Source organism: Megalobrama amblycephala, linkage group LG16 (genome assembly GCF_018812025.1).
Source record: "Megalobrama amblycephala isolate DHTTF-2021 linkage group LG16, ASM1881202v1, whole genome shotgun sequence".
In the NCBI taxonomy this organism is placed as follows: domain Eukaryota; kingdom Metazoa; phylum Chordata; class Actinopteri; order Cypriniformes; family Xenocyprididae; genus Megalobrama; species Megalobrama amblycephala.
The window spans coordinates 4502384-4574472 of NC_063059.1; the positions used below are offsets into that span (position 1 = coordinate 4502384).

The 72089-nt window shown below is 37.3% G+C and overlaps 3 protein-coding genes, 1 long non-coding RNA gene and 3 pseudogenes across 4 annotated transcripts; 6 read left to right on the forward strand and 1 right to left on the reverse strand.

Moving 5' to 3' along the window:
• Positions 1 to 5869: 5869 nt before the first annotated feature.
• LOC125249518 lies at positions 5870 to 8147 on the forward strand (annotated as a pseudogene).
• A 4263-nt stretch (positions 8148 to 12410) lies between these two features.
• On the forward strand, positions 12411 to 14148 carry LOC125249193 (annotated as a pseudogene).
• A 9108-nt stretch (positions 14149 to 23256) lies between these two features.
• On the forward strand, positions 23257 to 26867 carry LOC125249714 (olfactory receptor 52K1-like). Its single transcript, XM_048162056.1, has one exon. It carries the CDS (start codon positions 23931 to 23933, stop codon positions 24873 to 24875), a length of 945 nt encoding a protein of 314 aa, XP_048018013.1. The 5' UTR covers positions 23257 to 23930; the 3' UTR covers positions 24876 to 26867.
• An 878-nt stretch (positions 26868 to 27745) lies between these two features.
• LOC125249370 lies at positions 27746 to 31188 on the reverse strand. Its single transcript, XR_007180545.1, has 3 exons — positions 30493 to 31188; positions 28260 to 28544; positions 27746 to 27925 (listed from the first exon to the last, which is right to left on the reverse strand). It is a non-coding gene; the product is annotated as an uncharacterized LOC125249370 (long non-coding RNA).
• Positions 31189 to 40120: 8932 nt separating this feature from the next.
• On the forward strand, positions 40121 to 42864 carry LOC125249702 (annotated as a pseudogene).
• An 8526-nt stretch (positions 42865 to 51390) lies between these two features.
• On the forward strand, positions 51391 to 54787 carry LOC125249094 (putative gustatory receptor clone PTE03). The gene is made up of 2 exons (XM_048161293.1): positions 51391 to 51634; positions 51995 to 54787. Exon 2 carries the CDS (start codon positions 52024 to 52026, stop codon positions 52939 to 52941), a length of 918 nt encoding a protein of 305 aa, XP_048017250.1. The 5' UTR covers positions 51391 to 51634; positions 51995 to 52023; the 3' UTR covers positions 52942 to 54787.
• Positions 54788 to 65886: 11099 nt separating this feature from the next.
• LOC125249697 lies at positions 65887 to 68813 on the forward strand. Its single transcript, XM_048162039.1, has 4 exons — positions 65887 to 66487; positions 67196 to 67276; positions 67494 to 67574; positions 68075 to 68813. The coding sequence occupies exons 1-4, from the start codon at positions 66336 to 66338 to the stop codon at positions 68598 to 68600; spliced, it is 840 nt and encodes a 279-aa protein (XP_048017996.1). The 5' UTR covers positions 65887 to 66335; the 3' UTR covers positions 68601 to 68813.
• Positions 68814 to 72089: the final 3276 nt, after the last annotated feature.

Genomic DNA, 72089 nt, shown 5'->3' on the forward strand with positions numbered 1-72089 from the left:
CCCTTGTAGACATGAGGGATACCTTGTGCTTCAGCTGTGAGACATAAGCTATCCTTCAAGTTGATGTGACTTTGACATGGGGGAAAGTATGAGGTTCTACCATTGTCCAGCACATGTGTCTTGCAACTCAACACACTTGGCTTGTGAGAATTACCCAAGCATACATCTCCAATTATAAGCCAGCCTAAATCTGTTTTAATCGCAAAAGGAGCATTATGAGGCCCATTTATCTGGCGTCTCACCTTATGGACTCTCAAGTCAAGTAAAGTCAAGTCAAGTCACCTTTATTTATATAGCGCTTTTTACAATGCAGATTGTATCAAAGCAGCTTTACATTGATAACTGGTACATAATTTTTGCTGCACAGCAGCTCTTTAAGAATAGTGTCAATGCAGGCAGATCAAAGCACTGTTGAATAAATGTCAAGACTACTGTTGAATATCAAATGTCAAGTCAAATGTCAAGTGTCCCCAACTAAGCAAGCCAAAGGCGACAGCGGCAAGGAACCCAAACTCCAACAGGTGACATCAGGTGGCAAACAAGTGGCAAACAGGTGTTAAAATTGAGAAAAAAAAAACTTGGGAGAAACCAGACTTAGTCGGGGGGCCAGTTCTCCTCTGGCGAACATTGCTTTGTTACGAATCAGGTTGCTATCATAAATCTGATAGGATCGCAACATTCAAAGTATTTATTTCAGTTCTATCCAGTTGAGGATCGTATTTATCACGCCGGTATGGACGGTTTGTTGAGGAACTGTGCTACTGGCTGTCGTGTCGATGAGGCCTTCACAGTGGATGATCTAGTCGACTCGATCTCTGCTGATACTTCAGGGCTGCGTTGTGGTCGTGTCAAGGCGCAGGTCCTTGGTCTCAGCTGGATATGGCCCGGATCCGGTTGACTATGGTAAACCTTGGGATAAACAGAAAGACTAATATTAGCGTAGATGCCATTCTTTTTCTGATGTAATGAGTACATCTAGTGTTATAGGAAGTGTTCCCGGTTCCGGCTGACCTAATTTATGCAGCCTAATAATCCTTTAACGGATTTGAAAATATAAATTGATAATGTGTTATGTGTATGCCAGGTTAAAGAGATGTGTTTTTTAGTCTAGATTTAACACTCTGAGGTCTAAAAACGCGCCGGCGCGTTTTGCAGGTTTTTTTTCACATTGCAGCAAAACAGACTTAAAATACTCCGTCATTTTTTGTCATAGAAACATAAGTAATACATCAATTGAAACTATAGAATATCTCCTTTTATTTGTATACACTCAGAGTAAAAACAAAATGTTGTGCTTTTTGTAAAATAAAGAAAACTAACATGATGCGTGATCTCTCATCTCCCTCTGAACGAAGTCCAATCTGATAGTTCTCAGAAAATGAAGTGTAACTTAGTGAATACTAATCACAAAAAATTCATACTTATGTCTAACAAAACGTTGAAATGTCAGGTTTTAAATCGTGCAAGTCAAATCGAAAACAAACATTCTGTGTTTATGTAATCTGTATGAAAAGAGAGCCATGTCAGAAGTCCGTGATTCAGCTCATTACCCACTAATGCGGCTACACCCACGGAGCCAGCGCTATTCACAGGCAAATTCAGAGACAACACATGCATTCATCATCTCAATCGTGTATTTATTGCCTTGAAAATTGTTTATCTGGATGAAAAAGCCATGGTTAGCGATCTCTGGAAGACATTCAGTAAATTCCTGTTTGTTTTCTTCTATTGATAAGTTTTAAGTGAGTTTTTGTTTCTTTAGCGCCCTCCGGCTGTAGTATGAATTGGTAAACTCCATTCATGGAATATCGTCTTCTTCTTAGGTGAATTTGTGGACTAAAATGCACAGAGCGCCCTCCGGCTGCAGTATGAATTGCAAACACCAGCGCTCATAGAGATAACAATGAATATTAAATAAAAAATAACTCCTCTGTATAGAAAATTGACATAAACATATGAGAATCCTATATTTCTCCAAATGTGCATGCTTTTAAACTAAAAGCCTATATTCAGACTCTTTGCATCACAGAAATACATTATATTTTAAAGTATAATATAAAACCATTATTTTATATTGTAATAAAATTTTTCTGTATGTTTCATATACCATGATGAGCTTGAGACATCACAGAAGTTTTTTTTCACAGCCTACCTGACTGAAATGCCTCATTAATATGCAAGTCTTTTCAGGTCATTACTATTCAATTCTTTTGTCTTCACAGGTGAGAATGAGCCATTATTCATGGAGATTCACGCCTCCTCGCATACCGTGTTTCTTGGCAAAAAGTGTCTTACAAAAACTAAATCAGTATATTGTTATAAATGAAAGAGTAGTCAGCATAATTTTTACATAATTTTGAAGCAAAAACTCTAGTCTACAACCTTCAATACCCAAAAGTCTTGTGAACACAGATTTAATATACTTTTATTGGCCTTATATCAGTGACTTAAGTTTTTTGTTTTTTCAGTAACCACGCATAAACGTTATTCCTTCAAAAACACAAACATGTACACACATGTTCCTCACATATTATGGTAGCCTAGTTTGTGCTGAATACAGTGTAATGACACTTGTGTCATTAATATGTTTATGAACAACTGAAAAAAGCACAAATGTCAGGGCATGTCAAAACTTCTCCAGGCCCCAAATCAGCCTCAGACTCCAGAGGGTTAAACTGACAGAGTGTGTCTGCATCCCGAACAATGCTAGGAAGATTGTTCCAGAGTTTGGGTGCCAAATAGGAGAAGGATTTACCGCCTGCGGTTGATTTTGATATTTTAGGAATTATCAGCTAGCCTGAATTCTGAGATCGCAATAAATGTGAAGGACTATAATGCAGAGAGCTCACTGGGGAGCTAAACCATTTAGTGCTTTGTAAGTAATTAGCAAGATTTTAAAATCTATACGATGTTTAACAGGAAGCCAATGCAGTGATGACAGAACTGGGCTAATATGGTCATACTTCCTAGTTCTAGTAAGAACTCTAGCTGCTGCATTTTGTACGAGCTGTAGTTTATTTATCAAGCTGGAGGAACAACCACCCAGTAGAGCGTTACAGTAATCTAGCCTTGAGGTCATGAACGCATGAACTAACTGTTCTGCATTTTTCATTGAGAGCATATGTCGTAGTTTAGATATATTTTTAAGATGGAAGAATGCGGTTTTGCAGATGCTAGTAACATGGCCTTCAAATTAAAGATTGGTATCAAAGAGCACACCCAGGTTCCTAACTGACGACGAAGACTTAACAGAGCAGCCATCAAGTGTTAGACAGGTATTCTAGGTTACTGCGTGAAGTAGTTTTTGGTCCAAAAATTAGAATCTCTGTTTTTTCTGAATTTAGTAGTAGGAAATTACTGGTCATCCAGTTTTTTATATCAGCTATACATTCTGTTAATTTAGCGAATTGGTAAGTTTCGTCAGGGCGTGAAGAAATATAGAGCTGAGTATCATCAGCGTAACAATGAAAACTAACGCCATGCTTCCTAATGATATCTCCCAAGGGTAGCATGTACAGAGTGAAAAGCAACGGTCCTAGTACTGAGCCTTGCGGTACTCCATATTTAACTTGTGATTGATATGACATCTCATCGTTTACTACTACAAACTGATAACGGTCAGATAAGTATGATTTGAACCATGCCAATGCAATTCCACTAATGCCAACATAGTTTTCGAGTCTATTTAGAAGAATATTGTGATCAATAGTGTCAAATGCAGCACTAAGATCCAGTAACACTAATAGAGAAATACAACCACGATCTGATGATAAGAGCAAATCATTAGTAACTCTAATGAGAGCAGTCTCAGTACTATGGTACGGTCTAAATCCTGACTGGAAATCCTCACAGATACTATTTCTTTCTAAAAAGGAACATAGTTGTGATGAAACTGCCTTTTCTAGTATTTTTGATAGAAAAGTGAAAACTCTCAGAGCGTCACGACCCAACAGCATGAGGATCTGGGCACTATCATCCATTTTTGTAATCTCAGAGGCTATCCTTCTAAGATGAGGATGATTTTGAGCGACCTCTGGAGTAGGTATTTCTGCTCTGTTATCTGGAATATTGTTGCACTCGATTAGAGTAGGTAGTGTCAGGCTAATATTACCACTAGCAGGCTCTATCTGAAATCCATCAACTCTCCGTCCAGAAGCTTCAATAGTTCCAGCACAGGTTTTGAGGAGATATGGAGAAGCCTGACTATTTATGCAGAAAAACTTGAAAAACTCTGATCTTACTAGTGACCTGTTGCTCTGGTCATCGAGCATCGACAGCGGCTTCTGGACTGCCCTTAGGATACAATCTAACTAAGCATATCTTAGAACAAGATTTAGCTGGCAAACCTTCCCCACAGACTTTAGTACAGGCACTGTTCACAGGAGGCGATGAACGTTCTTCCTCCCCGCCATGATCTGAAGAAATGACTGAGCTTTTGGAGACCCATGATACTGGTCCTAAGTGGAGAGCAGTGGTGTGGTCTTCACTGTCACATTCCATACACTTCACTACAACTCTACAATTGCGTGCGATGTGGGAAGAAGATGCACAACATTGAAAACAGATACCATGTTCCTTTCAAATAGGCCTTTCGTTCCTCCATTGGCTTCATTCGAAAACCACAACACTTTTTCAGTGGATGTGGTTTATTATGTATCGGGCAGATCTTGGGGTTTTCGTCACTGGTGCTCGAGTCCTTACTTGGGGTAGGCCTTTTGAAAGACATCAATTTTATTAACAGAAATGGGCATCCTCTGTGTTAGTTTGCTCAAGAATTTCTCACTTTTAGGAGGACCAGCAATTGTGAAGCTTGGATCGTTTCTGGCCTTTGCCTCGTAACAGACAAAGTTAACAAAATACCAGAAAGGAGGAAAGGTGGCATTATACTGTTCTTTATATTTCATGCCGTGAGAGAGCCATTTCTCTTGAAGGAAGTATGGTAGCTTTTCCACTATGGGATTTATTCCTATAGCAGTATCCAGATATGTTAGGCCAGGCAGGTAGCCATCTTGCTTAGCCGCCTGTAGTTCAGTCAGGAGATCACCTAACTCTCTCAACTTGATAAAGTCCTTATTAAGAACTCTGGGAAAATTTTCCAGCCTTTGCAGAAGTGCATTTTCAATTATCTCAGGTGCACCGTAACATTCTGTTAATCTTTCCCAGGCATTGTGTAGCGCTGCCTTGGGATCACTAACATGAACTGACCGTAACCTTTTCACCTGGTCAGATGATTCTTTGCCGAGCCATCTAATAAGCAGGTCCAGCTCTTCACCGGCTGTCAGGCCCAAACCCTCCGTGGCTCCAACATAGGCTGATTTCCATGCTCTAAAATTCTCAGGTCTGTCATCAAACTTGACGAGACTTGTATTTACAAGCTAAATATTTTGCTAAGTCTAACATACCTGGCAGTAACATACATGGCAGTTCAGTGAAGGCATCCTGTTCACAATTCATTTTAATGAGGCTATGAGCAGAACAGTTGGGGTCTGAGGTCTCAGGATACAGTTTGTTGCTGTAATTTGAATTCTAAATGTCTGTTTCTTTTGGCTTATTTAGTTCCGCCCCACTTTGCATTTCAGCATAGTCTTTGGTGCACTCCACTTTGCTATGTGAAGACACAGAGAAGCTATCACTTGAAATACTATCCTCAATTGCTGCTACAGCTGCTTCTAACACTTCTGCCTGGGCCAGAGCAGCAGCTTGTTCTTTTTCATGTTGGAGCACCTCCAAATCTGCCTCCATTTTGGCTTTGTCCAGTTTGTGGGACATTTTTAATTTAATCTTGTCCAGTTTGATTGCATTTTCTTTCTTTACAAACAATACATGAGTTTGTGCTGCTTCTGCTTGAGCCCGTGCAGTGGCTGCTGCCATGCAAGCTGACATTCTTGATGACCGCGATGATTGTGAGAATTGTGACGATCGTGATGATCGTGATGAATGGGAGCGTTTTGAGCCCACCTCAGAAGCTCGGTCTACTGTGCTCATGGTTTCCTCTGCATTTTCCTCTGCAGAGGCTGTAAGCTTCTTGTCGTGGTTCATGGTACAAATGTGACCGCAATCTTCTGCCATGTAACTTGATTTGCTTGTAGGATTACCATCTTTTTACTGTACTGTTCTCCTTGCATCTACCAATGCAATTTAACAGCCAGCCAAACTCCATCTATAAAGTACAGACGAGGTAGGATTCATCTTAGTCTTTGACGTTTTAATAAGATGCCAGTTACATTATGAATTAAGAGTAAAACTGCAAAAAACAGCAAATAAACAACAATCACAAAAATTAACCAATGACTAAAGAGCATTCATGTAAGTATATCTGAAAAATAGCCCAAATTAAATCAATGTCATCAATTTACTTAAATGGGATTATCAGATGACCAAGAAATTGGCAACAAATACAAATATTGACTCATACAGAAGTTATCTTATCAAAGTAGATTGAGATTAACACATTGAGTGCTGTCAAACAAAGGCTAGGCTAATAGCTAAAGGCTATCATCACAAAAATTACATTAAATCAAAGCTCTAAATAAAATTATGACAAATATATGAAAATATGTATCATCAAGTATTATGTATAGAAGAATTAACATACAGATGATGCTTTTACATACGCAAAACAAAGGATGGCATCTGAAGATTGAGGAGCTAACCGCATGAGAAATGTGATCACTTATTTTTCTGGAGAACTGCCACTGGGGGGCACCAAAACTACATAACTATACATACTATACAAGTGACAAGTAAACTTGGAGCAGAACAGAAGGCATTTATTAACCCCCTGGAGCATTGTGGAGTATGTTTATGATGGATGGATGTGGATGGAGACCTATTCTTCAGCTTATACTTGTGACCCTGGTTCACTGCCATTATAGAGCTCGATGTGTCAGGATATATAATAATATTTCTCTGATTGTGTTCATCAGAAAAAAGATAGTCATATACACCTAGGATGGCATTGTCTTAGTATTTACACTCTCTGGATTAAATTAAACAATGGGAAACAGATGTGTTTTTTTTTTTTTTTTGTTTTTCTTTGACTGCATTGTATTATCCATTAATTGTGTTGTGCAATGTAACCATAATTTACACTAATCTCGCATAAGAGGCTTCATGAGCAAATGTATGTCTTTATATGTAATTTGTGTATAAATTGACTTTTTGGCACTGCTGGATTCTACCCTAAATTCATGTATGATTTATTATCCCAGTATCATGTGATTTCTTATGCTTGATGTATGATTCAGATATTTGTCATTCATTCATCTGTTCTGTGTGATCTTTCAACATTAACAGTGATGGCATATGACAGATATGTGGCAATATGTAGACCGCTGGAGTATCATTCAATAATGACCAATCAGAGGGTTCTTGAATGTATCCTTTTCTGCTGGCTTTCTCCATTTTTTTGCATGTCTGTTTTAATTGTAATAACATCAAGACTAAAATTATGTGGCTCAATTATTGAAAAGCTTTATTGTGAAAATTGGTCAGTTTTTAAACTTTCCTGTTTTTCTACAACAGTAAATAATGTGATTGGGTATGTAGTCATTATTATATATTTTGGACATGCAGTATTGATATTTTGCTCATACATTCACTTGATTGGAAAATGCAGAAAGTCAAAAGAGGGCAAGCATAAATTCATACAAACATGCGTACCACATCTTCTTGCACTGCTCAATGTGAGTGTTGCATTGCTGTTTGACGTGCTGTACACTCGTTATGGTTCAAAGAATTTGCTGCAAGATTTACATAATTTCATGGCTCTAGAACTTTTACTCATACCACCTATTTTAACCCCCTCATTTATGGACTAAATCTGACAAGACTACGGAAGCAAGTCATGAGAGTGTTTTTCAAAAAAGAAGCGGCATTATCTGATTGAATATTTCTTGAAGTCACAAACAAATATTTTTATTATCTTAAATATTCTAACCCTAGACTCTTTGTGAGCAATTACTGAATCAACTTGTATTATGAAAATTGCTTTATTTTGTTGAAAACAATGTCCAGATTGTTATAGCTAGTAGGTTTTGTCCTTTTCAGCCATATTACATGGATTTGCCATTCATTTATCTATTTATTTTTATATGAAAACATGAAATGATGCAGGTTTACACTTATTTTTATGTTCCTTCGATATGTATTTAACTAGATGAATTTAGCCTAACTTTCATAAATGTTAATGAATTTAAAATTGACTGTAATAATGATTTGGAATTGTTTTGAAAATGACCTTTTTAAAGCATGCTTTATTTGCATTTTATGTTGGCATTGCTGAGTTTGGTTGATTTATTTATATGACATAGTGGTAAAAGCTTAGGTAGGGTGGATTTAGTGAGGCAAAAGTCAGTAATGAGATTGGCCTCAATTTTATGTTTTTAGTATTGGTCTCTGAATTGTATTGCTGGAGATTGAAGAGTTAAAGTGATATGCTCAGTGCATCCCAAGATTAAAATGTACTGCCTGTGTATAATGGTCTGCATTTATCAATGAAACTTACCCATGTTCAAAATCATGATTGATGTTTTACAGTTGTGTATGATACAAGAAATATATAATTAAGAACATAAGAAAGCTAGCAGCAGAATATCAGAGTCAACAGCAGCAGCAATAAAGAAACCTGTATAGAATCGTTTGACATTTTACAAGTTGTCTATGATGCAAGGAATAATAATTAAGCATAATTAAAGCTAGCATGAGAACATGTGTTTTGAGTCAATAATAACAACAGCAGCAGGAAGACACCCTTGCTGTGAAAGCAAGCATAGGCCAATTTCAAAACACTGCTTCATGAAGCTTTATGAATCTTTTGTTTTGAAATACAAATCAGTGGTTAGGAGCGCCAAAGTCACATGATTTCAGCAGTTTGATAATTCGGCTTCATGGTATAGGCCCCAGGTCAAAGGGGGAAAAAAAAGAAGGAAAAAAAAAAAAAAAAATAGGCCTAAACAACAAAGACAAAAACTCTAAAAAAGTGCAACCACAACTCGACTGAGGGCAGAAATAACATTTGCTCACTTTTTATTTCCCATACATTGGTATGCGCTTAGTCTCAGTCACGATTAGGGATGGGTATCGTTAAGGTTTTAACGGTATTACTACTCTTACGATACTGCTTATCGATCCGTTAGCCTACTTTAACGGTATTCTTATCGGTACTTTTTGTTTATATATAATATTATTTATTATATATATATATATATATATATATATATATATATATATATATATATGAGCTTAATTAACTTTGCTTTATATTATATAGTGTCTGGCATTTTTGGTGTTTTATATAAGGTACAGTAAGAACATGAACAAAGAAACAAAGTAAAACAAACTGACAAAAACAATAAAACAAAGATAGAAATTAAATAAAGTGCTTTCATTTGTTCATGTGTTCAGGTAATATAGGCCTAGCCTATAAAAGAAATCTAAGTAATGTAACCAAATGTAAAATAAGACTGCATGGTTTTCACAGCATAAATTAATAGATTAATGCTTATTAAAGTTAACTATATTCATAAGAAGAGCTGTGAGTGATTTTCTCTTTGCATTTTGTTGTTTGATTAACACTGATGGCACAATCATCAGAAGGTGACTGCTGTCACTTTAACACCCTAGATATTAACATACATTGGATTTTCTCCCAGCTGTTCATGTACACTTACGAAATAAACTGCATTTAAGTAGCTAAACATGCTCCAATCTGGTCATTTTAACATATTTTTGTGTGTATTTGATTGTTTGGACGTGCACCTGAAGCCCAACGTGTAATTTATCTATTTGTGATCCGTTTTGGAGCGCGCACACACAATTCAGCCTGAGGAACAGCGTCTCTTGCGTGGATTATTGTGCTTTCAACGTTTTAAAACGTTGATAATTATCAAACATTTACTGCAATTTATCAACAGTAAAGACTGCATTTTATTGTGCTGGTTCTGACGTTAAGTTTGGGTTTAGGGAGGAAGGAACGTGCACAGCTGTGAAGAAAATGAAGGTGTGCTAGACGAAACGCGGCTAGTTTTTAATAGTTTTACCTCAGATATCTTTTTTCTGATCCTTGGACGCCAAAATCGAAATTAAATATAAAATTAGCTCAATATCACAGGCCTAAAGTGTAAGCAGACGTTTAGTTGTTTAGTTCTCTCCTTCTTCGTCACCATTAAACAGGGTTTAAATGTTGTGTGCGCGCTGTAGCTCCTCTGCGTGAGCGCGATCTCTCTTCTGGATTGCAAAAGCAAAAATGCACCACAGACAAATGTCCTAATATTATTGAATACAGACACAGCTGGCAACTCTGGTGAGATAGAATTTGCAAGACAATGTCTATTTAGCACTAATAAATGTACGTGTATTTTGTTCATAATTTCTTTAAAAATGAGTCATTTTAGCTGTAAGGTATCTGTATTTTTGCTCAAGTATGAATTTCATTAATTTTCAGACTCGCTGGAACTAGGCAGTTATGGCCAGCCAAAAAACTCTTGTCTAGTCTACCATGAGCGATCTATGGCTTTTCATCTTTCCAAGGCAGATCGAATCTCTGTGTCATGCAGGCCATAACCTCCATCTGTTCATTGTATGTGGGACAGGAAGGCTGAGAGGGCTCCAATAAAATTTCTTTACCCTTAACAGCCACATTCTGCTCTTCCTGGCTCAAAGCCAAAAGAGCACTATCCACTATCAGGTGAAAAAATGTCCTCATCCAATGGAGCGCTTTGCCAGTGGCAGAGGACCGAGAAAGAGAATGTGAGAATTGTGCTTACACTTTACTTTTTTTTTTTTCTTGTACAGTTGCAAAAAAAAGTTTGTGAACCACTTGCATAATCTGTGAAAATGTGAAAAATTTTAACAAAATAAGAGAGATCATACAAAATGCATGTTATTTTTTTATTTAATACTGTCCTGAGTAAGATATTTTACATAAAAGATGTTTATATATAATCCATTGGAAAAAAAAAAAATGCTGAATTTATTAAAATAATCCAGTTCAAAAGTTTGTGAACCACTGATTCTTAATACTGTGTGTGGTTACTGGATGATCTATGACTGTTGTTTTGTTGTGTGATGTTTGTCATGAGTCCCTTGTTTATTCTGAGCAGTTAAACTGAGCACTGTTCTTCAGAAAAAATCTCCAGGTTCCAAAAATTATTCAGTTTTCCACTATCTTTTGTATATTTGAACCCTTTACAGCAGTGACTGAATGATTTTGAGATCCATCTTTTCACATGGAGGACAACTGAGGGACTCAAAAAAAAAAAAAAAAAAAAAAATTCAAACATTCACTGATGCTCCAGAAGGAAACACAATGCATTAAGAGTCGGGGGGTGAAAACTTTTGAACAGGATGAAGAGGTCCAAATATTTCCTATTTCGCTTGAATATCTTTTTTTTTTTTTTTTTTTTTTTTTTCTCATTTAGTACTGCCCTTCGGAAGCAACAGAAGATACTTGCATGTTTCCCGGAAGACAAATTAAATACAATTTACCTTGATCTTCAAATTCCAAATGTTTTCACCCCCCATCTATTAATACATCATGTTTTTTTCTGGAGCATCAGTGAATGCTTGAACCTTTTTTAAAAGTTATGTTTGAGTCCCTCAGTTGACCTAAGTGTGAAAAGACAGATCTCAAAATCATCCAGTCACTGCTGTAAAGGGTTCAAATATGCAAAAAATGCTGGAAAACTGAAGAATCTGCAGCAGGACCTGGAGATTTTTTTCTGAAGAACAAAGCTCAGTTTAACTGCTCAGGACAAACTCAGGGACTCATGAACAACCATGACAAAAAACAAAACAAAACAAAAAAACAGTCGTAGATCATCCAGGTAACCACACAAAGTATTAAGAATCAGTGGTTCACATACTTATGAATGGGGTTATTTTAATAAATTCAGCTTTTTTTTTTTTTTTTTTTGTCTTGTGGATTATATGTAAACATCTTTTATGTAAAATATCTTACTCAGGACAGTACTAAATAAAAAATATGCATTTTGTATTATCTCCCTTATTTTGTTAAAATTATTAACATTTTCACAGATTCTGCAAGTGGTTCACATACTTTTTCTTGCAACTGTATGTCATGTGCGGGTAGAAATGGCAGTATAATAGCCGTTTTATTGGGTTTCATTGAGGAAATTTTTGCTTTCAAACTCCTACATGTATCTATTTTGTGCACCTATCGTGTAAAATGGATTTATGAAAGAAATGATGGAGAAATATTAAAATTCCAATAAAAATACATACTTCTGCCAAAATGTATGCATTTGGAATTGGCACAGGCAAAATGACAAAAGAGAAAAGAAAGAAAAGATAAAGGTTTAGGAGGGGTTTGTGCTCTATGCAAAAAAGCAAAAAAGCCTCCTGAGACATGTTGGATGCTATAAGAATGATGACCCACACTTCCTCTAAAACACATATAGTGATTTCTCTCACACATTAAATGAGTAACAATGGTCATTTCATGGTGCATCACAGAAGGTATTTCAATTATGTAATGTGTGTTTTAAGGTATAGAAATATTTGCCTGATGTGACATCTCACAAGTATTTTGTTAAACCAAATAAACCTGATTATGTAAACACAATTCTTTACAGCAAATATTAATCTAAGTTTTTTGTGAAATTATTTATAATATACTACTGTTCATTGATAATCCATGTGTGTTCATAATTCATCAACTAATGCTACTTCATGTAGAAATGTATTTGAATATTCAGAAATGAATATTCATTGTTATAACTAAATCATCATCTAATATTAAATTTAACCTTATTGATCTCAAGTTAATAATGAAAAGTGGTAAAGATGTTTAATAATCATAGAAACTTTGTGTACTTCCTTCTTCAGGTCAATAAAGGAGCTCTGCCTAATGCAAAATGGAAAATGGGACATATTTTTACTTCATGTTATTTGAAAATCTTGGGTACACAAGATATGGTTTCTTCAGTTTAGGATTTATGCTGTACTGTGCTATCATATTATTTAATGTCCTTATTATGCTTGCAATATTTCTGGAAAGGACTTTACACCAGCCCATGTATATTCTTATTTTGTGTTTGTCTGTCAACTCAATGTTTGGAACAGCTGGCTTTTTCCCAAGAGTACTGAAAGACTTGCTATCTGATACACACTCAATCTCTCCTGAAGCATGTGTCTTACAGTGTATTGTCATTTTGACATATGCCGCAAACGAATATATGATATTAATGATAATGGCATTTGATAGATTTGTTGCAATCTGTAAACCCTTACGATACCACAACATAATTACACCAAGGTTTTTGACTGTTTCTGTTGTTATAAACCTGGCCTATCCAATGATTTTACTTAGTATTACTGGTTTTTTAAGTACAAAACTGAAAATGTGTGGTAACAAATTATTTAAGGTGTACTGCCACACCTATGAAGTAGTCAAGCTTTCTTGCGAAAAACAACAATAATTAATAATGTTTTGGGCTTGTTTATATTAATCACAACTTCTATAATACCCTTAAGTTTAATATTATATTCTTATATAAAAATTATTATCATTTGTCAAAGAAGCTCAGCACAGTTCAAGAGCAAAGCGTTTCAAACTTGTATTCCACACATAGTGGTCCTTTTGAATTTCTCAATTGCTATTATTTCTGAGATCACTTTGAGTCGAATTGTGAATATAGAACTTCCTACAGGGCTGTCAGTTTTCCTTTCACTGGAGTTTCTTATTATACCACCCATCCTGAACCCCCTTGTTTATGCTTTAAACCTGCCTGATATTCGCAAAAAAATTATTTGTCTTATAAACCCCTTCAGGTAGTGTCACAAGTATGTTCTGTTTTTCCCTTTGTGTCTGCCTGAGTTCCAGTTTGTCTCCAAGATCACGAATCAGTTAATCATTCTGTGCAGGTGTTTTGTGTTAATGATTACTCCCTGCATTTATAAGCCCTGTGTTTCCTTATTGTCCTGTCTCATTAACTCATTGTGGTAGTATTCTGAGTTCTCCTACAATGTCTCTGTTTATCCACTGTGGATTTAATGAAGACTGCTTTGTGTTATGCTCCTACGTTTTCTGTAAGGGGTAGGATTAGGGGTAGGGTTAGCATAAGGAGAGTTTGTACAATATAAAATAGTTTTGTCTATGGAATGTCCCCATAAAACATGAAAACCAAATGTGTGTGTGTGTGTATACTTTAACCATGTAGCTCATTATTATATTCACTTTACATCCAATATTGTGAAATATTGTGACTGTCCACTATATGTGCTAAGGTTAGTGTGTCTCCCTGCATTCTGGAAGGAAACAAGAAATGAGCACAAAAATGAATCCAGCTACTTATTAGTTTGTTACAAATTGACACGAGCCTCCCCTTTAAATTATGCAATGCTTTCTTAAAGCTGCATTCCCCCATTTTTCCTCTTTGTCTTCTGTTTGAAACCTGCGATTGCAGTCATATGCGGAATAGTTATCGTTTTGTGCGTTGTGCATCAGCACGACTCCTCAGCAGATGAATCTAATGTTTGCTGTCAGTCAACGCACCGGTGTGGATACTGTGCTTCAGAATCACAGATTCTATGTCTTGAAAGTAAGACCAATTTAAGATTTTTCACTGGAAAATATCATCTGAACAAGTATGTAACATTTCTGTCACTTTTGTTCTGACCAACTGAGGAAAAAAGCATTAGGCCTACAATAAATCGTGCTGCCAATGATGATTAAATCTAATGATCGCTTAGCTTGGATCACGCCAAACCGTGAAAATTATTATTACTGTTATACTTTGTTCTCAAATTGTTAATGTTAACAACATCAGCATTGCCTATCCCTGCATCTCACTCAGCTCCCTAGTTCCCAAGGTCGTGAATCAGTATATCATGTAAATAAGTGAATGTGACCGATTCCCTGATCAGTGCCCTGACTACTGAAATAGGGGGCTGATTGAGATGCACGCTATGTGTATTTAGTGTATATTAGGCTGCGTTTACACTGGCACAAAAAATCCAATCTTTTGCTCACATCTGACACAGATCGGAATTAGTTGCAAACGTGGTTTTAAATCCGATACATATCCGAATCTCTGGACATGCAACCTACGTCTAAACACGCATATCCGATTCCCATTGGAATTCTAAGCCATCAGAAGGCGATGGTGACACGTTTGCTAACTAAAAGGTAGCTTTAATGTTGTATTATGAAGCAGACGTGCTTGTATGCACTCACACTAAAAATTTGCAGTTTCAGGTGGGAGCCTTATATGTCTAACGTTATCTATTTTTCTTGAAAGAAATTGCGCACACACACATACAGTACAGTCCAAAAGTTTGGAACCACTAAGATTTTTTTATTTTTTAAAAGAAGTTTCGTCTGCTCACCAAGGCTACATTTATTTAATTAAAAATACAGTAAAAAACAGTAATATTGTGAAATATTATTACAATTTAAAATAACTGTGTACTATTTAAATATATTTGACAAAGTAATTTATTCCTGTGATGCAAAGCTGAATTTTTAGCATCGTTAATCCAGTCTTCAGTGTCACATGATCCTTCAGAAATCATTCTAATATGCTGATTTGCTGCTCAATAAACATTTATTATTATTATCAATGTTGAAAACAGTTGTGTACTTTTTTTTTTTTTTCAGGATTCCTTGATGAATAGAAAGTTCAAAAGAACAGCATTTATCTGAAATACAAAGCTTCTGTAGCATTATACACTACCGTTCAAAAGTTTGGGGTCAGTAAGAATTTTTATTTTTATTTTTTTGAAAAGAAATTAAAGAAATGAATACTTTATTCAGCAAGGATGCATTAAATCAATCAAAAGTGGAAGTAAAGACATTTATAATGTTACAAAAGATTAGATTTCAGATAAACACTGTTCTTTTGAACTTTCTATTCATCAAATAATCCTGAGAAAAAATATTGTACACAAATATTTTGTACAATTGTACACATTAAATGTTTCTTGAGCAGCAGATCAGCATATTAGAATGATTTCTGAAGGATCATGTGACACTGAAGACTGGAGTAATGATGCTGAAAATTCAGCTTTGCATCACAGGAATAAATTACTTTGTGAAATATATTCAAATAGAAAACAGTTATTTTAAATTGTAATAATATTTCAGAATATTACTGTTTTTTACTGTATTTTTAATTAAATAAATGTAGCCTTGGTGAGCAGACGAAACTTCTTTTAAAAACGTTAAAAATCTTAGTGGTTCCAAACTTTTGGACTGTACTGTACATTCAGCAGCTGGATGTCAACCTTTGCCCGGTTAATTTAAAAGAGACGGACATGTTGTTGTTTTTCTTAAAAGCCAAAAGCTTCACTGTAGCTCTTTCTCTCGTGCGTGCGTGTGCGCGCTCTCTCTCCCTTGCTCCCTTGAATTCATTAAAACATTTATAAAACTGATAAATGTAGATAAAATAGCAAATGCAAATTACCTTTATTTTCTGGTCTATATCCGTTCAGTCAGAATTTGCGCTACAATACATCCATGACACTGACAGCTGTTAATTTATCCATTCAGGTAGGCTAATCATGGCCACTTAATTAAATATATAAATAATTTTAATAGCACGGCCATTCAAAACCCGAGGATCTACTATGTGCATGTAAAACTATCAATGATGATCATTTTGGGGCAGGAAGTAATGTAAACACAGATATCGGATACCAGCCACGTCTAAAGTGAATGTAAACACGCTGGCCAAAAAATCAGATATGGTCAAAAGATTGGATCTGTGCATTAATACTTGCAGTGTAAATGCAGCCTTGGTGTTACCTGTAGATTTCAATTTCTGTAGCCACTCCACAGTCCAAAGTCTTTTGCTTTTTGACTACGGGTGAATCTCCAGTTGTCACTGATGATTGTCAGTGTCAGATTGACATTTAATTATTTCAGCTGCTGTGAGAACAGGCTATAAATGATCCGCTACAAGCAGCATCCTCACATGATAAAACCGACTTGCCTGGACTCCTTCCTTTCTGTTTACAGATGTGACGTAATGACGCACAGATGACCTGCTGCATGCTCGAATTTCCCGCGGAAATCCACCAGGTCGCTCTTATTATAAAACATTATTACAAGCTTACCCTTGTGAATCGCGTGAAGATAAGGAGATAGTTTTGAACACTGGCTGGTTATATACTCAAAAAATAGTTTTTGGATAATTTTTAACCAAAAAAAGTTTTAAGTTTTAAGCCCTCTATGACTATGGTGCTGTTTGCAACAAGCACTGTTAGAATTGAATAATGAAATTCTGCATTTCTCTCACACCTGTAATGATAGAACAATTTGGTTTAAATCATCATCATCATCATCATCACCACCATCGTTGTCTTGGAATTGTTGTGTTAGGAATCATCAGAGCTGGACTGGGGAAAAATTAAACCCACCACATTAATGTTTTGCTAGGGTTATGGCGTTTAAATGTGAATAAATAAAATAACAAGAGAGACAAATGAAAAACCCAGCATTTGTTAGAGTGAATGTGTTAAACAATATTCATTTTGCATTATATTTGTAGTGGGTTCGTTTATTTAGTTATTTTATTTTATGAAGACATCACGGAAGAATGCTTGTCACGTAACTTCCGCTCTAATTGGTTAAACGCTGTTTGCCGTGACACTGTGGAGACAAGCACATAGTTGTTTGGCGTTGTACTGGTGGGAGTGTGGAGAGCGGCTGAACACAGTGCACAGCTTGTATACACATTTGAGCATGTGTTTTGTTCTGTTGTAGCAAAAACCTGCCATCACAGTCACTGATTTGGAGCTGTACGTCTCTTATCATGCTTTTTCCCTGTTTGTGTTGCTGATGACCTGGGTAGGTCATTTGATTATTATGTACAAAAAGTAGAGTGCTGTTTGTTCTGGAATGCATATGCTTTGTTTTTGTTGTAGTAACAAACCTGGCATCACAGTCAATGATTTGGAGCTGTTCATCTCTTATTGTGACTCTTTCCCTGTTCATGTGGCTGATAATACCTGGGTAGGTTGATTGATTTATTATGTGCCATAAACAGTGAGTTGTTTGTTCTTAAGCGTTTGTTTTGTTTGATTCGTTGTGGTAACAAATTGGGCAGCACGGTCATTTAACTTGTGATATGATGTGTCTAAAATAGAAAACATTGTGGAGGTAATTGAATATTGTGTTTTAATATTTTATAAGAGTACAATGAATTGAAAGGTATGGTCTAAATCTATATTGTATATTTATATAGTGTATGAAAGTAAGTGTATTTAAATGTGTAATTGTGTTTTAGCAGACATACCTGGGAGCTGATCAAACATTAGACCACTGTTTTTCCTGGTATTGAATGTTTGAATATTTTTTTTTTTTTTTTTTTTTTCTACTGATTTATTGATTTAGTTATACTGTATTGTTTATTTGTTTCTGTTCCCTCTCGAAAGGGAACTCTACTCTGCGTTTGAAACGCATATGGGGGGAACGTCACACGTGAACCGATGTCTGAAAGCCAAGTATCAAATCTCTCCAATCCTATTGGCCTGCGACAGCCTATGACATCATTATAGAGCGACCTGGAAGTATATAAGGAGCGCCGAGAGAATCAGTCAGTATGTTTTCGTCTTTCGGGACTGTTTTGTCTAATCGCGATTTCATCGAATCTGGTAAGGGAATCTTATATTATGCCTTACAAACATTTCAGAGAGTGTGTTCATCCGTGTCCCAGGTTTTTGACACTTGATATACATATTCTGGGCATTTTCTGTCTGGGAGAGGAGCGCACATAGACAGTGCTTGAGGCTGCTGTCTGTGTTTTTCTGTTATTTACTGTGAGCGTCTCCCTATCAGGACGCTCCGTTCTCTTTTGGCATTCTTCTTGAGGGAAGAGGTGTCCGCATCTGTGCCTGGTGGTTCTGGCCCTGTTTGTGCTGAGGAAAAAACGGCAGCTGCAATCATGGGGCTTGCAGGTGAGCTCGTTGGGAAGTTTGAGAGAGGTATATATATATATATATATATATATATATATATATATATATATATATATATATATATATATATATATATATATTTTTTTTCTTCATGTAACATGCTCAGATGATTCTTACAGTCAAACTGATGGCTGGCTCTTTTAGGCTTAAAAGAACCCTAGATTCCATCCTTTCATGTGGAAAATGAGGAGTCTTCCGTCTTTGAGCCACAGGAAGTTAAGCTGTGCCTGGTGCTGGGTTTGTGCTGAGCTGGGTCTATATTTTGTGTTTAAAATATGTCAACCTTGTTTTCCCTGTATAGTTTTCCTGAACATTTAGACAGCCAGGAGGTCTGGTCCGTCTCGAGCTGAGGCTCAGAGACAGGGCCAGAGGTCCAGTATGGACGCTCGGGCGCCTCCTCCTTCTATTCATCAAAGCAGGAAGAAGCAGGTTTTAAGGGAAGTGATCGATCGCAGACGCAATCGATTCCATCTCCTTGCGAGGGCAACTTTACACCTGCCCTCGCCCCTTCTTTCTCCGCATCCTGGGTTTTACTTAGGCACTTCTTAAATGGTCAGGCTGGTGGCGGGGCCCTTGATAAATAAAAACTCTTTTAGGCTTGAAAAGAACTCTAGATTCCATCTTTCCTTGTGAAAGAAAAGGAAAAGAGGAATCTTCGGTCTTCAAGTCGCAGGAAGATTAGCTGGGTCTATATTTTTGTTTCTAAATATGTTGACCTTGTGTTCCTGTATAGTTTTTCCTGAGTATGTAGTTGGAAAAAGTAAGGTTTTTTTGGGCAAACTGAAGTTTGTTAGGTTGGCTAGAATGATATTTGTGCAGGCCACAAAATGGCCGCCTCTTAGCCACCATTTTATAGAGTAGCTTCTTCTCTGGTTTTAGCTAGAGTAAGTTTGAGTCATTTCTATGCTGCTTGTGGGCTTGCAGGCCCACAGCTTAGCGGCCTAGGCTAGGACTAGGATTAGGTGTTTATCATTATAAATCACTCTTTGTATTACTATCCCTTGTTAGGTTGTATAGTTACCTAGTTCTGGCCTCCTCCTGAGCGAGTTGTTAGGCCATATGCCCATTTCCCCCTTGTTAATAGTGTAGGTGCAATGGCTGAAGTTAAGAGCTAAGGTAGTAGGCTGTTGTGAGCCTCCCTGATGCTGTTGTTTCAGATGGTAGGCCCTTATCTTTGCGTAGATAAGTTTATGCTGTGTATGCTAGGCCCCACTTTCTAGAACCTCATTGATGCTATGAATTTGTCTTTCCCCTGAGCCCCTTGAATTAACATTCAAGTCTGAGGTTATGGCTTATTTAGCTCCCATTTGTTAGGGTTCATTACAGATGTTTTTCTGTTTGGTGAGAGCATTTATCCTTTTCAGGATAGCATGTATAATATCAAAGCATTATGTTTGCTTTGGGTTCTAGTTTTTGCCCTACACGTATGTAAGCTTTACTCCTAGTGCTGCCACAGGTTAGCACCTGTTCTCATAATAGTAGGCTTGTGTTTAGCCTCTGTTTAAGAGCATGGTAACTATTTGTACTCCCCGTTTAGGGTTTGGTGTTTCACTGAGTGCATCACCTGATGTATTGCACACTCAGGTTGAGTGTAGGGAACCTCACATTCAGTTTAGTTCTGTTAGGTCCCTTTGGTTTGATCACTGCCACAACTGCTATATTGCATATACTGAAGGAGTTGTAGGCTCTATCAGTTTGAGCCTCCTTCTAGTATGGTAGCTTGTGTTTTACAAGCATTGCTGGTAGATGTTCATGAGTTTTGCTTACTTAATTTAGCACTGCCACAGGTTTATGCCCGTTTCTGTTTGAGGTATTAGGCCTTTTTAGGCCTCCTTCAGACCATGGCAGCATGTTGTTGTGCCCCCTGTAATGGTATTTGGTACATTGCCTGTTAGAATGTGTAGACTTAGCTCAGGTTGGTCCCCTTTTTGGGCCTCCTTCAGATCATGATGGCGTATGTTGTACTCCTTTTGCTTTAAAGAGTAAAAGGTGCTTTTACTGAGTACACTGCTTGTTGGATTGTGTTAGGTAGACTGTTGTGTGGGCACTCTACAGTCTTATCTGCTGTTACTTTCATGTGGTAGATTCTTGCTCCCAGTAAGATAGGTGTTCAAGGTGTGTGGCCTTGAAAGGCCGCCCTTGGATTTTTCCCACTCCCACTTCTGGGGTTGTGACTTAAGCAGAATAACATGTATGAGTTTCTACTCCATGTAGAACTATTGTCATGTTGTAGGCCCCTCTCTGGCCTCCATGATTATGTGCCTACAGTATGGTCTATCTGTTAGGTTGAGCTTTGTACCCCCCTGCTAGGGTTGCTATATAGTGCTTAGCTCCCTAAGCTGGTCATTGGTTGAAGGCTTCCATGAGGCCTCCCGTTTGAGGACCAGTCCCCAGGTTGGTTTGTGCTCCCCTTTATCAGGGTTTCTTAGAGCACAGCCTCCTCAGTGTCTTCTCTGAAGAACGCTTTGTTGAGACTCTGTATTCAGACAGGGTTGGCCAAAGACTAGGTTTGTCATTGTCAGACCATTGTCTTGGTTACTTATGTAACCATGGTCTGTTGGCTGTAGGGAATGCAGAGTAGAGTTCCCTTTCGTAAGGGAACGTCTCGGGTTACGTATGTAACCATGGGCTGTTGTCTGTAGGGAATGCTGTCACTGACAGCCTTTGTGTGACCCGAGGGTGAGTTACTGGTGTTTCTTTCTAAACTGCTTTACGTTTGTCTAGCCACTGTGGCATGCACTCCCCTCAAGCATGGCGACGAGGGTATATCGTTCCCCATATGCGTTTCAAATGCAGAGTAGATTTCCCTTTCGAAAGGGAACGTCTCGGTTACTTATGTAACCATGGTCTGTTGGCTGTAGGGAATGCAGAGTAGAGTTCCCTTTCAAAAGGGAACGTCTCGGGTTACGTATGTAACCATGGGCTGTTGGCTGTAGGGAATGCTGTCACTGACAGCCTTTGTGTGACCTGAGGGTGAGTTACTGGTGTTTCTTTCTAAACTGCTTTACGTTTGTCTAGCCATTGTGGCATGCACTCCCCTCAAGCATGGCGGCGAGGGTATATCGTTCCCCATATGCGTTTCAAATGCAGAGTAGATTTCCCTTTCGAAAAGGGAACGTCTCGGGTTACGTATGTAACCATGGTTCCCTGAGAACAGGGAACGAGACTCTGCATGTCCCTGCCATGCTATGATGCTCTGTCGCGCTATTATGATGTCATAGGCTGTCGCTGGCTAATAGGATTGAAGAGATTTGATACTTGGCTGTCAGACATCGGTTCACGTGTGACGTTCCCAATCATATTTTCCCTCTGCTTTGTTACATAATTTAAATTATTGCTCATTCAAGTTATCATTCATTGGGTATTATATATATTATACTTTATATTAAGTAAAATAACAAATGAGCACAATTCAGATGGAGGGCAGGAAGTAAAGAATGGAGGACATAGAGGAAAGCCTGTATTGTAGCGGTTTAGACTATTTCAAAGAAAGAAAATCACCACATATGTTGGTTGTGATCCTTATATTATGAAGAGGAGTGAATGTTCTGCTGAACTGATATATTTGCCTGCTATCGAGGCTGCATCCTTCTACTCCAAAAAACAGATGAAATGAAAGCGTACAAAGGTATGGATGCTTACAACTTTTTTGTTAGTATTTGGGTCAGCGACCTCGGTATCAATGTGCCATGGTCCATGGTCCACAAGGACAATTGCTTGGTTTTTGTCCGCATGAGCAAAGGCACTTGATTCAGTCTTATTTTGCCAAAGGAAAACACTGAAAAATATGAATGTATATTGTTGGCAATCAGATGTTTATTGGTGGTTACTTATCAGAACTAAAAGAGTGTGCACTTTGTAAATTAGATTACATTTAATAAAGTCTGAAGCTAAATTCAAACTACTGAGGTGCATGGCAGAGCATTGCTCTTTTATATCTTCTTGTGTCCACACTGATTTTAAATTGTGAAAGACTAGTTCAGTTGTCCTTCATCTAACCCAACTGATTACAGCCAATTTAGTATTTATTTGTGCATGCAAAGCATGACACCACAATACCTTTTGATTAAATTTAGCCCTTAGGTTATGCAAAATTCTCTAAAAACACAATGTGTGCTATTATTCTGTAATATACCAAAATTTTATATAGCTATCATTAATCCATCCAAAGTTTTTTCATACAGCTCAGCTGAACAGTTTTTTTTTTTTTTTTTTTAGACAGAAAAAGGCATATCAGTACTAATTATTCCATAGTTTCATAATTTCTTACTCTAGTTGGACCACAGACTGAAAAATTGGCAAATAACTCCAATCTTATCAAAGTCAGTGACTCGTCTGGTTTTGTTGCCATGTGTTCAATGGGCATGGCCCTACTTTGCAGAATCTGATATTTCTTTCTAACTAATCCAATAACACTTTTGACATGAATATGCACATTAGCCACATTTCACCTCATCTGCTGACAACTGTCTTTTAGTGGCAAAACGTATTAATACAATTATTTTACCTCGTTGATCAAGTACAGTAACATCTCTGTATTGTCCTTTTGCTCTGGGTTCTTAGCTGACTCACAGAGATCCAGTGAGGCCTCTTCAGCTTCTGAGCATCTCTGTTGATCATCTCTGTTCATTTACACAATGATTCTGACACTGGTTCTTTTTTTTTTTTTACTTAATGAATAGCAAATATAATGTGGTCAATTCCCATGTGTTCTGTTGGTATAGTGATCCATATAGTGGCAGTAGCTGATATATAAATGTTTTACAGCAAATTCAGAAGTTGCCTCAGATCAACTGCAACAACCAGTTCTCTTCACTTTCGCCTTCACTATTCAGAGAATTTTTCTCTCTTGATTTCTACTTTAAAAAATATCAATGGACTATACTGAACTGAGGGCATCAAAAACTATTTAATGCTTTATTCTTCATATAATGAACAACTGAATCCATATATTTCTTTTTAAGTGGCTATTTCGTTGTTTTGACCAGCAAATGGAAAATGGAACCATGCCTTCATATTTTTACTTCACTTTGTTCAAGGAGTTTGTTCACATGAAATATCTCATCCTAATATTTATACTTGCAGTTTATTTAGCAATTATATTATTTAATGCCATCATTTTGTTTGTGGTGTTTAAAGACAGATCTCTTCATGAGCCAATGTACATACTGATATCTTGTTTGTCTGTCAATGATCTCTATGGGTCAGCTGGTTTCTTCCCTAGAATAATGGTTGATCTCCTTTCTGATACAAATACCATTTCTAGGCCAGCGTGTTATGTTCAGATTTTTACCATTTATTCTTATGCAATATCTGAATATACAATATTAACTCTGATGGCGTATGACAGATATGTTGCCATATGCAACCCTTTAAAATATCATAAAATTATGTCATTAAAAGTAACAGCATTGTACATGGCAATAGCATCACTTCATGCAGTGTTTTCTATGGGTCTCATTATTCTCTTCTCAGCCAGGTTGCCTTTGTGTGGGACTGACATAGCTCGACTGTACTGCTCCAACTGGTCTGTGGTTCGACTCTCTTGTGGGACTTCAACTTTGAGTAATAACATAATTGGATTTTTTGTCTCAGCAACAACAGTTTTTCTCCCTGCCTTCTTCATTTTATATACTTATGTCAGAATTTTGGTCATTTGTCAAAAAAGCTCCAAAGAATTTAGGGGCAAAGCAGTACAAACATGTCTTCCTCACATTATAAGCTTTCTGAACTACTCTATTGCATCATTTTGTGACATTGCTCTAAGTCGATATGATTCAGACAAATACAAGATTGTGGCTATAATTTTTTCAGTGGAATTTCTTGTTATTCCTCCTGTTCTCAATCCTCTTATTTATGGCTTAAATTTGCCAGAAATTCGCAAAAACATTTTATGTTTGTTTCAACAAAAATTGCCAATTTTCCAGAATAAGTAATTAAAGGAGAATATGACATAAAAAGCTAATTGGTTTTACAGTGTTTTTTTTTTTTTTTTTTTTTTTTATAAAACTTAATTCCCTGAAATGATTTTTTTAGTGCTATATGATGAGGCACATTGTTTTCTCATGTAACATATACTTCTTATGTCATCATAAAACAAGTCATCATCTCCTTGATGTTGTGTAATAATCTCCAATTTAATATTTAATAAAATACTTATGGCACGTTTCCTTGTTACTTGTTACCTTGTTACTCAACACTGCGCATTTTAATATACTAATGGGTGCAATTTAATATCTTTTGCTAGTATTTGTATTAACATGCTTTTGTCTGAACTGTATTTGAATCTTTTTTTTTCTTGCTTTATATACTGTACTGTATGTCGCCAGTTAAATTTTGGAAGTTTAATATTGAAATGATATTAAAAAATAAATGTATAGAAAACCCTATAAAACTATACTTGTTTTAATATTCTGTACTTAGGTATTGTATTTACATGGGCATGCAGGAATAGTACATTCACTTGTATGGAGCTATCAAAGCAAACAGGGACTCAGAGGGAACCAGCATACATTCTTATGTTAAAAATCTGGGGGTCATCTTTGATTCCGATCTGAAGTTTGACAAACAAATAAATTCAGTGGTTAGGGCCAGCTTTTCCCAGCTAAAGTGACTTCGAAAGTTAAAGCGCCTTCTTTCTTTTAGGGATTTGGAGACCGTTATTCACACTTTTATTTCCTCAAGGCTTGATTACTGCAATGTCTTGTATGCTGGAATCAGTCAGTCATCACTCTCATGATTACAAATTGTCCAAAATGCTGCAGCTCATTTCCTGACTGGGACAAAAAAAGAGGGAACATATTTCACCTATCCAGGCCTCTCTCCATTGGCACCCTGTGAAACAAAGAATTGATTTTAAGGCTTTAATTTACGTGTTCTTTGCTATGGCCTTCTCTTCATTCTATCTACAGATGTTACCGCCTGACTTCAGAGCAATGCGCTTTCACACCTTATTTATTTCCCAAGTACTTCTGAAACTTGCACTTGAATGTCATTCATTGCCATTCTGTAAATTAACTGAAATATTTGGTAACACTTTATTTCATAGCATATAATTAGGCATAATTTGTTGTTATTGCTATAATAAATATGTGAAATGTGTTACAGTAAATTATGCCTAATTATATGCAAACCTAAACCAAACACTAATTCCAACTACCATATAGTAAGTACATTTTGTTAATTAATATGACAATTAAGTAAATTGTATAATTGACAGTAAGGACACATTAAAATAAAGTGTAAACAAATATTTATATGTGCTATATGTGTGTCTTGGACAGAAAATGCAATATGAATGTAAGAATATATTGCTTGGTCTAAATCAAATTTCTATTTAACCCCCATCCTGGCCCCTGCATGGTGGTCTTATTTCAAAGGCATAAATCAGTGTTTATCTTATTTTATTTTGTTATATTAATATATTTCATTGTTCTCAGAGAAAACAACTGAGAAATAAATCTCAAAAGTATGCATTATCTCTGTGTAATCATCCATTATAATGACGCAATATTCTTCATCTAAAAACATCAGTCAAGCTTCACTGGGACTGGCCTTTTGACCTTTTGACCAAAGGGATTCATTTGTTTTTGTAATGTCTAACTAAACCTGAAGGTCCATTTATCTTAGCCTACTGGGAGAATGTGGTGGTCAAGATGCTTTCCTGGAATGGTCAAGGGACCATATTAGGAGTGAAAACAAGTTAACGACTTGTTAATTACATGTTTTGAGTTACATCATTTGGTGGTGCACTAAAAATAGTGGTATTTGCTACCATACCACTGAATGCTATTTGACACTGAAAATTAGCAAATTTACAAAACATGAAATCAAAAAAAAAAAAAAAAAAAAAGTGCTGAAATGTAGTATTAATAAGACTAATGTACTGAGCCCTGCACATGACATGCAAGAAAAAGAAAAAAAAAATCATGCACACAATTTACTAATTCATTCCCTCAATTTACTAAAACGTGCCCTAGTGAAAAAAAAGTATGCTAAGTATACTTGCAGCAAGACTAATTATTAGTATATTTCAAGTGTGTTGATTGATTAGTTAATGATTAGTTAATTTAAAGTGTGCTATTTTGAAACAACTAATTTTGTACTAAGTATATTTTAGTTGTAATTAAGTACAATTAAAATACAACTTAAAATACAACTAAGTATATTTAGTGTACTTTTGTGTGCTAAATTGGAACAACTTCAAGTATACTTAGTACACTTTAAGTATATGCCTGTGTAGGGACTAATTACATGCTTGATTAGTGATATTAAAGTGTAATTAATTTGTGTTATAAGTATACTTTATTTGTGTTATAAGTACACTTTATTTGTGATTTAAGTACATTGCAAAGTAATTATGAGTGTCTTCAGAACACACAAGCAATATACAATGAATATATTATTTTACAGGTAATAGTATATACTGTATGCTCAGTACCTTTGGCTTATTCCAAATACTAAAAATTACACACTTTGCAGTCAATAACAATACACTTTGTTATTACTTCTACTTTGTATAATATAGTCAACATTTGAAGCGGATCAAAACCTTTAATCAAAGTTAAAGTTAAACTTTTTTGATCCACTTCAAATGTTGACTACTGTACTTTGAATTACATAATCTCAACCATACAGTATTATAATTGTGCTACTATTTAAGTACAGTTTAACACATTTTCCCAAAGTTGAATGCATTTGTTTTCAAGGTCATTAAAATAAATAAAATGTAACAACATCACTTATAAAGAGACATATTTCATTAACAAATCCAATGGTTTTTATTTAAACTTAACATAGATTCAGCAAGACTTACCATGTTTTTCATTAAAGAAAAAAAAAATATTGGACCAATGGTGACCCTAAATACACAAATACAAATTACACATTATATTCCATTTTCTGATGCTTGTAATGAGCTTCTCATTATTGCGTCTGATGGCCGCTTACAGAGGCAGTGACCGCAGAAACTCGTGAAGAACAGCGTCTGTTAACAGAATATAGATATAAGGTCAGACAGCATGAATCCTACATTGAACCAATACTATTTCTGAACAGTAAATGAGGATAAGCAGCAGGGAACTGTATCAGAATGGCATGTCGATATTGTTTTCGGTTCATAGTCAATACAACACTTTATGAATTAATATTGTACAGAATACGGGCCGATTTGACCAATCATATGAATTTTTTGGTGCTGCATACAATGTGCCATAAACCACCACACACAAACTCAAAAAGGAGATATTAAGCTGAAATATCGCTCTCCGTTTGTTAAAGAAAATAAAAAAAAGTTTGTTAACTGGTAGACTACAACTTACCTCCAAATAGCAGCACTTTTCTCCGGTTCTTTCAGGATCGCGTAGGCCATTAAATTCCCAGTTGTCGTCGCCATCTGTCAGGCTGCGATGTCACTTGATTGAACTGGTCAGAATTCCCAAGATCGAGCGATGTATTGCGCTTTCAATGTTTCATTAAATAAATTATACATTGTACAATATATTGTACAATACAATTATAATTATACAATATAATTCACCTGAAAGCCCCTGTGTGACTGAGTGAGGGGTTCAGACGAGGGCCGTGACGTCAGCAGCTCTGATTGGCTGAAGGCAGTGAGCAACAAAATCTGATTGGTCACAGACCAAGTTGATGAGACATTTGAATAAAGTGCCCCAGGGATGACGCGTTTTTGTAGGCCAACCCGGAAGTTAGCGGCGCACGGGTTCCCTCGGTTGAAAGCCTATGCATTTTTCCCAAAGACTTTTGGAAAATCGTAGAAAATAAGCTCCGTGTTTAACAAAGGGTTATGGCACTTACACGTTTTGTCTATCAAGATAATCTTTACAAGTGAACACAACATTTATAGATTTTGAAGCCTAAATAAAGTCGTCAGATATAAAAGGCTAACAGTAGGCTATAAACGGACTACAGCACACCATGGTCGCGGATCAACGTCGTCACCACCAAGCTTCCTCAAACTTTATTTAGAAAACAACTTTATTTATAAACATGCTCGCTGATTATGATCTGTGCTGTTATGAATACTTATCCACTTTTTCATGAGCAATACTGTCCAAATGTCCTGTTTTTAATGATGACATCTAAAGTCTCCGCCAAAGGATGTAGTCCCTTTTAGCAATTTGTTAGCAACCACTGATTTTAAGACACAGTAAAAGTTTAAAAAAACACAAGTGGGTTATAACTGGTGTGTTTTATGTCTGTCATGATCACAAATTGGAGTGCCCAAGTTTAGCCACCAGAGGGCACTCCAACATGGACTATTGTTCACTGTTTTGGACTTCATTTCCCATAATTCACTCCTGGACTCATTAACCTCATTCATTGCACTCAGCTGTTTTGGGTTTGTTCATTAGTGTCTGTCTATTTGGTCTCAGTTGTTTCTGTCCTCAGTTGTGGTTTGTTGTATTTGTTGCGTGCACTTTTTGTTACCTCTGGCTTTCTGTTTTTGTGGACTGTTATTTGGATTTTGACCCTTGCCTGTTCTCTGGATTCTGACCTTGGATTACCCTATAATAAATGCTGCAACTGGATCCTAACATCTTGTTCTTGTGTGCACCGTGACAATGTCATAGATCAAAACGTGAAAGTATTTAGAGGCTTTGTTAACCACAGACCTTATTTCAGGCGATTTAGCAAAAACCCATAGACTTTACGGCGTTGGAACCGGAAGTCGTAAAATGCTAACTCGCTTCCGGGTTTTGCCTACAAAAATGCGTCATCCCTGAGGCACTCTATTCTGAAATCTCAAGTTTAACCACTCAACATATTTTTTCGCATGTAACGTTACTTGTGCTGCTGGTGTGTTGTTTAATATAGATTTGTGTGTTCGATTGTAAAATGATTCTGCCAGTGTAAACTTATTAAACATATTTACTCACATTTGGAAATTATATTCTACACTGTATATATTAAATGGCCTTTTAATGCATTAATCATACTAAAATAAATAAGCACAAGTCATATAATGAATTCCAAGGATGAATAAGTAAACTTAAAAAATATACTCAAATTTAACTTTAGATACATTATTTAATATCCTTAAGTTGTAGTGTATTTTATATACTTTCAGTGCATTGTTACAATGATCATTTTCAGCACACAGTTAAAATATACCTCAAATATATTTTTATAAAGTGCAAATAAATACACTTTTAAAAAATAAAGTAAACTTACACTTCAAGTATATTTTTCTAAAATATATTATTGTAATAGAAATATTCAATAGACAATAATATGCTCTTAAGGAAAACTATATGCAACAATCTGACTGAGCATCAAACTGTACCACACATCCTCACTTAAACAGTAATAACAGTAAATAGTCCTCCTTCTAGAGCAAAACAACAAATACTAAACAATAAAAGACGCAAATGTTAGTATTAACTGTATGCATCGGAAGCTGACGGTAAACAGAAAATGCTGCGTCATTCAGTCATCCAATGGCGAACAGTAAACGGCCTGAATGCACGATAAAGTTGCTAATCTTCACGGAACATTTACATTTGAATGTATTAATATAATGGTACTTACAGTTTTCTACACGCACAAATCCACCAAAGCAAGATTTTAACAGTATTAACAACACTTAAAGAGCTGGTTTCCTTTTGCTTGCCGCTCCACTACAAACTAAAAACAACTTCCTTTTTAGAACGCGAGTAATTCAGGCAGTTATACAATAATACAGTCTTTTAGCGCCCTCTGCTGGATTGGCTTGCACTTTCCTTTACAACAGTACAGTTATAAATAAAAGAATAAGAGACAAGCGTAATCACAATCAAAAGTGGTACCAAAAGTACGTTAGTTCAAATGATGATGAGTTGCAGTCGCAGTCCATGAAAATATGATGAATCCGGCTTTCTTTCCGTGAAGGCGAGCACTCAAATGTCAATCCACTGAAACACGGCATGTCGCAATCTGTGATGAAGCAGGTGAGAACCAATGAGCGTTTGATATAAATGCTGTAAACCATGCCGTAACAGTTCTCGTCAGCGTGACTTTCAAATTTGAATCATAGCGAGCGCGGCTTTGACTATGAAGGTCGCTGCTGAGAATGAAGATGAAGATCGCCAGAAAAAGTGCAGAATTTGGATATATTCCTTACAAACATATGGATTATAAAGATTTGGAGTACAGTGAACAAATAAAGTTGATGTCATTTGTGAATTTATGTTGTGCTTTGGTGTGTCTTATGCATTGTCAGTCACTGCATAGGAGAAAACGCCTCACAGCAAACAAACTAAATATTACAAAATGGGTAAAGAATTACAGACATTTTTTTTTTTTTTTCATTTAAATTATTTGTTAATGGTAAGTCATGTTAATAAAGGGTCTACAAATGTTAGTAACACATCAGTTAATGATGAAATAATGTACACTTTACAATAAGGTTCACAAATTCCATTAATAAATGCTTTGTTAATGGTATCATATTAATAAAGGATCTACAAATGTTGGTTACACATCAGTTAATGATGAATAGTGTACACTTTACAATAAGGTTCACAAATTCCATTAATAAATGCTTTGTTGAATGTAAGTAATGATAGTAAAATGCATATAACCATGAACAACATATCTGTTAATGTTCAGATGGTTTGCACTTCAGAATTATGTTTACAGCCCAAATCAATGCCTTGTTAATAAATAATGCTGATAAGGTACACAATGGCATTTTTACCTTTAGGGTAGATGAGTTAGAAATGTTCACTCTTAGTGTGTCAGCTGCTACATAAATTAATGTAAACATGTACAGTAAGTTAACCTTAAAACATTATAAGGCTATTTACAGGCATTGTCCATTATTTCATATTATCTAATGCATTAACTAATGTTAACTACTTGCACTGTTAACATGAGTAGATGCATTCATATATGCGTGAGTTAACGTTAACAAACATTAACTAATGCTGAACAGAGGTGTTGTTCATGGTTATTTAATGTTAACTAATGCATTAACTAATGTTAACTAATACAACCTTATTGTAAAGTGTTACCATATTTTTACTGCCTCCGGCGCAAGGGAGATCCGTTTAGATCCACTCTGATGGATAGATCTGTTTGAATCCGCTCTGACGGACAACAAAGTTGAGTTAGCCCTGGTGGTTCCAGGAAGATTTGTCTGCAACAGTACTGTTTAAACACACAGCTACCTGACAAATATTCTGACTGAATCTCCCTGACTCTTCCATCCAGATAGGGGTATTCTCTGCTTTTATTGTTATTTTTATTTCTTATGCATTCCATTTTTATTCTTATGTACAGTGGGTACGGAAAGTATTTAGACCCCCTTAAATTTTTCACTCTTTGTTATATTGCAGCCATTTGCTAAAATCATTTAAGTTCATTTTTCCTCATTAATGTACACACAGCACCCCATATTGACAGAAAAACACAGAATTGTTGACATTTTTGCAGATTTATTAAAAATATCATCTTTGAGATGGATCTACACCAAGGTTACAAAAAAATTTCTGCTGCACTTAAGGTTCCTAAGAGCACAGTTGCCTCCATAATCCTTAAATGGAAGATGTTTGGGATGACCAGAACCCTTCCTAGAGCTGGCCGTCCGGCCAAACTGAGCTATCGGGGGAGAAGAGCCTTGGTGAGAGAGGTAAAGAAGAACCCACAGATCACTGTGGCTGAGCTCCAGAGATACAGTCGGGAGATGGGAGAAAGTTGTAGAAAGTCAACCATCACTGCAGCCCTCCACCATGACGGGGGTGTTTTTCAGCTGCAGGGACAGGACAACTGGTAGCAATCGAGGGAAAGATGAATGCGGCCAAGTACAGGGATATCCTGGACGAAAACCTTCTCCAGAGTGCTCAGGACCTCAGACTGGGCCGAAGGTTTACCTTCCAACAAGACAATGCCTCTAAGCACACAGCTAAAATAACGAAGGAGTGGCTTCACAACAACTCCGTGACTGTTCTTGAATGGCCCAGAGAGCCCTGACTTAAACCCAATTGAGCATCTCTCAGGCCTAAAAATGGCTGTGCACCAACATTTACCATCCAACCTGACAGAACTGGAGAGAATCTGCAAGGAGGAATGGCAGAGGATCCCCAAATCCAGGTGTGATAAACTTGTTGCATCTTACCAAAAAGACTCATGGCTGTATTAGATCAAAAGGGTGCTTCAACTAAATACTGAGCAAAGGGTCTGAACACTTAGGACCATGTGATATTTCAGTTTATCTTTTTTAATAAATCTGCAAAAATGTCAACAATTCTGTGTTTTCCTGTCAGTATGGGGTGCTGTGTGTACATTAATGAGGGGAAAAAATGAACTTAAATGATTTTAGCAAATGGCTGCAATATAACAAAGAGTGAAAAATTTAAGGGGGTCTGAATACTTTCCGTACCCACTGTATTTGTTTCCTTTTATGTAAAGCACGTTTGATTACCATTTTGTATGAAATGTGCTATATAAATAAACTTGCCTTGCCTAATATGTTAAGGCTATATTGCTTGTGTTTGATAGCTTTGCGAGCTATCTGAAAGAAGTGTATGAATTAGAGTTCAGATGGTTTAAAATAGAATAGGTTTTGTTTTGAAAATAAACAATTTCCATAGATCTATATGGTTGAATGTTTTTAGAGGTCACTAAAAGCTTTGATCAGCCTGAAGGGATCTAAGTCTAATTGTATGGTCAGTGGGGTTTAATTAAAGTGTTGTCATTACAAGATAATTATCTGTTCACTTATCCCACTGAGAGCAGTTCTGGACAGAGAGGCCTTCTGGGTATAAGGACTAAGGCAATATGACAGTATAATGACCTGTAACAACCATGTTTATTAAAGTCAAATTAGGCCATATGGGGCCCCATATGAATTACATCATTTGGTCCATTGCACCGATGATTTCAGTTGTTAGCTATGAGTTAAACAAGAACCATCATACATTTCCTTTCCAAATGTCTCTTCTTGAACGTTTTAAAACCTTTCTATAGATTTCTTTCAACATAATTTAAAAGTTGACTGAGATTATTAGCCTATTGTTAACATTTCTGACATTGCTTATAACATATGAATTACTAGCTAACCTTATCCCAGGGCTATCTCGTGTGGGGACATTTGGTCCCCATAATGTAGGGAATACCAGATATGCGCACGCACACACACACACACACACACAACACAACACAACACAACACAACACAACACAACACAACACACACTTGTATATGTGGTTTACAGGGACTCTCCATAGATGTAATAGTTTTTATACTGTAGAAACTGTATTTTCTATCCCCCTACACTACCCCTACCCTTAAACCTACCCATCGCAGAAAACTGTTTGCATTATTTGAATTTCAAAAAAACACTGTTTAGTATGATTTTTAAGCCATTTTGTTTACAAGGACACAGGAAGTGTCCTCATAAACTATGTTTACATTGTAATACCCATTATACACATTTGTGTCCTCATAAACCATGTATACAAGAACACACACACATACACACAAACCTACAGCCAATTTTACAGTGTCCAAATCACCTACGTTGCCTGTCTTTTGATTGTGTGGAAAATCAGAGGAGGCCCACGGTCACCGTGATTTTGCCAAGCAAGACATGTTCCTGGATCAACATATAGTAGTCAACATTTGAAGTGGATCAAAAAAGCTCATCAAAGTTGTCCTAAGAACTAAGTTGTCCTAAGAGGAAGGTTTTAGGACAACTTTGATGAAAGGTTTTGATCCACTTCAAATGTTGACTACTGTAATTTGTTGATCCTGGAACAACATTTCTATCCGAAAATTTAGTCCTAAACTTTTCCCAACCCCTAAACCTAACCCTACCCATAACTTATCCCTAAAATCAGAGGGAAATGATAATTGAATAACACTGATGTGGAAGCACCTAACCTAACCCAGGTTGTAAGCCTATTCTACTTACGGAACGAACGCGGCGCCAGTTACGTTTTTTTCCGTAAGTTGAATAGGGAAGGAATAGGACATACAGCGTAAGCCTTTTGAAGAATGCGGAAACAGGAAGTACGTTCAAGGTGATATTTTGTGTTTATAAAGCATAAACGATTGTATTTTTTTTAGAAAATGACCGATCGTTTCGCTAGATAAGACCCTTATTCCTCGTCTGGTATCGTTTAAAGCCCTTTGAAGCTGCACTGAAACTGTAATTTTGACCTTCAACCATCTGGAGGACATTGAAGTCCCCTATATAGAGAAAAATCCTGGAATGTTTTCATCAAAAACCTTAATTTCTTTTCGACTGACAAAAGAAAGATATGAACATCTTGGATGACATGGAGGTGAGTAAATTATCAGGAAAAGTTTATTTAAAAGTGGACTAATCCTTTAATATGGGAAAATAGTTTTTTCATAAGATCAGATTGAAATGACTATTTTTTGTCTCTTACATTACATTATATTCTTTCATTTTAATGTTGCCTGAGTAATTCCACACCTCTCTAAATTCATAAATCCCTTGTGAAAGAATAAAACTCTTAACTCAAAACTCTTTTCACTCAACCTTTTACATTTTCAAACAAATTTCTCTCTATATAGACACTGAATAATTGCTTTTCTTAAACATTTTTCCTGATATTATATTATATGATATTATATTACATTACATTATATTTTATTATAATCAGCAATTCCACCTTCCGTATTCAACGTACGAAGAAAGTGTAAAACTCTTGCAGTTCAAAAAGCTTACTCTGCGTTACGCTACGTCCTACACTTTCCCTAACGGACGCAACGCCAGTTTACACTTTCTTCATAACTTCAACACGGAAAGCGGTCTGGTGGAAGCTAGGTATTTTACTTCATAAACGCATCGCTTCACTTCAGAAGGCATTTATTAACCCCCTGGAGCATTGTGGAGTACGTTTATGATGGATGGATGTGGATGGAGACACTTTCTTCAGCTCATACTTGTGACCCCTGTTCACTGCCATTATAAAGCTCGATGCGTCAGGATATTTATGAATATTTCTCAGATTGTGTTCATCAGAAAAAAGAAAGTCATATACACCTAGGATGGCTTGAGGGTAAGTAAAGCTTGGGTTAATTTTCATTTGAAAGTGAACTAATCCTTTAAGGATTATATTATTGAACTTCCATAGTTCGTGAATAGATACATTGAGAGCACCAACTTGGTCAAGACTTAAAACAAAATGACAGTATTATATTTTCTTCTATTTATTTTTACATTTTTGTCAGCTATGGAGGCCCATCAATAGTTTTGCAATTAGTTTTGCACTGCATTTACTCAACTGCTTGTAATATTGGCACTTAATTCAATAATTTAAAATCTCTGCTCTGGCCTAAAGGAAGTACACCCTTTTGAATTCCCATGGTTTTTCCCAAGGTATCAATTCAATTCGACAAGGACACATGAGACATATTACACTGTGTCATTATTTATTTAACAAGAATAAAGTAAAAATGGAGAAGCCATGTGTGACAAACTAAGAGCACCCTATGATTTAATTGCTTGTAGAGCCACCTTTTGTTACAGTTCCCATCATTCCCGGACTCCATTTCCCATGATCCTTCCTGGCCCACACCTGCACTCACTCCACCACTCAGCCATCACCCACACCTGCAAGTCATCTCCTCATCACCCCAACACTACTTAAGGCTCACACTCAGGGGTGCGTTTCCCGAAAGCATCGTTGGTGAACCATGGTCGTAAGTCCCATTGAACTCTATTGGTAACGACGGAACTTGCGACCATAGTTCGCTTTGGGAAACGCACCCCAGGTCAGTTCATTGTCCGTTCTCGTTTGCAAAAGGACTTTCTTATGCTTACCACAAGGACCCTAGTTTGACTACTCCAACGTCTTCCTTGTTTCCTGTCTCCTCTTGTGATCCTGTGGCTTTGTTTGTGTGTCTCCCATTCATCATCCTTTCTGCACAAAGGACAGTATCAGTCGACCCATCTGCTTATTCCCTCACCTGCTTCACTGTTTATGCTGTATGTCCAATAAACACCACCTACCTGTTTCCCGTTGTCTCCGATCTCCTCTGTCCGTAACAGAAGAACAGATCAACACCATAAGGACGACAGCATCATGGGTCTCTTCCTCCTCCCAATCTCTCCAGCTGACCCAACATCACCATCTCAGCGGTGGACCGCTTGTGGAGTCTCCGGCAGGATGGTCGTCCGCTGGAGAGGTATGTGGAGGAGTTTTCCGAGCTCTCTTGTTTGGTGGGCTGGCCAGATGCTCCTCTTAATGCATGCTTTCTGATGGGTCTGGACAAGGATACTATTTGCTATAGCGAACCTTCCTGTTATTTCTCTCTAGTCGAGTCTATTACAGTATTTCTGAATTGCTAAAACACTTTTTTTGAATGTTTCTCTCACTTTCTCAAAACCTTAAACACGAATCACCAAACTTAAGCTACATTGTCAAAATCTTTGACTTGTCTTACTATATCAAATAATTGCTTCAGAACTATGTTATCTTTACCCAAAACCAAACACTGTTTTCAAATAACACACACATCCAGCTAATGCATAAACACTACACAGCAGTCATTACACACTACAGAGATAAATGCAAAACACTGCACTCAGGGCAGAGCAGGGAAAAAAAATTTTTTTATTATTAAGTACTTGCACACATAAAATGTAGTCACAAACTAAATATGCAACAGATCGATAGTAAGCAATGTCTTGAAATCATTCTGCCTCAGCATCATGCCTCTGGGCATGGTCAGGCCACAGGACCTCATCAACGTCACAGGCAATCCTGTCCCTTGCTAAACAACGGGGAAAGAATCCTTTAGCATGCCGAATCCAACCTTGAATTGCTTCCACTCCAATGTTGTCACATGCTGCATCCATTGACTGAAGGAGATTTTCCTGTGCATAAGGATTTCTGTCATAGACCTTCCACCTCCATGCATAAAAAAATTCTTCAATGGGATTAAGGAAGGGCGAGTATGGTGGGAGGCACACATTTATAAAACGTGGGTTATTTTCAAACCACTCATGAATTCTAGGACCACGGTGAAAGTTCACATTGTCCCAGATTACCACATACATGGGATGCTCTGCCTGCACATCACCTCTCTGTTCACGTCTCAGTAGTGCTTCCTGTAGAGCATCCAGAAATGTTAGAAGATGGGCAGTGTTGTAAGGCCCTAAAGTCACATGGTGGTGAATAACCCCGTAGCTGCTGATGGCAGCACATATGGTCACGTTGCCACCACGCTGCCCTGGTAACTCTACAATGGCACGTTGACCAATAATGTTGCGCCCTCTCCTTCTCCTCTTGGTGAGATTGAAGCCAGCTTCATCCAAGAAGATGCACTCATGAGGCCTCTCCATGGAATCCAGTTGAAACATTCTCTATAGAAATTAACGAAAATTAATTTTTGAAGTAACGTAAATGACATAGCATTCCAGGCTTCATGCCTCTGTATACATGTGCTACATTACATTCAACACAGTAAAGATGTACAGTAACTCAATGCTGTATAATCGCTGGACATGATTACTTATTTGTACATATTGATATCGTAGCTCTTTTACCCTTTCAGAATTTCTCTCAAATGGTACTCTGTAGGCTTGTTCGAGACTTATCAGGTTGCGTTTCAGGACACGGTCAATTGTGGAGAGACTCACACTGTTGATTCCTTCAAAATTCACGTTGTCTTCCTCAACTCGCTGTTGTATTTCACGCAGACGAATGAGATATTTTGAAGGACCATATTGACAATAATGGTCTCCTGCTGTTGTGAGAACATACGTCTCCTTCCACCGGCATGTGGCAGTCTTTCAGTTTTATCAAATAAAACCTCTTGTTAGAATTGTACAGACAGGCCTAATGCATTGAAATGTCACCAAATATGTACAATACATAAAATACTATTATATAAGTATATCACTGCAAGAAAAGGACCAATTTTTAGAGATATGTTACAGTAATTTTCTGAGACATTCCACAACTGTACATACTGTACTGTAAGTTTGAGGGACCACAAATGATAGTACACTTACCTGTTCTCTTCTATGAATGTCCTGACAATGAAGGCCACAGAGAACCTGCTTATATTTGGTTGAACACACAGTCCTGCTTCCCTCATACTCATTCCATGAACCAGAACATGGTGTATGATTGTTGCTCTAATTTCATTGGAAATGATGGCTCTTGTTCCTGTTCTTCTTCTTCTTCTTCTTCTTCTTCTTCTTCTTCTTCCTCCTCCTCCTCCTCCTCCTCCTCCTCCTCCTCCTCCTCCTCCTCCTCCTCCTCCTCCTCCTCCTCCTCCTCCACTTGCTCCTTCTCTCCTGCCCTTCATTGTGAAAATCACACATGCCATTTGGATTTAACATGGCTTTATATCCTGATTACTGATTAGGTGCAACACATTACTGATTTGAAACAGGTGTGTTCAATTTTGAGTGCTTGTGTGTTACCGATGATTACATGTGCTTTGTGAATGACAATGTGTTTACAGTTTTGCACAAAGAGTGATTCCGATTTGCTTGTTGTGTCTAACCACATGATAAGTGTTTAAAGTTCTGCAAACTGTGTGATTCAATCAATAAAGTGGTTTGTACACTTGCAACTTTGGTTTTGAAAATGGATTTTAGTGTTTTAGCAATTGTGAAATACTGTAATCTGATTCTCTATTTGAATGGTTCTAATTTTGAAGTAGACGTTCTAGTGAAAATGTATCCTCCTTGTCCAGCCCCATCAGAAACACATGTGGCCTGGTCAGCTCACCTTCTGCCGGTTCCTTCCACATACCCCTCCAATGTCTCTGTCCATTCCTGCCTGCCTGAATATACCAGAGATCACAAAATGGCCACCACCACCTCAGCCTCGGGGTAAAATGGCCGCCACCACGTCAAAGCCTCGGTGCAAGATTGCTGCCGCCACGCCTGAGCCACATTGCAAAGTGGCCACCGCCACTTCAAAGCCTCGGTACAAGATGGCTGCCGCCTCGCCTGAGCCGCATCACAAGATGACTGCTGTCTCTTCAGAGCCTCATAGGAAAATGGCCACTGCCACACCTGAGCTCTCGCTCATAATGGCCACCGCCACGCAGGAGCCTTCACCAGAAAAGGACCAGTGGCTTATAGACTTCTGGTCAGAACCAATTTCTCCAGTCACAGACTCCTCTCCAGTCACAGACTCCGCTCCTGTCGCCGAGCCCGCTCTAGAAGTCTTGTGGTTTGTTCAGATGTAACTTTGCAAACCTAAGCCATGCTGCCATATATATAGAGAACAGACTTTCTCCTGGCAACCTTTCTAAACAAGCCATACTTGTCCTGTCTCTTTCTAATTGTACTGTCATGAACTTAAACATTTAACATGCTAACTGAAGCTTGTAGAGTCTGAGGTGTAGTTCTTGGTTTTTTTTGCAGTTTCTCTGAGCATTGCATGGTCTGACCTTGGGTTTTTGCCTTGAATTTGCTGGGACGACCACGCCTGGGAAGATTGGCAACTGTCTGGAATGTTTTCCACTTTTGAATAATCGTCCTCACTGTAGGATGGTGGACTTCAAATAGTTTGGAAATGGCCTTGTAACCCTTCCCAGACTGATGGGCAGCAACAATTGCTTCTCTAAGACCTTTCCTCCTTGGCATCATGTTAACACACACCCGAATGCTCTAGAGTCTAGACCAGCAAATTGGTTGGTCATTCTTGCTGATTATCAAATAATCAAGGGCATTTGATTAACAGCACCTGGCTGCTACCCTCTTAATTCTAATGGAAGCAGCAAGGGTGTACAAAGTTTGTCACACATGGCTTCTCCATTTTGGCCTAGTTTTTGTTAAATAAACCATGACACAGTTTAATGTCATGTGTTGTTGTTCATCTGAGGTTGTATTTACCTAAATTTTAGACCTGACAAGGACCAGATGATTTTTTTATTGTCCTGATATATAAAACCATAGAATTCAAAAGGGTGTGCTTTCTTTTTCACATGATTGTGTATATAATGTTGGCTCCTTACGATTAATGCCTTACATGTGATTCTAATGAAAATCCTGGAATGAAAATATTTTCTAACATGAAATTTACAAAAACAATGCATCTTGCAGGGAAAATAATTAAATAAATACAATGTGAAATATATAATGTGATTATTACAACACAGCTAGACTTATACATAGCACAAGCAATTATCGCTTTACTAAAAGATCTGGGTTTTATGATCTGGGGATTTTTATTTCCAATAATTAATAATATAATGTGATTACATTTTATATAGACAATTGCTTATTTGCATATTACTTTAATGACATGTTTAGTATAGACTGAAATATCTTTAAAAAAAAAAAAAAAAAAAAAAAAAAAGGGTGGCACGTGTTCACAAACAAGGCAATTAGCATGAGACCAGTCTCCATATATATATCCCCAGATCAACCTTTCACACAACACTCTGTCAAACATACAAAAAGAGATTGTGGTAAGATTTTAATTATTTCATTAGTTATGTCTTTGAAGAACCAGCATATACTACCTTTAGAGCATTAAATGTATTTCATTTAGATAACGGGAGTGGATAGCTGACTATCTGATAATTTAAAATGATCCAATTTTATTACATTAAATTCATAAAGATATCACTTTGACAAGACTTTGCATATCATTCCAGATGCAGCCACCACTAGAGAATGAATCCTTTTTCTTAGTATTTACACTCTCTGGACTGAATGAAATGATGGGAAACAGATTTGTGTTTTTTTCTTTGACTGCATTGTATTATCCATTAATTGTGTTGTGCAATGTAACCATAATTTACACTGTAATCTCGCATAAGAGGCTTCATGAGCCAATGTATGTCTTCATCTGTAATTTGTGTATAAATGGACTTTTTGGCACTTCTGGATTCTACCCTAAATTCATGTATGATTTATTATCCCAGTATCATATGATTTCTTATGCTGGATGTCTGCTTCAGATATTTGTCATTTATTCATCTGTTCTGTGTGATTTTTCAACATTAACAGTGATGGCATATGACAGATATGTGGCAATATGTAGACCACTGGAGTATCATTCAATAATGACCAATCAAAGGGTTCTTGAATGTATCCTTTTCTGCTGGCTTTCTCCATTTTTTTGCATGTGTGTTTTAATTGTGTTAACATCAAGACTGAAATTATGTGGTTCTAGTATTGAAAAGCTATATTGTGAGAATTGGTCAGTGGTTAAACTTTCCTGTGTTTCTACAACAGTAAATAATGTGATTGGGTATGTAATCATTATTATATATTTTGGACATGCAGTATTGATATTTTGCTCATACATTCACTTGATTGGAAAATGCAGAAAGTCAAAAGAGGGCAAGCATAAATTCATACAAACATGCGTACCACATCTTCTTGCACTGCTCAATGTGACCGTGCATTACTGTTTGACGTGCTGTACACTCGTTATGGTTCAAAGAATTTGCCGCAAGATTTACGTAATTTCATGGCTCTAGAATTTTTACTCATACCACCTATTTTAAACCCCCTCATTTATGGACTAAATCTGACAAGACTACGGAAGCAAGTCATGAGGGTGTTTTTCAAAAAAGAAGTGGAAATATCTGATTGAGTAAGTCACAAAGATTTTTATTATGTTAAATATTCTAACCCTAGACTTATTGAAACAACTTGTATTATGAAAATTGTTTTATTTCATTGAAAGCAATGTCAAAAATATTATAGCTAGTAGGTTTTGTCCTTTTCAGCCATATTACAAGAATTTGCTGTTTATTTATTTATTTTATATGAAAACATTAAATGATGCAGGTTTACACTTATTTTTGTGTTCCTTCGATATGTATTTAACTATTTGAATTTAGCCTGACTTTCATACATAATAAATTTAAAAATGACTCTAATAATGATTTGTAATCGTTTTGAAAAATTTTAAAGCAAAAATTTGAAAAAATGTATTGCTGCCATCTGCTGAGCTCGCTTTTTTCCCTTTTCCCAACACATTTCACATCAGAAAGGCATTTATTTTCAATAAAATGAAGAAAATGTTCTAAAAGTGGAAGTAATTTGCCTAACGAATAATGATAAAATCATTTACATTATTGCATCCTGTTAAATTATTATTTGTTTCTTCTTTTTTTGCATGTGGGATACCATGACAATGAATATAAGTTCAATAACTTACCATTCTACCAGTTTTCACCTCTGATATTATAACAATGATAAAAATTAAGCTTGCATTGACTCAGAAGTATGTTGCCATGGTCAGACGTAATATCGGAGCTCCATTGGTGATGGCTTTTCATAGTCGTGGTGCACGCGCTTAACTCAGAGTCAACCTACTCAGAGTCAACTGAACTAACTGAATTCAGCTGTTCTGAAACAGAAAACTCAGAGTTTCCCATTTCAGGGTAAATCAACTCAGAGTTCAAGTTTTAACTCAGAGTTGGTTGAACCTCCTTATTGAAACGGGCCTCAGGTCAAAGGGAAAAACAAATCAAAACAAAAACACAAATAGGCCTAAGCAACAAAGACAAAAACTCTAAAAAGTGCAAAACCACAACTCGACTGAAGGCAGAAATGGCATTTGCTCACTCGTGATTTCACATACATTGGTATGTGCTTAGTCTCAGTCATGATTGAACACAATTACTCAAAACATGAATGAATACAATTGAACTTCGTCAAAGCAAACCCATTCACTTATGGAATTTACAAGTCAGTTCCGCTTTCAAACTGTGTTTTTTCCCCCCCTCCACATTAAAGCCAAGCAAATCCCCCCAAAAATGTGTATGTGTGGGGGTGGCATGTCTGTTTGTTTGATGTGTGTAGTGTGTGCATGTAATGTGTGTGTGTCAAGTTTGTACCCTGTGCCACTGGTCTTCTTCTGATGAAGTATCAGGTAAGTAACTAGAGCTACATTCGCAGCACAGACCAGGAGAACATTCAATGAGGCATAATCCAAGGCATGTGCCCTTGCCCCCAGCCGAAATAAAGAGTTTGCGTCTTCGCGTCCCAGCTGCACTCTCGATCACACCGTCACGGCATCCAGCCCCAGGAAAGCCTAAGCCACACAGTCTGATCACTGCTCACTTCTTTCCCCTCACTTTTTCCTCCCCAGCGAACTTGTGGCGAGAAAGCGGTACAGGTTAACGCACACACAAGCTCAAGTTTGACTACTTGTAGAAAATTCGACTACGCCACCTGGGAGGGTTTCACCCAGGAAATATAAATAAACCCCAAAGTTTGTTATTAGGTCACACAGGTTCGATTCTCTTAAAAAGGAATGTAGGCAGGAAACGTGGGCATCATATAAAAATACAAAAATTTATTCACAACTTGAATTCAAGATAGAAAAATCACTTAAAATAGACTCAATGATATAGTACCATTCATAACAGCTCTCTCTCAGTGACACTGCAAAATAAATTTACACAAAACGAAATTTAAAAAAAAAAAAAAAAAAAAAAAAAAAAGCACACAAAAATAATCACAAACTTAAATTATACCAAATTACAAAAACAACCTTAACAAAAAGGAAGTGTCCTCACTGGTAAAAAGGTCCAGTGACAGACAATTACACAAATAACAAAAACAAACAACCAGAAAGAAGAAACATTAAACAAAACCAATTTACACAACTTCCAAATAAACTAAACAATATAATATAATTACAGGGCTGGGGTTACCCACCGGAGTGATCACCAGCGCTAGTTATCCAAAAGCACACTTCCACACACACCCCACCGTGAACTCAGATCACACACTCGTACACTTCAAAAGTGTCACACGGCAAACGTTGAAGCAGCACCACCACCACAAAAAGGTCTTTCACCCGTGGGACCCCAGCTCCTGAAAGAAAGCAAAAACAAAATAAATAAATCTCAAACAGAAATAAATGAAAAGCAAATTACAGTCACAATTCCACCGTAACACGATGGGCAACAGTCACCACAGCACAGTACAAGTCACCGTATACAAATCTGCAAAAGAAACACAAAAATAAACGAAAAACTATTAAAAGTTTGAGGAAAACAGGACTCGAAGGAGCGGCCACGTCGTCCTTAGGCCAGCCCCAATAAATGTACGATCGTCCACCCCAAAATAAACCAAAAAAAGGTCAGTTAAACCAAATCACAGAAACCAGACGGCAGCAGCAGAAGTCCCTTTAAATAGTTGTAATCCGATATCGTTCGCTCTGCGCGCTGCGAAGACAGAACCGAGCTGCAATAATAATCGCCCAGGACGAAAGGGAGAATCCTATAGCATGCGTGAATGATACAAACACAAAACAGGGTTACTATTAATTGCACAATCACACGCCGAAATTCCCCCCGTAAACCCAACAAAACTTACCAAATGCGGATAGACGAGTTTTATAATCAGTTCACTGCTCAGGATACACAGCCTTCAAATAACCCGCTGGTAAAACTGAAGTACAGGGACTGCACATTAATCAAACCACCCGCCCCTCAGTGAAACGAGACCTAGCTTACAATAAAACTTCCTCATACCTGAAAGGAGGGCAGTAATCGCATCCAAAACAGCATCCGGAGAAACACACAAACCGATGAAAAGACAGGCTGGTGTACAACAAGCAAGCTATTAGTGCAACAAAGCAATAATAAACCGTTAACAAAATGCTACGTGCTAACAGCACATACCTGAAACCGCTGAAACAAAACAGAAAAAGGGGGAGGATCCGGGCGTGACGCATCCCAGGCTGCAACCAACCAGCCCTGAAATAGTGCCCACTCGCTGCTGATTGGTGCTCATGAGCGTCAATCACCAGCCTTACCTCATTCATACCGTCACAAACTCATTTCTCATACCAAAGCACACAACTTCTCCCATCGTTCAGTCAGCACACATTTCCCCCATCGTTCAGTCAGCACACATTTCCATAGCTTTGAGACTTCACACAGTGCACACATCACCAGTCACTTCCGTTCACGTTCCTTCAGGTTCTTCCATTCACTTCCACTTCCATTCACGTGAAAATACCCCTCCTTAAATAGTTCATCACAAAGTATCCACTTCTTCTAATTGGTCAACAGCATAATATAAAATAAATAAATAATCAATTGGCAATCAGATTTGTTCTGCCACAAAGTGTAAATTAACTTGCTGGCAATAGAGGCCTCACTGAGCCATCGGATTTCATCAAAAATATCTTAATTTGTGTTCTGAAGGTCTTACTGGTGTAGAACGACATGAGGGAGAGTAATAAATGACATTATTTTCATTTTTGGGTGAATTAACCTTTTAAGCCATTTGGCAAAGCAGGCCCAGGCCCACATAGCATAGTCCATTTGCTAACCCTTTCGCACGTAAGTTTTAAATATTCTGGCTGACCCCCCAGCGTGAGTTTTTTGAAGCGACCGTTATTTAGAACGTATCACTTTATGGTTTCCATGGTGACGCGTCATTGCTTGTTATGTGACACACCGCAGCACTGTATGAATGATAATCTGCTTTCATTTAATTTTTCCTTTGTTATTCAAAATATTCACAATAATATGGTTTAGCACCAGCCAAAGCGCGCACGCACATTTGAATTTGGCAGTTGATCACGCGATGCACTGAACGTTCTAATCACACCGGTGTGATCGTACGCTCCTGGGGCCAGACAAGACTGATCACACCGGTGTGATCGTACGTGTTAAAGGGTTAAGCCATTTCAAAAAAAGCACTTCCAGGCATACATACAGTAGATAGCAAACATGCAGTTTTCATGGCTCCTCAGAGGAACAGCAGTACATATGTCTTGGCGATAGATCCACTTGTTTGGGAGGCTTTATTGTTCTATTGTCTTCCTGTCATCTCTGTGTGAGGATTATCTATGTCTATTACTGCAGCAACATGTTTTGATTACTCTCTGCACCAGGTGTGTGTGTTGGCTTGTATTGTGTCTTTCTTCTTGTTCCTGCTTTTTTGGGAGGATTTATAGGGTACAACGGGGCTAAAGGCACACCTTAAGAAAAAAATGTGCTTTTCACTACTCTCAAAGTATATCATTGCAGGGAAAATATATATGTTTGTATTGAACATTGATAAAGCAACAGATTTTGTGTGAAAATAAATCATAAAAGTGGTTAATTTTGTATAAAATCTTATAAATGTATGAGGTGGTGAGGGGGGCACACAGAATTCATACAAATACTTTAGCTAAAATAATGTTTTTAATAATGACTAGGTTAATACCTGTTCAAAAGAATCACTTTAACAAGTTTGTACTATTTTCTGTTTATTTTGTTTTGTTTGATTTATTTTGTTTTTGTTTTGTTTTTTATTTTGTAAGTACAGTGGTTCAATATTAATATTATAAAGTCACGAGAATATTTTTGGTGCGCCAAAAAACAAAAACAAAATAAGTTTTGCCGAGGAAACGAGGAAATGAGGAGGGATATTGAGAAGCACCCCGGATCCTAACCTCTGAAAGGAGAAGGGCAAAAGGTCTGCAAAATTATAGGCTGTGGCACATTGGTAGGCACCCTAAAGACATAGCCTGACCTAGGGTATGGGAATGTCTTAACCATCCCTGGTGCAAACTCAAGACATGTAGGGGACACAGACAGGGCTTGGAGGTCTCCAACTCTGTAAAAGAGACAGGAACACTTTGTTCAGGGTCAGAAACTCTTCTGGAACAGTCTCAATAGGCTCAAAGGGAGGCATAAATAGACCTTCTAGCACAATGGTCAGGTCCCAGGCCACCACTCTAGTGTTTCATTAAGGCCTCAGCCTCAAGGCACCATGAAGGAAATGTGTCACCAACAGGATTCTCCCCAGGGATACACCACCCAAAGTGACTTGTTCGGCAGGTACAGTGGGTACGGAAAGTATTCAGACCCCTTAAATTTTTCACTCTTTGTTATATTGCAGCCATTTGCTAAAATCATTTAAGTTCATTTTTTTCCCTCATTAATTTACACACAGCACCCCATATTGACAGAAAAACACAGAATTGTTGACATTTTTGCAGATTTATTAAAAAAGAAAAACTGAAATATCACATGGTCCTAAGTATTCAGACCCTTTGCTGTGACACTCATATATTTGTGTAGCAAGGCTGTGTAGCAAGTCAACCATCACTGCAGCCCTCCACCAGTCGGGGCTTTATGGCAGAGTGGCCTGACGGAAGCCTTTCCTCAGTGCAAGACACATGAAAGCCTGCATGGAGTTTGCTAAAAAACACCTGAAGGACTCCAAGATGGTGAGAAATAAGATTCTCTGGTCTGATGTGACCAAGATAGAACTTTTTGGCCTTAATTCTAAGCGGTATGTGTGGAGAAAACCAGGCACTGCTCATCACCTGTCCAATACAGTCCCAACAGTGAAGCATGGTGGTGGCAGCTTCATGCTGTGGGGGTGTTTTTCAGCTGCAGGGACAGGACGACTGGTTGCAATCGAGGGAAAGATGAATGCGGCCAAGTACAGGGATATCCTGGATGAAAACCTTCTCCAGAGTGCTCAGGACCTCAGACTGGGCTGAAGGTTTACCTTCCAACAAGACAATGCCTCTAAGCACACAGCTAAAATAACGAAGGAGTGGCTTCACAACAACTCCGTGACTGTTCTTGAATGGCCCAGCCAGAGCCCTGACTTAAACCCAATTGAGCATCTCTGGAGAGACCTAAAAATGGCTGTCCACCAACGTTTACCATCCAACCTGACAGAAATGGAGAGGATCTACAAGGAGAAATGGAGAGGATCTACAAGGAGGAATGGCAGAGGATCCCCAAATCCAGGTGTGAAAAACTTGCATCTTTCCCAAAAAGACTCATGGCTGTATTAGATCAAAAGGGTGCTTCTACTAAATACTGAGCAAAGGGTCTGAACACTTAGGACCATGTGATATTTCAGTTTTTCTTTTTTAATAAATCTGCAAAAATGTCAACAATTCTGTGTTTTTCTGTCAATATGGGGTGCTGTGTGTACATTAATGAGGAAAAAAAAAAAAAAGAACTTAAATGATTTTAGCAAATGGCTGCAATATAACAAAGAGTGAAAAATTTAAGGGGGTCTGAATACTTTCCATACCCACTGTATGTCCATCAGTTTGGAAGGGGATGACCCTGTGGAAAATTTATCCTGCAGGACCTTTCCCACTGTACCAAGCGGGAAGTTACATGGGTCCCGCTGTCGAATTCTGCACCATGAAGTGAAAACCCTCCAATTCAATGCATACAGTTTCCTCATGTAGGGAGCTCTGGAGTGAAGTGTGATCTTAACCTCAGCTGAGAGACCAGAGTCTAACCAAGAGCTTCCACAACTCTGGGCGGGGATTAAGGATTGTGCCCCCTGCCTTAGACAGAAGGTCCCCCTGACGAGGGATACAAGGTCTGAGAACCACACTTGCCAGAACGAGGCTGGCTAGAATGAGGCTACTAGTATGAGACTTACCCTGTCTCGGACCTGTATCATCACCGAATCCCACACCATGCCCAGAAAAGTGGTCCTCTTTGCTAGAGAAAGTATACTCTTCTTGCCTTTCAGCCTTAACCCCATCTTTTGCTTGTGGGTGAGAATGACATCTTGACTAGTGCATCTTTGAGTCTACATTCAGTAGGCCTATGAGTAAAATACTGTCAAAATCAGATGAGACTTTTACTCAAGTTGCATTGAAATTGGTTACTTGAAAAATCAGTCATTTTAGCTGTAAGGTATCTGTATTTTTGCTCAAGTATGAATTTTATTAATTTTTGGACTCGCTGGAACTAGGCAGTTATGGCAAGCCAAAACACTCTCATCTAGTCTACTGTGAGCGATCTATGGCTTTTCACCTTTCCAAGGCAGATCGAATCTCTGTGTCGTGCAGGCCATAACCTCCATCTGTATGTGGGACAGGAAGGCTGAGAGGGCTCCAATAAAATTTCTTCACCCTTAACAGCCACATTCTGCTCTTCCTGGCTCAAAGCCAAAAGAGCACTATCCACTATCAAGTGAAAAAATGTCCTCATCCAATGGAGCGCTTTGCCAGTGGCAGAGGACCGAGAAAGAGAATGTGAGAATCGTGTGCACACTTTACTTTTTTTTTTTTTCTTTTTCTTGTACAGTTGCAAAAAAAAGTTTGTGAACCACTTGGATAATCTGTGAAAATGTGAAAAATTTTAACAAATAAGAGAGATCATACAAAATGCATGTTATTTTTTATTTCGTACTGTCCTGAGTAAGATATTTTACATAAAAGATGTTTACATATAATCCATTAGACAAAAAAATAGCTGAATTTATTAAAATGACCCAGTTCAAAAGTTTGTGAACCATTGATTCTTAATACTGTGTTTGGTTACCTGTTTGGATGATCTATGGCTGTTGTTTTGTTGTGTGATGTTTGTCATGAGTCCCTTGTTTATTCTGAGCAGTTAAACTGAGCACTGTTCTTCAGAAAAAAATCTCCAGGTCCCAAAAATTATTCAGTTTTCCACCATCTTTTGCATATTTGAACCCTTTACAACAGTGACTGAATGATTTTGAGATCCATCTTTTCACATGGAGGACAACTGAGGGACTCAAACACAGCTATTAAAAAATAAATTCAAACATTCCTGATGCTCCAGAAGGAAACACGATGCATTAAGAGTCGGGGGGTGAAAACTTTTGAACAGGATGAAGAGGTCCAAATATTTCCTATTTCGCTTGAATATATTTTTTTTTTTTTTTTTTTTTTTTTTTCATTTAGTACTGCCCTTCGGAAGCAACAGAAGATACTTGCATGTTTCCCGGAAGACAAATTAAATACAATTTACCTTGATCTTCAAATTTCAAATGTTTTCACCCCCCATCTATTAATACATCATGCTTTTTTCTGGAGCATCAGTGAATGCTTGAACCTTTTTTAAAAGTTATGTTTGAGTCCCTCAGTTGTCCTCAGTGTGAAAAGACAGATCTCAAAATCATTCAGTCACTGCTGTAAAGGGTTCAAATATGCAAAAAATGCTGGAAAACTGAAGAATCTGCAGGACCTGGAGATTTTTTCTGAAGAACATAGCTCAGTTTAACTGCTCAGGACAAACTCAGGGACTCATGAACAACCATGACAAAAAAAAAAAAAAAAAAAAAAAAACAGTTGTAGATCATCCAGGTAATCACACACAGTATTAAGAATCAGTGGTTCACATACTTATGAATGGGGTTATTTTAATTTTTTTTTTTTTTTTTGTCTTGTGGATTATATGTAAACATCTTTTATGTAAAATATCTTACTCAGGACAGTACTAAATAAAAAATAACATGCATTTTGTATTATCTCCCTTATTTTGTTAAAATTCTTAACATTTTCACAGATTCTGCAAGTGGTTCACATACTTTTTCTTGCAACTGTATGTCATGTGCGGGTAGAAATGGCAGTATAATAGCAGTTTTATTGGGTTTCATTGAGGAAATTTTTGCTTTCAAACTCCTACATGTATCTATTTTGTGTACCTACCTAGTGTAAAATGGATTTATGAAAGAAATGATGCCGAAATATTAAAATTCCAATAAAAATACATACTTCTGCCAAAATGTATGCATTTGGAATTGGCACAGGCAAAATGACAAAAAAGAAAAAAAAAAAAAAAGAGAAAAAGAAAGAATAGATAAAGGTTTAGGAGGGGTTTGTGCTCTTTATGCAAAAAAGCAGAGAGGCCTCCTGAGGCATGTTGGATGCTATAAGAACACTATCATAATGATGACCCACAGTTCCTCTAAAACACATATAGTGATTTCTCTCGCACATTAAATGAGCAACAATGGTCATTTCACGGCGCATCACAGAAGGTATTTCCAATATGCAATGTGTGTTTTAAGGTATAGAAATATTTGCCTGATGTGACATCTCACAAGTATTTTGTTAAACTGAATAAACCTGAAGATTATGCATACACAATTCTTGTGTATGCATAATCACATATTATATATACACAGCAAATATTAATCTAAGTTTTTGTGAATGTATTTATAATATACTATATAATACTATTCATTGATAATCCATCATCTAATGCTACTTGATGTAGAAATGTATTAGAATATTCAGAAATTAATATTCATTGTTATAACTCCTATATCTCAAGTTAATAATGCAAAGTGGTAAAGATATTTAAAAATCATAGAAACTTTGTGTACTTTCTTCTTCAGGTCAATAAAGGAGCTCTGCCTAATGCAAAATGGAAAATGGGACATATTTTTACTTCATGTTGTTTGAAAATCTTGGGTACATAAGATATGGTTTCTTCAGTTTAGGATTTATGCTGTACTGTGCTATCATATTATTTAATGTCCTTATAATGCTTGCAATATTTCTGGAAAGGACTTTACACCAGCCCATGTATATTCTTATTTTGTGTTTGTCTGTCAACTCTATGTTTGGAACTGCTGGCTTTTTCCCAAGAGTACTGACAGACTTGCTATCTGATACACACTCAATCTCTCTTGAAGCATGTGTCTTACAGTGTATTGTCATTTTCATGTATGCCGCAAATGAATATATGATATTAATGATAATGGCATTTGACAGATTTGTTGCAATCTGTAAACCCTTACGATACCACAACATAATTACACCAAGGTTTTTGACTGTTTCAGTAGTTATAAACCTGGCCTATCCAATGATTTTACTTACAATTAATGGTTTTTTAAGTACAAAACTGAAAATTTGTGGTAACAAATTATTTAAAGTGTACTGCCACAACTATGAAGTAGTCAAGCTTTCTTGTGAAAAAACAATAATTAATAATGTTTTTGGCTTGGTTATATTAATCACAACTACTGTAATACCTTTAAGTTTAATATTATATTCTTATATAAGAATTATTATCATTTGTCAAAGAAGCTCAGCACAGTTCAAGAGCAAAGCATTTCAAACTTGTATTCCACACATAGTGGTCCTTTTGAATTTCTCAATTGCTATTATTTCTGAGGTCACTTTGAGTCGAATTGTGAATTTAGAACTTCCTACAGGGCTGTCAGTTTTCCTTTCACTGGAGTTTCTTATTATCCCACCCATCCTGAACCCCCTTGTTTATGCTTTAAACCTGCCTGATATTCGCAAAAAAATTATTTGTCTTATAAACCCCTTCAGATAGTGTCACAAGTATGTTCTGTTTTTCCCTTTGTGTCTGCCTGAGTTCCAGTTTGTCTCCAAGATCACGAATCAGTTAATCATTCTGTGCAGGTGTTTTGTGTTAATGATTACTCCCTGCATTTATAAGCCCTGTGTTTCCTCATTGTCCTGTCTCATTAACTCATTGTGGTAGTATTCTGAGTTCTCCTACAATTTCTCTGTTTATCCATTGTGGATTTAATGAAGACTGCTTTGTGTTATGCTCCTACGTTTTCTGTGAGGGGTAGGATTAGGGGTAGGGTTAGCACTAGGAGGTAGAATATACAGTTTGTACAATATAAAATAGTTTTGTCTATGGAATGTCCCCATAAAACATGAAAACCAAACATGTGTGTGTGTATACTTTAACCATGTAGCTCATTATTATATCCACTTTACATCCAATATTGTGTAACTGACTGTCCACTATATGTGCTAAGGTTAGTGTGTCTCCCTCCATTCTAGAAGGAAACAAGAAATGAGCACAAAGATGAATCCAGCTACTTATTTGTTTGTTACAAATTGACACATGAGCCTCCCCTTTAAATTATGGAATGCTTTCTTAAGCCCTCTATGTCTATGGTGCTGTTTGCAACAAGCACTGTTAGAATTGAATAAAGAAATTCATTTTCTTTATTTTCTCTCCCATCTATAATGATAGAACAAATTGGTTTAAATCATCATCATCATCATCTTGGATAAGTTTCTTTCATTTAAGTTTTGCAACTAAATCACCAAATACAGGCACTAGTGTGCAAATGTGGATATTTTACATGTCCTAAAGATAATAAACTCTTCATCCTCTTTTTACAGAAACTATGATCCAGCTCGGATTATAAATATCCCAGGCTACAACAGATAAAGGTTTCCAGAAAGAGTAACAACTTTTGAGCATACAACTTTTAATATAGTTTTATCATTAGAAAGTCTTCTTGCTTGGGAATCATCAGAGCTGGACTGGGGGAAAAAATCAGCCTACCACATTAATGTTTTGCTGGGGTTATGGCATTTAAATTTGAATAAATAAGTTAACAAGAGAGACAAAATTAAAAACCCAAAGCATTTGTTAGAGTGAATGTGTTAAACAATATTCATTTTGCATTATATTTGTATACAATGCTTTACTATGTGCAATAAACAAAATATTGTTTGTTTTTTGAGCATGTGTTTTGTTCTGTTGTTGCAACAAACCTGCCATCACGGTCACTGATTTGAGCTGTAAGTCTCTTATCATGCTTTTTCCCTCTTTGTGTTGCTGATGATACCCGGGTAGGTAATTTAATTATTATGTACAAAAAGTAGAGTGTTGTTTGTTCTGGAGCGCATATGCTTTGTTTTTGTTGTAGCAACAAACCTGGCATCACGGTCAATGATTTGGAGCTGTACATCTCTTATTGTGACTCTTTCCCTGTTCATGTGGCTGATAATACCTGGGTAGGTTGATTGATTTATTATGTGCCATAAACAGTGCGTTGTTTGTTCTTAAGCATGTGTTTTGTTTCGTTGTAGTAACAAATTGGGCAGCACGGTCATTTAACTTGTGATATGATGTGTCTAAAATAGAAAACATTGTGGAGGTAACTGAATATTGTGTTTTAATATTTTATAAGAGTATAATTAATTGAAAGGTATGGTCTAAATCTAAATTGTATATTTATATAGTGTATGAAAGTAAGTGTATTTAAATGTGTAATTGTGTTTTAGTAGACTTAACTTGGAGCTGATCATATATTAGACCACTAGGTGCGTCCCAATTTGTGTACTTGTGCACTATTCTATTACGTTTTTAAGTATAAATAGTGCGAGTAGTGCATTCACACTGAAATTCCAAAAAGAAAAAGTGCACTTTAAATACCCGGATGATGCACTAAATTAATGGAAAAAACAAAGTGTGGAATGTTGGACACTTCGTGCACTCAACTGTCGCAGCTTTAATTACGTAGTGGAGGGGAAGGGAGGATCGGACTCCGTTGTTAAATGACAAAATAACCTTATACAATTCACGCACTACATGGATGAGTGCATAGTGCACAAGTACATAGTGTATAAGTGCATAGTGTATACTGCGTCATTTAGCTACTGTTTTTCCCGGTATTGAATGTTTGTATATTTGTCTTGTTTTTTTTTTTTTTTTTTTTTTTTTAATTTGACTGATTTTTGTTGTGTGAACATTTATTTATTTATTTATTTTTGGCTACTTTAGAGGCCTTGTATTTGGTGAGATCCCAGCTATCAGGGAGTGGTGTGATGAAGTGATAACACTATTGGTTCATTTGTTTGATGGTTGTATATTACACCAGTTTTCATGGTTGTAGTAGAAATAGCTGAGACTGCTACATCCAGTCTAAGGCTTGTAGTCTAAGTGAGCCAGTTTGGTGCCCTCATTGTTGCCATTTTGTTTGTATTTAGTTTGTTTTTGGTTTTGTATTTTATTTTGATTTTGCTGATTGGGTAGGTTAAGGATTTTTTTTTATTTATTTATTTTTTATTTTATAATAAATAAAGAGACCATGTACTGCACCAGTGCCTATATCTATTCATTTAGTTGAAAAACTTGGGTGGGTCTATTGCCCCTATTGGGTATATACGGGTTGGTGTTTGTCAGCCTGTTACATATTGCAGGCAGTTAATTATTGACTTAATATTTTACTATTTTACTTTTAATTAAATCCACAATTCATGGGATCCAGGCTATAAAGCTCTTAAATTAAATGTGTTGCCCCAATTAAAGTTTCCATAGCTCTTGAACAGTATGATTGTAATCAATACCATGGTTTTATGGTTGCTATAAGAAGGTCTTGGTTACGTATGTAACCTTACATCTCTGAGTAGGGAACAAGACACTGCATAGAAACGCTGTGGGAACACCTTTGCGTGATTGCGTCATAAAGCACGTATAAAATCAGTCCACTGATGTGATGGAACGTCATAGGTGGGTGATGTCATTGACCAGGAAACTATATGCCTACCCAAGAACACACACATTCAGCTTCTGATACACCTGAAGCAAGACGCTCACAGGCATGCCAGGAGTATGGCAGGTCAATGCAGCATCTCGTTCCCTACTCAGGAAACTAAGGTTTCATACGTAACCGAGATGTTCCCTTTCATGGGAACTCCAGCTGCTTCGAGACCCCTTTTATGGGAACTGGAGCTGCTTCGAGCTGCTCCTACAGCCAAAGGTAAAGGCTGACCAGACAACTCATAAACAAGTGAAATGGCCTCAACCACCCACTTGCTCATCCTCTGCTTAGATGCAAGGTAACCTTTCCTAGGTGACCCGAAACAAATGAACAGTTGTTCTGATTTTCTCCACAGGGCAGCTCTGTGGACATACACGTCTAAAGCCCTCACAGGGCAGAACATATTCAGTTTCTCCTGGTCTGACATCTGGAAGGGAGGAAGACAGAAAGCCTGCAGTACGATAGGTCTTACAGTATTAATATGAACCTTTAGAACATAACCCGGCCTAGGGTGAAGAAAAGACTTTACCATACCAGCGCAAATTCCAGGCACAAGGGTGATACAGAGAGGGCTTGAATGTCTCCAATTCTCTTGAGAGACGAAATAGCGAGCGAAAAAGAAAAACTTCTATAATTGGCCCACCCTCGTGCGGACTGCAGGTCTGAGTCTCAAAGTCCCATGAAGGAAACAAGTAATAAAAGGGTGTCTCCCCTTCCGGAGGGGGATAACCCTGCGGAAAATCATACTCAGCCGAATGGGGCCACTAGCAATAGGCCTGTCGCGATAGTCGATATATCGATTTATCGCATGATATATGGTATACATGACCTCGATCATTTTTGCTGATGCGATATATTGCCCATTATGTTTACCCAAAAATAAATGTCACCAACATTTTGACGTTTGTGCTGCCTCTGTCATCTCATCTGCTCTCCGAGGCAAAAGTGGGGCTTAGGCAGCTCCTTCATTCAAAGCTGACATCGACAGGTGGAAAAATGCGCCATTCGAGTCCTCATAGTGTTTTCCTGACAACTACAGTTTAGAAAGTAAGTGTAAATGCACTCAGTTTCCACAATCCGCTGGTGCAAATATGAAATGGTGCACGCTCACAGCTAGTTTCACACAGAACGCGGCAGTCGCGAGTGTCTAATTTGTGTTGATAGAGAACGCGTTTTTGCATTCCACTGCTCAGGTTTTCCATGTTTGTTTGACTGTTGCACTCGTGTCTTTCGCAGCATCTCGTGTATGATGCGGCACTCAAGTTAAAAGAAGTTTTTCAAACACGCCTCTAGAAAAACTGATACCTCAACAGGTCTTATCTGATTGCTAAATCTGTGTCTTTGTTCATATGGACATCTGACAAAAGCGTGCACCCTTACTATACTGAGAAAATAAGGTCAGGGAAAAACCTGTAGATGGAAAATCTACATATAAGTGCCTTTTGTGCATTTGTAAGTGTTTTTTTTTTTTCTTTTTCTACCTATTATTTTTTTGACGCTTCAATTCCAGTATTTAAATATTCTTAAGATTTAAGTTAATTGCCATTTGAAAGTGTGTAGGCCTACTTGCATTATTATGCTGTTATATTATGATTATATATTCAGTGGCATAAAATGGTCTTAAAATGACAATAATATCGCATATCGCAATTATTTATGGGCAATATATCACACAACAAAAAGTAGTTATCGTGACAGGACGGACCCGTCCTGGCGAACTCTCTTCAGAACTCCCGGAAGCAGAACAATCAGGGACATTTTTTGACATTGAGAACAATAGTAGACACCGAGTCATCTCTCGAGATGTGAACAGGTCCACTTTGGCTCGACCAAAGTTCTCCCATAGGAGCTCCACAACCTTGGGGTGAATTCTCCATTCCCCGGGCCTTGGCCCCTATCTCAGCAGGATGTCTGCTCCCTGATTTAGGTACCCTGGGATGTAAAATGCCCTGATAGAACGCAGTCTCCCTTGGGCCCACAGGACAATCTGATGAGTTAGTTTGTATAACAGGCGCAACCTCAGTGTTACAATATAGCCAGACGGAGACAGCAGGTAAAAGTTAAGGTGGTTTATTGAACACAAACAGAGTGGATTCAGACGACAGGTGAGTAAATGGCAATGGTAGTTGAGATGAATGAATGAATGGATGATAATACTGTCCTTTGTATTTGCAGGAAGATCACTGGAGAATACTGAAGATGATGCTGGCGGAAGACACTCACACACAGACTTTTAGCACAGGGGGGAACACGGAGACACTGGAGACAGGTAGGTATCGACTGGAGTCCTTGAGGTAAGCATAGAGGTAAGTATCCTGTAATGCGAAGGAGACCGGACAATGTGACTGTGTGTGTGAATGTCTTAAGTAGTGCTGGTGATGAGCGTGATGATGAGATGCAGGTGACGGTGATTAGTACCAAGGGGAAGGTGCTCGCTGTGATTGGTGGGTGCTGGAGCCTGGTGTGTCTGTTACACTCAGACCCCCCTGATGATTTATATATGAGACCACCGATGTGTTGTCAGAATGAACAAGTACATGATGGACTCTAAGTTCTGAGAGGAAGTGTTTCAGAGACTGAAACTCCGCCAGCATCTCCAAGCGATTTATGTGCCAAGGTCTTGCCACAGACCCTGAGCAGAGCAACCACTCTTGATCGCTCCCTAGCCTGTGAGGGATGCATCCATCGTTAGCGTAATGGGATGACCAAGAGCTCTCAACACAGGCCCCTGGGAAAGCAACCAAGTTTTTTTTTTTTTTTTTTTTCATAGGACTAAGGCATGAAGGCATTGCCACATGACCTTGATCATATGAAACGGTTTCCCCCAGGAGAGAACCACTTGGTTTTGAGCCACCACTGCAGCAATCTCATGTTCAGCAGACCAAAAGGTTTCACGTTGGACACTGCCGACATAAGACCCAAAGGTCTCTGAAACTGCTGAGACAGTGAGTGACTGGCCTAGCTTTATTTCCTCCACAGCTGAGAGAATTGATGTTATACTGTAACGGTGGCAGGCCCAAATAAAATTTAAATCAGCTGTCTTTACGTAGTTCAGCGCAAGACAAGCTCAATCTTGTCAAATAATACAAGTACCCCCCCCCCAGAATAACTCTATAAACCACCAATTACAAACATAAATCAGAGTACCACAAAGAAAGTTCAGTTTCACAATTATATTCTCACCAGTCATCAAAGAAGTAATCAAACAAAAACAAAAAAAAATTAAAGCAAGTTCAGTTTCACAATTATATTTTCACCAGTCAACAAGAGAAAAAAATAGCACTTTGGCTCAAGTTCAAAAATAGTCTTTTCACCAAATTGTTATTTACCACGAAGGATAAGCAAAACAATAACAGAGAAAACAAAAAACAAAAAGAAAAAATTAAAATTGGTGCCAATGAGGTAGAAGTATATCTGATGTTTGAAAACCTCGGCAGATTCAACACTTCATTGCTCAACAAGAGCGATAGAAATAACAAGAAAAACACATAAAACAATTTGAAAGTTCTTACATCACACCAATATTATATGTTAAAAAAAATCTATATTTGCATTAAATCAAACAAAACATGATCAGAAAATGTCTTGTGAATTTGAGTGCGTGAATGTTTGATTATGTTTGCGTTTGTGTGAGGCGAAATGGTGTGTGTGTGTGCATATGGGAGATGAGCACTGAGCTCTGGCCGAAAATGACAGGGAGGTAATTTTTATCGGATGAAGTTGTTTAATTAAGGGTTATAGTAAAACAGAAACCTGGACAGCTCACTCACACTCGTCAGCCAAAAAGACTACTTCGCTCTGCAGCCAGCATCCAAGGGTGCAACAAGCCACACTCCATCGAATCACGTCCGCTTTAGTGATCTGTTCTGGCCCATGCACAGCAGCGATGTATTCCATCTCACCAACTAGGTGGTTGTCTCAAGTAACCAGCTTCTCCCTCTTTCTTTTTCTTTCTCTTACAACTCCTCCTTATATATGCATTTCCTACTTCCAGATAATTTATTTCTCTCCTCCCTTAGAAGCCTGACACCACAGACGTCAGGGCTTCTTTGCCAAAACCTACTTAGAGATAATAACAGTCCTCAGATCTATTTTACCCTTTGAAAGATACAGCTGTGAGCTTCGCCAAGATCCCCTAGGGGGAGTATGAGTAGTGATGCTAAGCTTGGATTTTAGAAAGGACACAAAGCACTCAGCATGTGCCCTTTCCATAAACATGGATTTTATAAAGGGCACAAAGCACTTTTAGAAAGGGCATTGATTAGATAGATCATTTGAATGTGTTCCTCCCAAACATTGTTAATAAAACATAATTTCACAAGTTCACACTTACACATAATCAGAGTAAAGTAGTATGCATATTTGGTGTACTGTCCGAAGAGAGAGGACTCAGAGCTCTGTATTTTGTCCATAATCCAGAGTATACTGTAAAAATTGCAAACCAATGCGGGACAGCAACCAGGAACATTATGATGACCCCACAAAAATTGCAGAGCACAAGGCTGATAATGTTCCTTTCAGGATGGGTTAGTTTGGAGGACCAGGAGGGTTCTCACAACGTTGGACAAGGACATCACTGCTGTGGCAGTGGAGAAATTTTGCCGGAGAAACTGAGCTCCTGCAAGAGCTGAGGTGAAATCACTGCTGCAGCAGTGGAGAAAATTAGCCAGAGAAATGTCTCAGGTTTCGCATGTAACCATGGTTCCATGAGAGGGGAACGAGACTCTGCGTCGCCAAGGCAATGCTTTGGGGAATCCCTTCAGCGTAAGATCTCCTGAAGGCGTATGAAATTAGTCCAGTTCTGATTTATGCAACTTCATCCCGTGACGTATGCCGGCGGAATGCGGAAACTGGTAACACAGTTGTTTTAGCTTACTGATCTAAGGCAAGCTGCTCCCAGGCATTCAAGAAGTATGGCAAGGAGACGCAGTTTCGTTCCCCTCTGAAATGTGGCAACTTGGCTTCTTTTAAGCACACAATTGTGGTCCACAGCTGTAAGGAATCTGCTCAACTGAACACAAAACAAAAGCAATTGCCTTTTCCTGCCCCTAGAGGGCAGGCAAATAATTAAATAAATACACATTCATGTAACACCTTCATCCCCTAAAACTGAACTGTCACCATAAGAAACAGTGCATCTATTAAAAGACACCTTTTCCAAAAAAGGGTACACCTTACCCACACGCCTATCCCATCCAGGACAGTGCACCAGCTCCACGTTGTCTCGACCTCTGAAATGTTTAATGTTGAGGTCTATTGCCATATATAAACTCCAGCACATGAAACGTATTAAAATTGTGCATTGAGTTCACAAAGGTAAGCGGGTAGTAAAGCAGTGCGTTTGAATAATTTGATTGGACTTTCCCACCACTTGGTAAACGTGACAAGACTGACAAAAACGTGAAACATCTTTTTAAACTGGACCAGTAAAAGTTTCGCAAAATCTGGTCAGTTTTGTGACACCTAAATAACCGCCCGACCATTATGTGCAACGTAAAATCATCTCGATAACCTACTGAATTTTGGCATTTCCAGCATCAGTTTAGGGGACACCCATTTTCTCATCAAGAATTGGAAAACATGCGTGGGGCACTCATACTCTCCTTCTCTGGTCAAACCAATTCAGACAACAGGGCAAGAGTTAAATCTGTGGCAGCAATTAATTTATCGGGACACAAAGACAAATCAACGCAATATTTACACACATCCTTTTCAGGTGGATTCGTGAAGAAACGGAAAGGAGTTTAGGATTTGCAATAAATGTGTTGCATAAATCCACTTCATCTAAAAAGAAACAATCAGCAGACTCCTGATATAAGTGAAAACATTCATTTCAAAGCTAGGAAATGATTTAGCTCCAAACACTACTTCCAGCTAAATCATTTCCTAAAATGAATGTTATATCAGGAACTGGAAGAGATGAACGAACACCCACTACCACATCACCAGTCACCAATTCAGACTGCAAATGAATTCTATGTAACGGAACCTCCATAACTCCCATGTCAATACCTCGGACTAGAGCAGCACTACCCGTGGCAGTCTCCTCAGACAGCGGCAATACCCTCTCTAAGATAAATGAAAGACTGGCACCCGTATCCTGAAGAATACGAACGGGCACAGGCTTATTTAAACTGGAAATTAACACAGTTCCAGTATGCAGGAAAGGTCCATAACCAGTTTTAGTGAGATGAACATCAACATCAGACTCGGGTGTAATGCAGTGAAATTTCGGACTGGAATCAATGAAGAGCTAACCAACAGATTTTGTATTTGACTTCTTTTTAAGAACAGGGCAGTTTGCAATTAAGTGTCCAGAGGCCTTACAATAAAAACGAACCCTATCACCAGTCAAAACAGTAGGCTTATTACTAAACAATTTACGAGGCGACACAACAGGTTGTTCAACAGGTGTTTTATCTCGTGGTTTCTCTTTGAACGTGACTTTATGCGTTAACTCCCTCGGGTCGGAGGTCATGCCGGCGATACCACCTCGGTTTTTTTCTTACCAGTGTGAAAGAGACTCAAAATACTCTGTCAATGTTGCACATAAAATTAACAGTTATACACCATTTTAATCTGTGGAATATCTTCTTTTATTTGTGTACATTCAGAGTAAAAAGAAAATGTTGTGCTTTTTGCAAAATAAACAAAACTAACATGATGCATGATCTCTCGTCTCCCTCTGAACAAAGTCCAATCTGACAAGTTCTCAGAAAATGATTGTAACTTCATTTTAGATGACAGTGGAAATTACACTATGTCTAAAGAAACGTTGAAATGTCAGGTTTAAATCGTGTAAGTCAAATCCTAAACTCCTTTCCGTTTCTTCACAGGAAAAAGAGCCATTTCAGAAGTCCGTGATTCAGCTCATTATCCGCTAATGCGGTCACGCCCACGGAGCCAGCGCTATTCAGACGCAAATTCTGAGGCAATACATGTATACATTGTCTCAATCGTGTATTTATTGTCTTGAAAAGTGTTTATCTGCATATTATAGCAATCTCTGGAAGCCTCTGTTAGTTTGGTTAGTTCCTGGAGAGTCACATGGTTGTTCTTCTTTTAGGAGGCATTTGTGGACTAAATGTGTACAGAGCGCCCTCCGGCTGCAAGTGTGAATTGAAAACACAGTATCCAGCTTTCATAGTGATGACAATAAATATTGAATAAATATTACTCCTCTGTATAGAAAATTGACAAACATATGAGAATCCATCAATATTTCTCCAAATGTGCATGCTTTTAAGCTAAACGCCTATATGAAATGCCATAGAAGAAACATAATTGTTCAGACACTTTGCATCACAGAAATACATTCTATTTTAAAGTATATAATAGAATACCATTATTTTAAATTGTAATAATATTTCACAGTATTGCTGTTTTTTTCTGTATGTTTGATATACACCATTATGAGCTTGAGACATGATCACAGAGGGTTTTTTTCACAGCCTACCTGACTGAAAGGCCTCATTATTATGTAAGTCATTACAGGTCATTATGTAAATCTTTTGTCTTCTCAGGTGTAAATCACCCATTATTCATGATGATTCACACCTCCACGCATACTGTGTTTCTTGACAAAATGTGTCTTACAAAAACTAAATCAACATATTGTTATAAATGAACGAGTAGCCAGCATAATTTTTACATCATTTTGAAGCAAATGTTCATTCTGACAAATGTCAGGGCATGTCAAAAATTCTCCAGGGCCCCAAAAATCCTCAGACCCCAGAGGGTTAAAATGAAGTCATCAGCCAAAGTAGCAGCCTTGTGGAGCACTGCAGAAGGTACACAACTTTTAAATTCTTCCATAAGTAATTTTCTAACTCGCTCTCTACTCTCGGCTTTTTGAGATGCATGCAAATTCAACATAAGTCTGATTTGGAAGATTTGTGTAGTGTCTAAAACACTGTCTATATGCCTCCGGGACTAACTTGTATGCTTTTATTATAACAGCTTTAACTTGTATCTTTTAATCAGCGGATTCTTCAATAGACAACAAAGCATATACCTCTTGCGCCTTACCAGTAATCATGCATTGCAAGAGCAATGACCAGACATGACCATTTAAACATTAAGTTAATTCCCTAGTCTTCAGTGGCGTTAGGGGCTCGAGGCCACTTTAAACGCTGAAATCATGAACACCTGCACACTGATCGCATTGACAAGATCAGCTGCAGGTGAACTGAAGCATACCTCCACTCCGAATAATCACTAAAAATAAAAAAAAGGCAAAATAACAAAGTGGCAGGTTCAAACCTACAAAATAAATAGGGCAAATACTCACTTGGGATGGCAGTAGTTACTCACAACCAAATAATAATGCAAACAATCACAACAAAGACACAGCCATACACATCTTTTCTCCCACACTAAACAGCTGAAAAATAAAACATTTTTTTAGACAAGCCACCAACTATGTTACAGCCACTGCCATAACACAAAAAAGGGATAACACAAGGCTCAGTCAAATAGGGGAATTTATTGCAATAACACAAAATATAAACAAAGTGAGGGAGAAATTAGACAGGAAAATAAGAAGAGAGTGTAACTTCATGTCTGGACGGCCACTCAGGTTCCGCCACTGAAATGTGGCAACTTGGCTTCTTTTAACCCTCTGGAGTCTGAGGCTGATTTGGGGCCTGAAGAAGTTTTGACATGCCCTGACATTTGTGCTTTTTTCAGTTGTTCATAAACATATTAATGGAAAAAGTGTCATTACACTGTATTCAGCACAAACTAGGCTACCATAATATGTGAGAAACATGTATGTACATGTTTGTATTTTTGAAGGAATAACGTTTATGCGTGGTTATTGAAAAAACAAAAAAACTTAAGTCACCGAAATAAAGCCAAAATATATATATATATATATATATATATATATATATATATATATATATATTATATATGTGTTCACAAGACTTCTGGGTATTGGAGATTGTAGACTAGAATTTTTGCTTCAAAATGATGTAAAAATTATCCTGCCTACTCGTTCATTTATAACAATATATTGATTTAGTTTTTGTAAGACACTTTTTGTCAAGAAACACAGTATGCGTGGAGGCGTGAATCATCATGAATAATGGGTCATTTACACCTGAGAAGACAAAAGAATCACATAAAGAACCTCTAATGACCTGCATAAATAATGAGCTCTTTCAGTCAGGTAGGCTGTGAAAAAACCCTTTTGTCATGTCTCAAGTTCATCATGGTGTATATCAAACATACAGAGAAAAAAAACAGCAATACTGTGAAATATAATTAATGGTATTATATTCTTTAAAATATAATGTATTTCTGTGATGCAAAGCGTCTGAACATTCATGTTACCTCTATGGCATTTCATTTAGGCTTTTAGCTTAAAAGCATGCACATTTGGAGAAATATTGATGGATTCTCATATGTTTATGTCAATTTTCTATACAGAGGAGTAATATTTATTCTATATGTATTGTCATCAGTATGAACACTGGATACTATGTTTTCAATTCATACTTGCAGCCGGAGGGCGCTCTGTACACCTTTAGTCCACAAATGCCTCCTAAAGAAGAATAGGCCATGTGACTCTCCAGGAACTAACCGAACTAACAGAGGCTTCCAGAGATTGCTATAATATGCAGATAAACACTTTTCAAGACAATAAATACACGATTGAGACGATGTATACATGTATTGCCTCAGAATTTGTGTCTGAATAGCGCTGGCTCCGTGGGCGTGACCACATTAGCGGATAATGAGCTGAATCACGGACTTCTGAAATGGCTCTTTTTTTCATACAGATTACATAAACACAGAATTTTTGTTTTCGATTTGACTTACACTATTTAACACTCTGAGGTCTAAAAACGCGCCGGCGCGTTTTGCAGTTTTTTTTTCACATTGCAGCAAAACAGACTTAAAATACTCCGTCATTTTTGTCATAGAGACATAAGTAATATATCAATTGAAACTATAGAATGTCTTCTTTTTTTGTGTACACTCACAATCAAAATAAAACTTTGTGCTTTTTAAAAATAAATAAAATATACAGGGTGTGCTGTCCTGCCGTCTCCGTCTCTGCAAACATCATTCTAAAACGTCACTAAAAGTAACTAAAATAGATGGCTTATACATGCTACATGGACATGAGAGATATGTCTTTGGAAAGCTTTAAGTATCTACTTTTAAACAAAACAAATAAATTCTAAAACAAATATTCTCCCTTTATGTAATCAGTATAAAAGTAAAGAGAGGTACTGTTTCTCCTGTCTGACCTAATTATCTTTAATGTGTGCCCGCCCACGCGCAGAGCGCTCTATTCATAAGATAATGTGCTGAGGCGATCTATGCAAACTGTAAACGCCCCTAACAGCGTCTTAAAAAGCATCAAGTTTCATCAGATTCATTCGCTTTCCTTCGCGTTTGGAAGATGGCACACTACACAGGTGAGCAGGCTCTTCAGATGGTCCTGGACAGTGAGGAAGAGTTCACTCTTTCCTCGGAAGAAGAACACGACTCTGACGATGAACGTCTGTATTTTGAAGAGCGACTTGATCCAGCTGAAGATACAGTTTCTGATGAGTAAGTGATTTAGTTTTACTTAAATTATTTGACGTGTTTTTTTTTTATATATAAGCGTACATATATATTTGCCTTATATTTACATCTATCTATATAACTATATATATAACTTTATCTCATAAAAACGCTTATAAATAGAATGCTTTTCTGTTGATATAGGGCCTACTTAAATTATTTATATAAGCGTACATCTATATTTGCCTTATATTTACATCTATCTATCTATCTATCTATATATATATATATATATATATATATATATATATATATATATATATATATATATATATATATACTTTATCTCATAAAAATGCTTATAAATAGAATGCTTTTCTGTTGATATACTTAAAATATTTGACGTGTTTTTTTTTATATATAAGCGTACATCTATATTTGCCTTATATTTACATCTATCTATAAATATATATATAGCGTATCTAAGTAGCGTATATGATAGGCGTGAATGTGCTAAAATATGCTTGGTTGTGAAATGCGCGAACATGTTGCTATTTGCTAAATGTGCTAACTGATATAGCAGACTGTAAACGTTTACACATTCGCACACTTTGTCCGGTAATGGCCAATTGACAGACATATACAGCATGCTTGTATACCTGTTACTTTCCTGTCAGTTATGCATAGCTAATGGTATGAGAGTATTATCTTATATGCTAATAATAACAGTTTTTTTTTGACAATTTTTTTTAGGAATGTGGATCCATCACTCTCACATTCACCTGCAATTCCCACTAGGAGGGCACGCAGCAACACAGGCGGAAATGAGAAAGAGTAAGTACACGTTTACCCACTATATGTGCAAACTGATATAGCAGACTGTAAACGTTTACACATTTGCACACTTTGTCCAGTAATGGCCAATTGACAGACATATACAGCATGCTTGTATACCTGTTACTTTCCTGTCAGTTATGCATAGCTAATGGTATGAGAGTATTATCTTATATGCTAATAATAACAGTTTTTTTTTTGACAATTTTTTTTTTAGGAATGTGGATCCATCACTCTCACATTCACCTGCAATTCCCACTAGGAGGGCACGCAGCAACACAGGCGGAAATGAGAAAGAGTAAGTACACTTTTACCCACTATGGTAGGCCTATATACACTACCGTTCAAAAGTTTGAAATCTGTAAGATTTTTCATATTTTTAAAATAAGTTTCGTCTGCTCACCAAGGCTGCATTTATTCAATTAAAAATACAGTAAAAACAGTAATATTGTGAAATATTATTACAATTTAAAATAACTGTTTTCTATTTGAATATATTTCACAAAGTCATTTATTCTTGTGATGTCCAGCATCATTACTCCAGTCTTCAGTGTCGCATGATCCTTCAGAAATCATTCTAATATGATGATTTGCAGCTCAAGAAACATTTATTGTTTACAATTGTTCAGAAATGTTTCATAAGTAGCAAATCATCATATTTGATGATAATATTTGATGATAATATTCATAAGATTCATATTTGATGATAATATATATATAATATATTTGATGATGATATATCATATATATGATAAATCATCATATATCTGTCTGTTCTACCATACATGCTGCTTATAGTGGAGACACTGTGCAGAGGAGGGTGAAATCACAAGGTACATGGAGGACAAAGACATTTCCGTGTCCTGCACCTGTGACTGCATACAACCAACACATGGGGGGTGTCGACCTGTCTGATCAGCTGATACAATACTACACAACACAACACAAAACAATGAAGTGGTACAGAAAGATCTTTCTACACTTCCTGGACATTGCTGCCACAAACGCTTTCATTATACACAAAGACCTATACGATACCATGACCCATAAAGAGTTCATAGAACAGCTTATTGCAGAGCTCTGTGGTGTGTCGTCACAGAAAGCAGCTCCAAAACAGACCAAAAGTGACCATGTACCGGTTCCAGGAGCAGAGCTGACATCAGATGCAAGGAATAATGCCACCGCTGGTCGTCGGAACTGCATGCTTTGCAAAGTACAGCTTGGTAAAAGGCAAGACACACCTTGGAAATGCCAGGCATGTGACATTTACTTGTGTCTTCAGTTGAAAAGGAACTGTTTTCAAAAATGGCACACAGATGTGTGACTGTTCAGATTCTCTGTTCACCACCTCTCACTGACCATTGGGCTGCAAAGATTATCTATATGTGATCAAGCAGGTTATGTATAGGGTGTAAAAGTGGGCTTTTTTTATAAACCTTACCTTTATTTGCCTGTATACACAAAATGTGCCTTTGACCCTAGTTTATATGTGGATTATATTGTTAACTTTATTTTAAATAAAAAAGAAAAAAAACAATGATATGTCTTGTCTTTGCATTTTCTTAGTTGACTCAGTCACATTCCTGACTGAATGGTTCATTATGCGGCTCATTAGGGGCAGGGTCTTAATCTCCCCAGGTGTAAATCACTTCATTATTCATGAAGAGTCACACCTCTTCGCATATGGCCTACCTAAACAAAAAGTGTCTTAGAAATTTAAAATCAATACAATGTTTTATGTGTCAGAGTAGGGAGGATCATTTCCACATCATTTTGAAGCAAAAACTCTACACTAAAATATACAATTCTCAAAAGTCTTGTGAAAAAACATTTAGTATGCATTTTGAGGTATTGTTTCAGTTACTTTTTTTTTTTTTTTTCAATAACCACGCATTAAACATTATTCCTTTAAAAACACAAACATGTACATACATGTTCCTCACATATTATTGTAGCCTAGTTTGTGCTGAATACAGTGTAATGACACTTTTGTCATTAATATGTTTATAACCAACTGATAAAAGCACAAATGTCAGGGCATGTCAAAACTTCTCCAGGGCCCAAAATCAGCCTCAGACTCCAGAGGGTTAAAACCTGACATTTCAACGTTTCTTTAGACATAAGTGGAATTTTACTGTGATTAGTATTCACTAAGTTACAGATAATTTTCTGAGAACTATCAGATTGGACTTTGTTCAGAGGGAGACGAGAGATCACATATCATGTTAGTTTTGTTTATTTTGCAAAAAGCACAACATTTTGTTTTTACTCTGAGTGTACACAAATAAAAGAAGATATTCCACAGATTAAAATGGTGTATAACTCTTAATTGTATGTGCAACATTGACTGAGTATTTTGAGTCTCTTTCACACTGGTAAGAAAAAAAACGAGGTGGTATCGCCGGCGATATCTCAGACTCCAGAGTGTTAAACATACAACAATGATCCACAGCTGTAAGGAATCTGCTCAATTGAACACAAAACAAAAGTAATCACCTAGATTACTAGCTTAAAGGGCAGGCAAATAATTAAATAAATACACATACATGTTACATGTAAAACACTCTCAGGGAACGATGATTACATGCGTAACCTGAGACATTCCCTTTCGAGGGAACTCATGCTGCGTCACCAAAGCAATGCTTTGGGGAATGATATGCTTACGTTGCCATACTGATGGAATGCCTGTCCTGGTGTGAAGCAATTAACCCTCTGGAGTCTGAGGCTGATTTGGGGCCTGGAGAAGTTTTGACATGCCCTGACATTTGTGCTTTTTTCAGTTGTTCATAAACATATTAATGGAAAAAGTGTCATTACACTGTATTCAGCACAAACTAGGCTACAATAATATGTGAGGAACATGTATGTACATGTTTGTGTTTTTGAAGGAATAACATTTATGCGTGGTTATTGAAAAAACAAAAAACTTAAGTCACTGAAATAAGGCCAAAAAAAGTATAGTAAATCTGTGTTTACAATACTTTAGGGTATTGGAGGTTGTAAACTAGAGTTTTTGCTTCAAAATTATGTAAAAAAATATGCTGCCTACTCCTTCATATAAAACAATATATTGATTTTGTTTTTGTAAGACACTTTTTGCCATGAAACACAGTATGCATGGAGGCATGAATCACCACTGAATAATGGGCCATTCTCACCTGAGAAGACAAAAGAATTGGATAGTAATGAGCTGAAATGACTTGCATATTAATGAGGCATTTCAGTCAGGTAGGCTGTGAAAAAAAAATGTGATGTCTCAAGCTCATCATGATACTTATGAAACATACAGAAAAATATTATTACAATATAAAGTAATGGTTTTATATTATACTTTAAAATATAATGTATTTCTGTGATGCAAAGAGTCTGAATATAGGCTTTTAGTTTAAAAGCATGCACATTTGGAGAAATATTGGATTCTCATATGCTTATGTCAATTTTCTATACAGAGGAGTTATATTTATTTAATATTCATTGTCATTACTATGAGCGCTGGTGTTTTCAATTCATACTTGAAGTCGGAGGGCGCTAAAGAAACAAAAACTCATCTAAAATTAATCTATAGAAGAAAAGAAAACAGGAACTAACTGCATGTCTTCTAGAGCTCCCTAACCATTACTTTTACATCCAGATAAACACTTTTCAAGACAATAAATACACGATTGAGATGATGAATGCATGTATTGCCTCTGAATTTGCGTCTGAATAGCGCTGGCTCCGTGGGCGTGGCCGCATTAGCAGATAATGAGCTGAATCACGGACTTCTGACATGGCTCTCTTTTCATACAGATTACATAAACACAGAAGGTTTGTTTTCGATTTGACTTACATGATTTAAAACCTGACATCTTAACGTTTTTTTAGACATAAGTTTAATTTTTCTGTGATTAGTATTCACTAAGTTACAGTTCATTTTCTGAGAACTATCAGATTGGACTTCGTTCAGAGGGAGAGGAGAAATCACGCATCATGTTAGTTTTCTTTATTTTACAAAAAGCACAACATTGTGTTTTTACTCTGTGTGTATACAAATAAAAGAAGATATTCTATAGTTTCAATTGATATATTACTTATGTCTCTATGACAAAAAATGACGGAGTATTTTAAGTCTGTTTTGCTGCAATGTGAAAAAAAACCTGCAAAACGCGCCGGCGCGTTTTCAGACCTCAGAGTGTTAAGGCACAGCTCAAGACATAAACACTTGTGACCTCAGCATGGCTGGCAAGTCTAGATTGTAAAACCTAATAACTGTGTGTGGGGAGGACCATCCCACAGAATCACAGATATATTGGAGGGAAGCTCCCGACAATAAAGCTTTGGAAGATGCCATATTTTTAGTAAAAAAAAAAAAGGCCGCGCACTTCATATGTCATAGAAATAGCCTTGACAATCCACCTGCTTATAATAGGTTTGGTAGCTGGGCAGCCCTTCTTAGGGGACCCAAAGCATACCAACAGTTGGTCGGATTTTCTCCACCGATAGGTCTTTCTTACATAAACCTCAAGAGCTCTGACAGGGCAGAGCAACTGTAGCTTCTCACGTTCAGCTGACATTAGAGGGAGACGAAATGTTTGAAGGACTATATACCAGGCCACATTAGTGGGTACTTTAGGAATATAACCAGGCCTTGGGTGTAAAATGGCTTTAATGCCACCCGGAGCAAACTCTGGAGCAAGATGGAGTGACTGACAGAGCCTGTAGGTCTGCAACTCTGTTAAGAGATGTGATTGCTAGTAAAAACTTCAGAGCAATGCATTTGTCAGAAGCTGTGTCCAATGGCTTGAAGGGTGCTAAGGATAACCCTTCTAGAACT

Excerpts from the sequence above, each read along its gene's own strand:
- LOC125249094 (XM_048161293.1), top strand. The coding sequence starts at position 52,024 with ATGGAAAATGGGACATATTTTTACTTCATGTTGTTTGAAAATCTTGGG.
- LOC125249714 (XM_048162056.1), top strand. The coding sequence starts at position 23,931 with ATGGAAAATGGAACCATGCCTTCATATTTTTACTTCACTTTGTTCAAG.
- LOC125249697 (XM_048162039.1), top strand. The coding sequence starts at position 66,336 with ATGGCACACTACACAGGTGAGCAGGCTCTTCAGATGGTCCTGGACAGT. Across the intron at positions 66,488-67,195 it reads GAAGATACAGTTTCTGATGA|GAATGTGGATCCATCACTCT; the intron begins GTAAGTGATTTA and ends AATTTTTTTTAG. Across the intron at positions 67,277-67,493 it reads ACAGGCGGAAATGAGAAAGA|GAATGTGGATCCATCACTCT; the intron begins GTAAGTACACGT and ends TTTTTTTTTTAG.